Source organism: Rhododendron vialii, chromosome 1a (genome assembly GCF_030253575.1).
Source record: "Rhododendron vialii isolate Sample 1 chromosome 1a, ASM3025357v1".
In the NCBI taxonomy this organism is placed as follows: Eukaryota; Viridiplantae; Streptophyta; class Magnoliopsida; order Ericales; family Ericaceae; genus Rhododendron; species Rhododendron vialii.
Genome location: NC_080557.1, coordinates 44,812,221 through 44,883,277, shown reverse-complemented (window position 1 = coordinate 44,883,277; position 71,057 = coordinate 44,812,221). Strand labels below are relative to the sequence as shown.

The 71,057-nt window shown below is 38.2% G+C and overlaps 5 protein-coding genes and 2 long non-coding RNA genes across 9 annotated transcripts; 3 read left to right on the top strand and 4 right to left on the bottom strand.

Annotated features, from left to right (window-relative positions):
- Positions 1-13,180: 13,180 nt before the first annotated feature.
- Positions 13,181-16,614, bottom strand: LOC131319826 (probable glucan endo-1,3-beta-glucosidase A6). Its single transcript, XM_058350236.1, has 3 exons — positions 16,283-16,614; positions 14,668-15,966; positions 13,181-13,618 (listed from the first exon to the last, which is right to left on the bottom strand). Exons 1-3 carry the CDS (start codon positions 16,338-16,340, stop codon positions 13,566-13,568), a joined length of 1,410 nt encoding a protein of 469 aa, XP_058206219.1. The 5' UTR covers positions 16,341-16,614; the 3' UTR covers positions 13,181-13,565.
- On the top strand, positions 16,310-16,746 carry LOC131319834 (uncharacterized). Its single transcript, XR_009198058.1, has 2 exons — positions 16,310-16,440; positions 16,602-16,746. It is a non-coding gene; the product is annotated as an uncharacterized LOC131319834 (long non-coding RNA).
- A 3,700-nt stretch (positions 16,747-20,446) lies between these two features.
- Positions 20,447-25,388, bottom strand: LOC131319816 (peptidyl-prolyl cis-trans isomerase FKBP15-1-like). Its single transcript, XM_058350227.1, has 6 exons — positions 25,195-25,388; positions 25,015-25,064; positions 23,749-23,811; positions 23,190-23,280; positions 22,159-22,263; positions 20,447-20,885 (listed from the first exon to the last, which is right to left on the bottom strand). The coding sequence occupies exons 1-6, from the start codon at positions 25,271-25,273 to the stop codon at positions 20,800-20,802; spliced, it is 474 nt and encodes a 157-aa protein (XP_058206210.1). The 5' UTR covers positions 25,274-25,388; the 3' UTR covers positions 20,447-20,799.
- A 2,980-nt stretch (positions 25,389-28,368) lies between these two features.
- On the top strand, positions 28,369-32,146 carry LOC131319809 (receptor-like kinase TMK4). The gene is made up of 3 exons (XM_058350217.1): positions 28,369-29,288; positions 29,389-30,970; positions 31,393-32,146. Exons 1-3 carry the CDS (start codon positions 28,536-28,538, stop codon positions 31,908-31,910), a joined length of 2,853 nt encoding a protein of 950 aa, XP_058206200.1. The 5' UTR covers positions 28,369-28,535; the 3' UTR covers positions 31,911-32,146.
- Positions 32,147-34,142: 1,996 nt separating this feature from the next.
- Positions 34,143-51,315, bottom strand: LOC131319799 (uncharacterized). Of its 3 annotated transcripts, XR_009198045.1 has the most exons (4): positions 49,257-51,247; positions 49,066-49,137; positions 35,309-35,364; positions 34,143-35,215 (listed from the first exon to the last, which is right to left on the bottom strand). It is a non-coding gene; the product is annotated as an uncharacterized LOC131319799 (long non-coding RNA). The 3 variants fall into 3 exon arrangements; XR_009198046.1 differs by lacking the exons at positions 34,143-35,215; positions 35,309-35,364 and adding an exon at positions 48,368-48,840 and having other exon boundaries at positions 49,257-51,245; XR_009198047.1 differs by having other exon boundaries at positions 34,143-35,364; positions 49,066-51,315.
- Positions 51,316-52,086: 771 nt separating this feature from the next.
- LOC131319790 (peptidyl-prolyl cis-trans isomerase FKBP62-like) lies at positions 52,087-56,691 on the top strand. The gene is made up of 13 exons (XM_058350190.1): positions 52,087-52,521; positions 52,616-52,702; positions 54,038-54,298; positions 54,405-54,479; positions 54,579-54,659; positions 54,755-54,949; positions 55,042-55,134; positions 55,226-55,401; positions 55,500-55,622; positions 55,715-55,861; positions 55,955-56,082; positions 56,204-56,324; positions 56,432-56,691. Exons 1-13 carry the CDS (start codon positions 52,341-52,343, stop codon positions 56,480-56,482), a joined length of 1,719 nt encoding a protein of 572 aa, XP_058206173.1. The 5' UTR covers positions 52,087-52,340; the 3' UTR covers positions 56,483-56,691.
- A 617-nt stretch (positions 56,692-57,308) lies between these two features.
- LOC131319783 (probable xyloglucan glycosyltransferase 6) lies at positions 57,309-63,381 on the bottom strand. Its single transcript, XM_058350178.1, has 5 exons — positions 62,365-63,381; positions 59,875-60,183; positions 58,856-59,146; positions 58,660-58,773; positions 57,309-58,392 (listed from the first exon to the last, which is right to left on the bottom strand). The coding sequence occupies exons 1-5, from the start codon at positions 63,094-63,096 to the stop codon at positions 57,754-57,756; spliced, it is 2,085 nt and encodes a 694-aa protein (XP_058206161.1). The 5' UTR covers positions 63,097-63,381; the 3' UTR covers positions 57,309-57,753.
- Positions 63,382-71,057: the final 7,676 nt, after the last annotated feature.

The following is a 71,057-nucleotide window of genomic DNA, read 5'->3' as shown; positions in this document are numbered from 1 at the left end:
TATCAATTTCCTTCTGTTTTATCCCCATTAAACATCTTTATGCCCATGCATCATCAAAATGCTAAATAGCTCCTCGTATTGGGAAAAAAAAAAAAGACAAAGGTCTAGTATATGATTTTGGTAGATATACAAATTTGTGTGCATATCATTCTTCACATTATCGCCGTGTTTGGAGAAAAATAACCCTTAGAAACTATTCTTAGGTACTTAAAGGCTACTAAGCGACTAAAGATAACCCTTAGAAACTATTCTTAAGTACTACTTTTATTTTGTTTGTTGTTTTCTGTACTTTTGAACCGATAGTGTCCACTTTTATTGTACTATGTTTTCTTTTATATATAAATCGATTTTAATTCTGGTAAAAAAAAAAAAAAGCGACTAAAGATTAATAAGGTGCCAAGTTGAAAGACTTAGATGGTTTAAAGTGGTCAATTGTTACATTTTGCATGCTGTAGGTAGTTTTAAAATTATACTAATTTAAGGGGGCGACATGTAGTTAAGCCAACGTTTGTGGAGGTCACATCGAGTTGTCGATGGAAAAACAATTGCCTAGCCAATCACGACTGTGTGAGAGACCTTGTTAGGATAATCTAGAAAAGGAAAAGGAAAAGGAAAAGTTCCACAATTATGGTATTGGGCCCAAAGATATGGTCCCAAGCCCATACGGAATACTAAAGTAGTACTAGGGTTGTTAATGAGCAGATAAGGCAAGGTACAGATCATTCTGGTGTGGTTTTTGTTTTGTTTTGTTTTTTTTTTTTGTGTGGATAATTGGATGTTCAGACCAGTTTGCGGGTCTTGAATTAACGGCCAGATAAATTTTTCGGTGGTCTCAAGATTTGAAATATTTTGCTAACGTGCGATCTTGTGGTGGACGGGTACTTATTTACTTTCTCATATCTGTTTGGCCAAACTTCTTGGGGTTAATATGAATTTTTGTATTAGCTTTTCCTTTTGAGTTAATTATCTTATTGGTTTAAATGTATAGTACCACAGGCCCCATATCGGTCTTGTTATTGTCAGCCTACTGGGTTGACGATAAATACACTAGAAGACAAGAAAACATGTACTTCTGTTCACTTTTTACATCATTTAATACACATTCACACATTTGCTATTGTCAGCTCATTGGGCTGATTTTAGAATTTTCCTTATAACGAAAGTAGGTATTCTTTGTTGTTAATTTTTGTTAAAGAATTAATCATCTATCTTGACGTGACGAATAAAAAAAGTATAAAGATATCGACTTGAAATTTTAAAAATGCTTAGAAAAGATGCACTCTTGCGGGTGGATTTTCAAAACCTAATCTCATGGTGACTGGATGCAGGGGCACAAGCTTCTACTGGAGATCGATATAATTGAAATCCAAGTACATAAGTCAAAAGCCAAATAAACCACTCCAAAAAAAAAAAAAAAGGAAAAAGAAAAAAAAGGGTTAAAAAGAAGTAATCCGGCCAACGGAGGAATTTTACATCACTAGGCTAGCTGGAATCTAGTGAAAAGAATGACTTGCCTAAATTTACTGAGCCACCAAGGGGCATTTCAATTTACAAGGGAAGAGAACCCACTAATATTTCTCCCAACCATAGATCGATGTTGGCTAATCCTTTTTCAACCTCTCATCCCAAACAAAAAAACCTTAACCATAACCCTTCATATTTTCAGCCATTACCATTGCTTATATATGGGCGCACGCGCGCATATAAAAACTTGAAAATGGAATATCGAATTGTGAAAATAAAAGTGGAGGAACTTTTTTCGACAATAGAGAGAAAATGAGAAACCGCGGCATACCCCGCAGCAACGCAAGGTTACTGGGATTGGGTCTCGCTTTGTTGTGTATCTTTTTCATGATCCAAGCAGCAGAGGTGCATCCTTTGAAATACATGTACATGTACGCCATTGACCCATGCCGGAAACCAGGTGGTCCACACGCAGGCTGCAACCACCTTCATAAGGGCTCGCCAGGTGATCAAGACTTATCATGGCGAAGATCACCTAGGGCAAGGAGTCGAGGGCGCAACTAAGAAGGGACAATTAATCGGGATGTAGCAATATAAGCGATTTGGTAAGATCGATCCCGATGAATAATCTTGGCTCAACCCCCTGAAAGGAGTGACCAGTAATTAATTGTGACATTGTTGATAGATCATATAGTATAGTAACCAATATGTTATTTAAGATCTCAGAGATATCTATTCAGCCTCTAGGTTTTGAACTCATTATAACTTTGTAACAGGAGCTCATCACTTGTTGCTGGTACTTATTTTAGTACCTTTTTGGCAATGTATCATTTGTTTTTATCGGTGAATTTAGTGGTGTTAGAATAGTTAGCTAGATTAACGAGAGAGTTGAACTTATTAGTGCACACCTGACGCCGATGGGCGAGAGGCCTTTTGTCTTGGCATCATAGTATCTGCCTGAAACAGTGCATGGACAAATAACTCATTACATAAAACTGCACCTGGAATTGAATTTGTAATCCTATTTTAGTCAATCGCATGGGGAGTATTTTTCATCCGCCTAAATTGAATTTTAACAAATTTGTATGTCCCAGGAACCAAAAATAAATTTCCAGAAAGAAAGATCAAAATCTCCACATGCCTAAATTGCTATCTAAGTTGAAACCCACGACTTATAATGCTGGAAATCATACTCTAAAATAGGAGTTTAGAGAAAACTTATGGATCGAGCTAGGTACTTGTAAAGCGTTCCTTAGAGAAGATATGTCCCCCTCCTGCACCGGGTAGATCGACGCTTCACTCCCAAGATACAACGATCCCTGAAAAATTTGTGTGCATCTAAAACTTCCTTCACGAACCAAGAACCACCACCTGTTCGCTCAAAATGTATACTACAAGTATATCTCAAAAGAATCTCAAAAATATGTGTATGATATACTCGTTTAATTGACCAAAGGTTTTTTTTTTTTAGCTGCATCATTCCCACATCTAGCCGCCTTTGTATAGTAATTAAAACCAACCACACAAATGTCATTTACCATGACATATAATGTCATTTGCAATAGAAAATAAACCTTAAGAGTTTGGCCAAGCGGGCATGAGAAAGTAACTCAATAGCTTACCCCCAAGAGGTTGCAAATTTGAATCCGGCCATCGAAAGCCAAACATTTCAAACTTTAGGGCTACTGGAGGTTTGCCTGATCGCTAACTTCAAGGCTAGTAGTCACGCAAGCTGGCCTGAACATCCGGTTATAAAAAAAAATATTGATCAATACACAACTAGCTAGTTAAATTAATGGGAGAGTTACAAATATTTATTCCCCATAGCCGACAAGTTTAATTATTAAAAAACTTCTTCTAACAGTCAGTGCCAGCACTCTTTATGCCATATGTCAGTTTCCAATAACATTGAATAACTTCTCGCCAAAACTTTAAAAAAAAAGAAAAGGAAAGAAAAGAAAAAAAAAAGACCATTTAACACTTAGTTCTTACGTTACATTTTTCAGCCACTCCTGCCTTGAAACTGAATTTTTTTTTTTTGGGATTAAACTGGCGTAGATAAAAGGAAATTAATTGCATGTAGGAGGAGTTAAAGGGAAAAAAAAAAACTAATCGATAGGAAGAAAAATTGGCAATCGACAACATGAAAGATAGAAAACTTAATTGACTCGATTCGAATTCCCGTCAGTTTCGGAAGAAATGGACATTCCCGATCTGATATGGACGTCAACAAGTGACAATTCCGAGTTGTTTCTTCTTTTGGCGAATGTAAGATTTTGCCAAACAACCTTCTATAAATATTTAAAAAGTACTCATTACCCCTCTATGTATATGAGGCAAAATCAATTGATTTCAAAATACATACTTTGGAGCAAACTTTGGAGAGAGAGAAAGAGAGAGAGCATTTAGTAAATTAATAATTATGGTTCACTTGGTAGAAAAAGTCTACAAAGAATATAAATACATACATAGCCAAAATGCCAAATACATCAGACACAATTTACGCACGCATATACAGAGCAAAGGTATCAAAGATTCAAAGCAGAAAACATGAAGTCAAGAATCCTGTTGTGGGCAATTGTGATCATGGTTATGTTGCTGAACTATTCGGCAACCGCGACCGTCCCCCCGTTGCGCTACAATTTTCCAACTTGTCCAGATGGGAAGCCATTCCCTTGCGCTCCACGGCGCCAAGACCCATGCAAAATGCCAGGTGGCCCGCACCCTGGTTGCCCGCCTCTCCCTCCTCCGTGGAACCGCGGTTGCAACCCGATAACCAGATGTCGCGGAGGGCCGTCATGACATTCGTAATTTTACGATGCAAGAGCTTGAATCAAATAACAAAGGAAGTAGAATACCAAAGCTTAGCTAATTTATTTTTTTACGTTTATTTTTTTTGGTTGAGTAGTTGGAAAATCATCTGTGGAAATAAAATTGGTTGCTATCAATAAATGATAATTTCGTAATTGTCGTTTTTCTTATCTATTTCTCAAGAAAAGGAATGACATAATATTTCGTTTTTTATTGTCTATTCATTTTTCGAAAGATTTCGTAATTGTCGTTTTTCTTTTCTATTTCTCAGGGAAATTAGAACATAGGATCCCAAGCTGTTTTGATAACTTCTCAATGTAAAATGATTAATAACTTGAAATTTTAGGAATTTTTACTTTACACATAGAAATTTTACGATTTTTTTTTTAATTCAATGGATTTGCAGAGGCGAATTCCATAGAATTATCCTTAATTAATTAACTTGAAAATTATATAATACACGAGAATATTTAGAGTCATGCAGGACCCCAGATCCCCGCCCCTTCACCCAATTAGGACCACCCCGGCCACAATTGCCACTATGAACCGGCCACCGCCACCAGCCTAAGACTACCACCGCCACAATCAACTTTCGATAGCCACCCACGATACTTTTGGAAATCAAAGATCTATTAGGGAGCGTTTCCACCAAGTTTTTGGTGAAAAAACATAGGTTATTGTACCATCTTGTTCACATACTAATCAACAAATTTCGATAGTTTAGCTTATTGTTCACATTGACTAACAACTTGTCAACAACAATTTCTTTCTCTACAACTTGTTCGGCTTAGGTGGTTTTTTTAGGGTCTTTGCTTTTGGTTGACATCTTGCCTGCTTGGTTTTTTCTTTGGGTCTCGGGTGGCGCTAGTCGTTGTGCTCTTGATCCGTTTAATCTTTGTATCTCTTTTTCAAATATTAATAAATTTATTTTGTCGAGCAAAAAAAAAAACTTATTTCTCTTCAACTTATTCACTATCTGAAATAGCTAACAACTTAATTGAAACAAAATTCTTTCTCAAAACTTATTCACATCCAGAAACGCAAACTAACCAACTAATCATGGGTGGAATTCGTATAAACCTTTGCATGCATGTTCATGATGATTCCAATGTGAAAGCAAAACCTAATCAAAACTTACCCATCTTTAATTTATGGATGACATATATTCCAGGATAGTTCTCCAAAAAAAAAAAGACCCCACCATAATTAAATTGCTCTATTAATTAGGATCCATAAATGACATCAATCTCGAAAGATTGTACAAATAATCTTACGAGAGAAACTTATTCATGGTGTTCATGGCCCTGCAATATCTCAACCGTTCAAAAGTGTTTTGGACAATCCAGATTAAAAACAATCTGTTATCTATTACCGCGCAATCTCATGACAAGTTGTCAGCATAATTACTTTACCATATATATATAGCTATGTCCAGTTAGGATTTGCCTATAAATTTCAAGTTACTCACTGGGTTTAATCCAAACTAGATTTTGGAAAAAATAAGGGTAATCAGAGAGAACAAATCATCAGAAGCGCCTATGGCACTTGGTACCGATACCATGAAGTCAAGCTGGTTATTTGTGGCTTTTCTAATGACCATGGTTGTGGCATTGTTGAATCATCCATCGGCAAGGGCAAGTCCCTCTCCTCCAATGATCTATTATCCGACTCTACCGGATAAACCTGTTCCTGGCCCTCCGAAGCCGGCCCATAACTACAGCCGCGGTTGCAGCAAGATCACCCAGTGCCGTGGGGGTCCCCCGGCTCTAGCATCGAGGAAACTTGCACTTAACGATGGAACTATTTGAGAAGCGAAAAAAAATAAAAGTCATTGCATATATATGTTAAAATTGTATGCATGGATGGAAGGATATAAATTTGTAGTTGAAGTGTGGATTATGCTTGTACACCTAAATGTAGCATTGGTTCGCTGCACCTGAATAATAAATAATCTTTGCATGAATATAGTCGCATGTCTCGTTTGTTACAGTATGAGCCACAATTCCTTTTGGCAATTTTTCCAACAACAATGTGACATCTACAAGAAAAGTTTTTTTTTGTTTTTTAAACGACAAAAGAAATTTTATTAATCTTTGAATAAGCATTACAAACACTAATTAAAGGGATCAAGCAGGGATTAAACAGCATCACAATCCACTGCAAACATCCCAACGAGGTTGGCACATAAGTTGAATCCATTAAGATTGCCTACAATGTCGAAGTTGAATACATCTTGTTGGTGTATACGTGTGTGTGTGTGTGTGTATATATACACGAGGCGGTTCCGGGGACAACTAATTAGCACCTAAAAAAATACCTCATAGTTTCCGATCAAATTTTAATGATCTGAGCCGTTCAATGTGATCAGAACGTGATTTTAAGGATACCCGCAAAAAATCAGCAAAAAAAAGAGACCGGATAAGGCTTGATCTGAGCATTTTTTAGCTTAAATTTGATGAACGGTTTAATTAAAAACTGCTCAAAACAAGCACTTCTTGGTCATATTTTTTGCTAATTTCATACGGGCACTCTTAAAATCACATTCTGCATACATTGAATGGTTCAGATCATAAAAATTTGATCAAGAACTATATTAAACTTTATTTGTATTTCTTTTTTTTTCAATAATTCAGGTGCCCGAGTCAGTTTACGCGCACCTCAACTATTTATGGAAGAACATATATACTTTTATTCCTTCTGCGCAACTAATCTTTGAATAAGTGTGAGGCATAAACCATTTGTATGTCCTAAGTATACGTGGGGCCTTTTGTCTTCATTCCTAGAGGAAGCCCGTTCTGCAACGAAAAAAAAACCCTTATTTTTTGAGATGGCAATTTCAAGCTCAAAAATTATAGACTTATTGAAATCTAAAAATATGCAATATGGATCTTATTTGAAAGATCTCGATGAGATCTTTTATATAATGCAAAAAAAAAATTGAAAATTTATTTTTCATTTACATTATTTTTGAGTTTGAAAATGTGAAATAAGCTGCTTATTTTTTAAGAATGTTTCTGGAACGGGGGCAACTAAATTGTCAAATTGTGAGTAGTCAGAAGAAAGATTTTTTTTTTTTTTTGCTTCACAAGAACAAGAAAGATGATGCGATATGCTAGTAATAACAAAATTCAGAAGTATGCAAAAAGAGAATTTATTTTTTCTATAGTTTTAACATACAAAAAAAAAAAAAACCCCTTCAAAAGTTATTCGTTTTTGGACGGAGATATTTCATTGGGTTTTACTGTTTTAGTAATGCTTCACTAACTCATGGCAATCCTTTTGGCCGTTAACTGGACACTGCACTATAATTTCCATGTTGCATTCATCTTTACTGATTGCTTTAATGCTGTAATGCAGTTAGTTGGATTAGCAGGGAAGACTGTGAGTCGCACTACGCCAAAAAAATGAGAAACTGCGGCATACCCCGCAGCAACGCAAGGTTATTGGGATTGGGTCTCGCTTTGTTGTGTATCTTTTTCATGATCCAAGCAGAAGAGGTGCATCCTTTGAAATACATATACATGTACGCCATTGAACCATGCCGGAAACCCGGTGGTCCGCATGCAGGCTGCAGCCACCATCGTAAGGGCTCGCCAGGTGATCAAGACTTATCATGGCGAAGATCACCTAGGGCAAGGAGTCGAGGGCGCAACTAAGAAGGGACAATTGATCAGGATGCAGCAACTAAAAAGAATATATATATATATATATATATATATATATATATATATATATATATATATATATATATATATATATATATATATATATATATAGCCAAAATGCCAAATACATCAGACACAATTTACACACGCATATACAGAGCAAAGGTATCAAAGATTCAAAGCAGAAAACATGAAGTCAAGAATCCTGTTGTGGGCAATTGTGATCATGGTTATGTTGCTGAACTATTCGGCAACCGCGACCGTTCCCCCGTTGCGCTACAATTTTCCAACTTGTCCAGATGGGAAGCCGTTCCCTTGCGCTCCACGGCGCCAAGACCCGTGCAAAATGCCCGGTGGCCCACATCCTGGTTGCCCGCCTCTCCCTCCTCAATGGAACCGCGGTTGCAACCCGATAACCAGATGTCGCGGAGGGCCGCCTTGACATTCGTAATTTTACAATGCAAGAGCTTGAATCGAATAACAAACGCAGTAGAATACCAAAGCTTAGCCCAAAAGAAAAAAATTTAACGTTTTTTTTTTTTTTGGTTTAGTAGGAAAATCATCTGTGGAAATAAAATTGGTTGCTATTAATAAATGATAATTTCGTAATTGTCGTTTTTCTTATCTATTTCTCAAGAAAACGAATGACATAATATTTCGTTTTTTATTGTCTATTCATTTTTCGAAAGATTTCGTAATTTTCGTTTTTCTTGTCTATTTCTCAGGGAAATTAGAACATAGGATCCCAAGCTGTTTTGATAACTTCTCATTGTAAAATGATTAATAACTTGAAATTTTAGGAATTTTTGCTCCATACATAGAAATTTTACAATTTTTTTTTAATTCAATGTATTTGCAGGGGCGAACTCCATAGAATTATACTTAATTAATTAACTTGAAAATTATATAATACACGAGAATATTTAGAGTCATGCAGGGCCCAGATCCCCTTTGCACCCAATTAGGACCACCCGGCCACAATTGCCGCTATGAGCCGTCCACCGCGGCCAGCCTAAGACTAGCACCGCCACAATCAACTTTCGATAGCCTCCCACGATACTTTTGGAAATCAAAGATACTATTAGGGGGCGTTTCCACTAAGTTTTTGGTGAAAAAGCATAGATTATTGTACCATCTTGTTCACACACTAATCAACACATGCATTTCGAAAGTTTAGCTTATTGTTCACTAATAACAATTTGTCAACAACAATTTCTTTTTCTGAAACTTGTTCGGTTTGGGTGGTTTTTTTAGGGTCTTTGCTTTTGATTGACATCTTGCCTGCCTGGTTTTTTCTTTGGGTTTCGGGTGGCACTAGTCGTTATGCTCTTGGTCCATTTAATCTTTGTATCTCTGTTTCAAATATTAATAAATTTATTTTGTCGAGCAAAAAAAAAAAAAAAAACTTATTTCTCTACAACTTATTCACTATCAGAAGTAGCTAATAACTTAATTGCAACAAATTCTTTCTCAAAACTTATTCACATCCGGAAACGCAAACTAACCAACTAATCATGGGGGGAATTCGTATAAACCTTTGCATGCATGTTCATGATGATTCCAATGTGAAAGCAAAACCTAATCAAAACTTACCCATCTTTAATTTATGGATGACATACATTCCAGGATAGTTCTCCAAAAAAAAAAAAGACCCCACCATAATTAAATTGCTCTATTAATTAGGATCCATAAATGACATCAATCTCGAAAGATTATACAAATAATCTTACGAGAGAAACTTATTCATGGTGTTCATGGCCCCGCAAAATCTCAACCGTTCAAAAGTGTTTTGGACGATCCAGATTAAAAACAATCTATTATCTATTACCGCGCAATCTCATGACAAGTTGTTAGCATAATTACTTTACCATATATATATAGCTATGGCCAGTTAGGATTTGCCTATAAATTTCAAGTTACTCACTGGGTTTAATCCAAACTAGATTTTGGAAAAAATAAGAGTGATCAGAGAGAACAAATCATCAGAAGCGCCTATGGCACTTGGTACCGATACCATGAAGTCAAGGTGGTTATTTGTGGCTTTTCTAATGACCATGGTTGTGGCATTGTTGAATCATCCATCGGCAAGGGCAAGTCCCTCTCCTCCAATGATCTATTATCCGACTCTATCGGATAAATCTGTTCCTGGCCCTCTGAAGCCGGCCCAGAACTACAGCCGCGGTTGCAGCAAGATCACCCGGTGCCGTGGGGGTCCCCCGGCCTTAGCATCGAGGAAACTTGCACTTAACGACGGAACTATTTGAGAAGCGAAAAAAAATAAAAGTCATTGCATATATATGTTAAAATTGTATGCATGGATGGAAGGATAAAAATTTGTAGTTGAAATGGATTGTGCTTGTACACCTAAATGTAGCATTGGTCACCTGAATAATAAATAATCTTTACATGAATATAGTCGCATGTCTCGTTTATTATAAGCCACAATTCCTTTTGGCAATTTTTCCAACAACAATGTGACATCTACGAGAAAAGTTTATTTTTTTTTGAATGGCAAAGAAATTTTATTAATCTTTGAATAAGCATTACAAACACTAAAGGGATCAAGCAGGGATTAAATAGCAATCACAACCCACTGCAAACATCCCAACGAGTTTGGCACATAAGTTGAATCCATTATGATTGCCTACAATGTCGAAGTTGAATACATCTTGTTGGTGTATACGTATATATTAAACTTTATTTGTAGTTCTTTTTTTTCAATAATTTAGGTGTTCGGGCCAATTTACGCGCACCTCAACTATTTTTAGGAGACCATATATAATTTTTTTTTTTTGGTAACCGAGGAACAATCCTGCAGCCGAGCCACTATTGGACTCGACTGCGGACCATATATAATTTTGTTCTTCCTGCGCAACTGAGCTCGAATAAGTATGTGTGAGGCAAAAACCATTTGTATAATTTCAACTAACTCATGGCAACCCGTTAACTGGACACTGCACCATAATTTCAATGTTGCATTCATCTTTACTGATTGCTTTAATGTTGTAATGCAGTTAGCTGGATTAGCAGGGAAGACTGTGAGTCGCACTACGCCGACAGCCTTTTGTTGCGCAATTTTCACCACCAACTCTCCAAGTTGGCTTTTTTTAGGTTAATGAAGGTTGATTGCGAGGATGTCCATCCGGTCCATTGCCTGGCCAAGAAGGCGATGATGTCGTCTACTACTAGTACAGCTGCAAGGGGGACACCTTCTTGGACCGAAGCTTCTTTTCAATTTGGGAAATGATTTCTACACTTTCTTTTTTGATAATGACACTTCTTTTATGATCTTTTAGTGAAAAAAAAATACACACAAAAATTTCACTAAAAGACAAAAAAGAAAGTGTCGTAATAAAAAAAGAAAGTGTGGACACAAAAGCTTTATCAAAGGAAAAAAAGGGAGTACCATAATAAATAAATAAAGAGTGGAAATCATTTTCCAATTTTTCAATTCAATTTTTCCTAAAGTGGCCGACCATGAGTTGATGATTTCTGCATATTGTCCTTTCATAATCATAATGCGAGGAGATTGAGACTTATATCAAAACATTCCCATTTTGATAATCGGAACCATATACTTTAAAGTCTAGCTATGCAATCATTCAACATAAATGTTAGGAGGATCCTAACTCACTAGCGGCCCGTTTGGATGGGGTGGAGGATTTGATTTTGGATGGATATATAATGAGGATGGATTTAATGATGGATATGTAATGAGGGGTGATATGTAATGAGGGTGACCCCACCTCTTAAAAATGATGGATTTGTCATTTGTAATGAGTTGTCTGGATGATTTTTTGAGAAAGAGGATTTGAAGGTGGATATGATGGGATTATATGTCAAATGACTGAATTGCCTCCACTCTGATTTTTTAACTCTCAAAATTGGTTTAATTCATACTATTAATTAGAATAAGTTGATATTTACCATTAATTTTTGGATAATAATTTCATTTTAGAATACAAATGTTTTAACCTTTTTTTTTAGAAAAACATTAAAAGTAAACCATATTATTTGTTATAAAAACTGATATTCCCCGAATTCAAAAAAAAAAAAAAATCGTAATGAAAAAGTGATGGAAGAGTGTGTGTATATATATACACGTAATTGGAAATTAAATATACGTAAGTATATATATAGTATACGTAATTAGAATTAAAAAAATCATTACATATGCAACAACAAAACCCACTCTCTTTTCTTTCACTCACAACAACAAAACCCACTTTTCTGTCATTCACCCACGCCACCCACCAAATCCTGTGCAACCCATTGTCTTCTCCGTCTAACTCCACCGCCGCCTTCTTCTTCCAGCCGCCTCTTGCTCCGATTAGCGCTCTCTCTCTCTCTCTCTCTCTCTCTCTCTCTCTCTCTGTGTGATGTGTGAGAAATGGTTAGGGCAGAACAATCCTTTGGGACCCAGATATAGTAACGACAGGGGTACCCCCATCCTTGGCAAATCCACCTTTGCCCTGATTTGTAATCCCAACAGTGACAAATCCCCCTTCGAAATCAGGTCTCCCTTTTCTCTTCCAAACACCGAAAATGGCGAGGAGGAGGATTAGTAATCAGGGCTCTTCACAAATCCGGGAGCTTCTCCCCCATCCAAACAGGCCGTAGAAGTTAGTCAAGATTAGAAGAAATTATAGTCCCAGAAACTTAAAATTCGTAGTAGTACATAATAACATAGAGTCGAAAACTAGGAAAGTAAAGCCACCTGCCAGCCAACCCCAATGGTTAGTCCAGTGGTTGTTGGTGAGTTCTACACGATTGATCAATATTCGATTTTTTAGGTCATGCCGCAAGAAAATTGTGCATTTTCTAGTCCCAGCGTGAATGATTTGCTTTTGATTGGACCAATGAGGGTATTTAATCGAAGTGCGCATAAGCTAACGAGACACCCTTGACCGTCAAAAAAAAAAAAAAAACCCCACCTGCCAGCCACTTATTGGAGAAGTGCCATCAACTAGTAGTTGTATAAAAAGAAAGAATCATTCTGATGAAAGTGGACAGTGGCAGACCCGCATCTATAGATCTAGCCGTTGGGTGCTCTTTTCTGTGAGGTAACAATGACAAGCCGGACTTTCCAAATATAGCCGTTTCTCCTCCGCGCTCAAAAGAAATTATAGCCGTTAGTCATGAATGCCTGGCTTCAAAGATGCATGAGAGAGCCCTAGCCCAAGTACAATAATAGTAGTCATCGCTACAAGAGAAGAACGAGAGAATAAACAGAACATGAATGCAGGAAAAGTGATTTGGGACTCTCTTTTTTTAATGCTACTTCAAAGAATACAAAATCAAGAAATTGAGGCTATTCTCTCCTCATTCCAAAAGTGCCTAAAACACGACGGCAACCAAAACTAATACAATCTCGACTAGTCTAAAAAGATAGAATTAAAGAAAAGAAAACGCTTCAGACACAAATGCCTGTGCACAGTTCCAGACATAGAAACGTTGAGGACCATTCAATACGTGTAGAATCACGTGCACCACATATCTACATGCGGATCTGCATTTGGAAATCTATGTTTGTAAGACTTGCTCTCAAAAAGGGGGGTCAAGTGTAGAGCACATTATTTAAAGTAAAACCCATAACCCATTTTCCTTGGCCGTCCTTCTGCCCCCCTACTTCCCAGCACTTGTAAGTGTGATGCTTGGGAATTTGCAAGACCCATAACCTACAATAACAAACAAGTACAAGAAAAATCAGACATATATCCGTGATGGGCACAATTTTATTATGCTATATATTACTATCTTGGATGTTGTAAACTACTCCTATATGAGAAAATCAATAGACCGGCTTTGTCTTTGCTCTAAAAAGAAAAAATATACTTTGAATCACAAAGTCCAAAAGCATTCAACATGCATGCTAGCATGTGGTGCATCAAACTTGGCACATCAATTCATGCTCAGGGTGATCTCTCTTTCGACTATACTAATACGAAACTCGAAGTTCACTAAGACAAGATAATAAGATACTAACACAATAGTACTATTTTTAAACTGCGAAAGTGGCACGTGGTGCTTTTAGGGAAGCTGGACATTCAACCAGACATAGATGTGATTGAAGCTGTCCGATCCGTGTGTGTCAGAATCTTTGAGTATATTATAAGGATTTTCGGGAAATGCGATGAGTACTATCCTATTCTTGGCAAATATCCCATTCCAAAACAATTTATTCCCTTCTCACATGGCTGCGAATCGTCAAATGTCTGTTGGGAATTTTAAATTGTTCTTTCAAGTGCATTGAAACAATAGGATAACAAGGTTATTTGGGACCTAAAGAAAACCTATTATTGTCAGACTCTGGAATTAGTCGATGTGTGCTTAAATTGACCAAATTAAAAAAAAAAAACTACCATTGTGATGTTCACACGCGATCATGTTACATTGTTACTCCCAATTTGTTGCCATTAACAACATAATTATGACTTAAAGAAAACAAGATGAGTAGAAAGGGTTAACCCCAAGGAGTTAGGCCAAGTGGTCGTAAGAAAAAAATATGTGATCTTTATTTTCGTGGGGGCTAAATATCCTAAATCTTGGGGCCACTGGCGGTTATATCCGGTCGTTATCTTCAGGGCCCCGAAATCAGTCGAAATGCGTGCAAGATGGCCCAGACATCCAGTTATCAAAAGGGAAAAAAATATATTGAGTAGAAAGGGTTAACTCTTTTTGATACTTGCTTGGAAAATGAAAAATAGTGGTTGGTAGTGATACTCACTTGGGTCTTTGGTAGTCTGGACTGCAAGGCCATTGAAGAAACAAGTCCCACCAACCTTCCTAAACTGGGCCCAATACGAGCTAAACGCATAACTAGCATGCCAAACCAATGAATCCGGTTTAAAACACTTCCCACCGGGTTGGATCGGGTCACAGGTTCCATTCCCCTGCCCGCAAGCATAAGCCAATGCCGAGCCCAACTCCGTCAGATTCGCACCTTTGGCCACCACACACCATATCTTCCCCTTGTACAGTTCATTATTCGACGGTATCGGCAGCGGCTCGTACTCCCGAACCCGCGTCTTGCCCGACAAATCGATCGGGTAGACATTCGACCCGTTCGGGTACAATAGCCCGAAATGACGCTCGGTACCCGGTCCACTCTTTTGGTTCTCATTGTACAGTGCAAAAAAGAAAGCCGGTATAACCTTACACGGTCGGGCAGGTGTCCCGACCGGCGGCTTAGCCGTTAGTTTCTTCACCACGTTACGATTGTAAGTGGCAGCATTGTAAGTATTGGCTCCAATCTGGTCAATATCTCCGCCGTTTGGCCAACCCGTTTCGGCGATGAATAACCGGAGATCCGGATACCCGAGTCTTTTCATAGCGAAAATAACCGCGTCGAGCATTTGGTCGAGCAGATTGTGGTAGGTTAAACCCGTGCCCGGATCCGTGTACGTCACATTCTTCGCCTTCAAAAGGGCGTACCCGAGCTTGATATTATCCGGGTCGGACGCCCACGGGAAAAACGTGTACACGTCCAGGAAAAAGAACGATTTCGTCCGGTTCAAAAACCGCAACAGGGGTTCCACAACCGGACCCGAAAACTCGGACCGGAACGTCCCGTTCGAAGGCGGGAACGAGGACTCGAGCACGTCCATGGCCAGAGGGGTGCCCACTTTGATTTTCTTGAAGCCCAGAGATTTCAAGGAGAATCGGATCCGGCGCATCGCGGGGACCAAACTGAGGTGGGTAATGTTGTCGGTCGAGCTCAGGATTTCGTTTCCGATGAGCAGGTACTGGATTTTGACCTGGGGGTAAAACGGGGAGACGTTGGTGCGGACCCACTGGTCGGCTAGGGTTTGGTTTGCGGAGATGTTCGCAAGGAGTTCGTTCGGGACCATGATGGAGACTTGGAGATCAGTGCTTTTGAGGGCGTTGAGGATTTGCGGGTTGGCGTCGTAGAGTTTAACGCGGCTGGCCTTGAGGGTTTTGAGGAGGTGGAGGGAGGTTGACGGCGGAGGGAGGTTGTTTCCCAGCTGGCCGTAGCAGACGCCGAGCTTCTGTGAGAGTTTTGCACCTGGTAAATACAGAGAAACACGAAATGGGTTAGTAAAGAGAAATGGGTTAGTGAAGATTTTAGATACAGAAATGGGAGATTTTGATAGGGTTAGTTTGGACTGGATGGGATAGTCGAAATCTGAATCATGCAACGGTATAATCAATGGTTTGGATTCACTCACTGATTACCAGCAAGAATCGCTAAGAGAATCTAAACCATTGATTGTAGCAACCGACAATTTAGATTACGACTGTTCCAATCTAATTTAAAACCAGAGAGGATTCAATTCAATTCCATTTCAATATTAGGGGTTTAAGGGGAAAATGAGACTTACTGGAGAGAGAAATTAGGAGGGAGAGGGAGAGCAACAGTAGCAGAGGGAGTGAGCCCATGTTTTTTGTTTTTGCTTTTGCTTTTGGTTAGGTGTGTGGACTGTGGGAGTTTGAGGTTTTTTGTTGGGAATGGAGTGGTCTTGTAATGGGAGTACAAATGGTGTTTGATGAGTGGAGTGGAGTGGACTGTGGAGAGAGATGGAGTGAAGAATGGGCTGTGGAGGAAAATATGATGAGGCGTGGACTGTGGGAGTTTGAGGTTTTTTGTTGGGAATGGAGTGGTCTTGTAATGGGAGTACAAATGGTGTTTGATGAGTGGAGTGGAGTGGACTGTGGAGAGAGATGGAGTGAAGAATGGGCTGTGGAGGAAAATATGATGAGGCGTGTTGAACAAAGGAAGGAAAAACCAAATGGAACAAAGGTAGGAGAGAGAGAGAGAGAGAGAGAGAGAGAGAGAGAGAGAGGACCAGTGGGATGGGAGTGGGAGACCACAGTTACGCTGTGTCTGTGTGTCTCTCTCGAGAGAGAAATTTTTCCAAATTGTCTATTTCGATTTTGGACAGTTCAAATTTTGAGAGAGAAAGAAGAGAAAGAGTGGTGGGGTGAGAGAGAGAAAAAATTTCAATCTGAACTGTCCAACACACTTTTAAACAGTCTGAATGAGCTGCCCGGAAAACCATTTGGGCACGGTCATGTGATACCCAATCCGGCACCCAAAAAATTTATCTCCCCTCTCTCTCTAGCCTTGCCTTTTTGCAAAGGAAAGGTAAAGGGGAAAAGAAATGGAAAAAGTAATACGGAGAGAATCACATCAGACTGGTAAGGCTCCGTTTTTATTAAAAATTTAACTTATTTTACAATCTCATTTTTATTAACAAAAAAAATTCAGTATTTTTACCATCTCGTTTTTATTCATAAAAAAAATTGTCAACAAAAAATAATTTTTGACTACAGTAACTCTACTCACAAACTTATCAATAACTTATTCACTATCGAAAATACCTAACAATTTCTCAACAACAAATAAAAAAATATAAATTTTTCACTGCCGAAAACACCCCTTAGAGTAGCGTTAATGTTTGAGGAATGCCACTGTTGTCGCGGTTCATTTGACCTCTACCAGATCAATAAATGATAATTAATTAAGTTATGTCAGAAAATAAAATTTTAAAATCTGTTAGAATTGTGTTTTGAGATTGTCCAATGCACGAGATACCGTTTCTTTCAAAGTTTTTATTATTCCTAAAAGTCCAAATTTAAAATCCCAAAACCAACGGAATCTTTGTAATCTATTGGCATTGTGGATTTCTTTTGTTATCTTCTTCGTCCATCTTGAAAGGGTTAAAACCCCTATATTTTTTTGTTTTTTTTATGTCGATATCCTATCTTGTACACGAATCGGGGGATGGTGCGTGTTGTGTGACATCCGAGCCGTCCATTTAGCAATCTCACAGTTCAAATCTCATCTCAGCAATGAACGGCTCGAATGTTATACACGGTGGAGATGAGATTTGGATCGTTGGATTGCTGAACGGACAACTCAGATGCCGCACAATACAGTGTTTGTGCGGCTGGTGCACAGCACCATCTCCCAGTTGCTTTTACACTCCCAAAACTTCTCTTTTGTGGCTTGACTTCGGGTATTCCCAAAATAATGTTGCGAACTGTTCATCTCCTATGTCCCACGCTGAAGAACATGTACATGTGCAAAACATTAGGTTAGATCTTTATGGAGAATAATACAGTAAGGTTGGAAAGGGAGCCAAACCCGTCCTGAACGGAATCTGGAAAATGAAGCAAAGGAATAAATAAAGGGAAAATGTGATTGATGAGAGAGGTTGGTTGGTGATTGCTTTGTTAAGTTCAGCTTTGTTATGCTCCCGCGAAGAGAAAAAGGGGGCCCCAGAAAAGCTGTATATTTAGGTGCCAAAAGTGGAAAAGTACAAAAAATTGCAAAATAGCCGTTTGAGAATTCAGAGGTAGATAATTGATAGATATCCTCCTAAATTGCTACAGAATCCCAAGTACCAATCTGTTTAGTTAATGATTCAACCACTTGGTAGTTGCATTGAATGCAACATCATCAAGGTGGGTGGAAAAAGCGAAAATCGATTAGATCCTGTCCATCAAAATCCTGAAAGTATTCAAGCAAAAATATGAACCATTCTAGGTAAAAAAAAAAATACGTGATTGAATAGTTAACGTCTTGTTGGGGTTTTCGGAGTAAGGTCTGCGGTGGTCGACGGCGGTGTCGGTGGTGCTTCTTGGGGGTTTCCGGCAGTGGTAGCAGTGACGCTATTGTTGGGGTTTTCCGGTAGCGGCTCTGGCCTGTTTTGCTCGCCGGCGTTGTTTCCTATTCTGGGCCGTCAACGGCAGTTTCAGGTGCGAAGCAGGGTTTGGTCTCCAGTACGGGATTAGATTTTTTCTTTCGCTTGTGATCTGTTTGTTGTTTGATTACATCCGTTATTATTGTTTACTGGTTTGTACTGGGATTTTGTTTGATTTCCCTCTGCCTAGTCCCGGATAGAATTCTCATATCGGCACCTAGTGCTGATTTGCTTTTGCAGGGTATTCTGTAGTCCCGAGTAGGTAATTTGGTGTACTCCTGTATTTTGCGATGTAATATTTGCCTTCGGGCTTGATATGAATTGACTGTTTAAAAAAAAAAAAAAAACCATCTTCTTTGGTACTTATGGGAAAAGAGAGAGAGAGAGAGAGAGAGAGAGAGAGAGAGAGAGAGAGAGAGAGAGAGAGATATTTGCTGTTCATAAGTCTTTTTTTGACAATTTTCTTCTCTCATTCCTCTCAAACCATACGACGGGAGAGGAAATTTTTTTATTTCTCTGTTCCTTTCTTCTCCATACGTACCCAACAAACCCTAAGAGTTTCAAACTATAATAAAATAAAATAAAAAAGTCTTTAGTCGTGATCAAGTTTGTCATTGATTTATGTGCTTTTAACTCGGGATGAATTTGGCCTAAATTATTTTTTTCTTGAAGATAGTCAGGTATTATTAATTTTTAATTAACTTTTTTCTTTAGATTTTCGTCACAATTCTAGCGTAATCGAAGTATAAAAATATGAATTAAAGCTAAAAAAAAAGTTCAGATAAGACGACATTAAGATAATTGTTTATAACTTTCTTTGTCTTTACTAAATTTTTCTTGCTTTTTAGATTTCCTCATTGAATAGGGGGAAAAGGATTATGTTCTTTTGGCCTCGTTGACTCCTAAAAAAGCTAAACAAAATAACAAAAAATACAAACTTCCGTACATTTTTTACACTTTTCAATATACATTCACACACTTTTATAGGAGTATACATTTTGACATTCTCTTTCAATTTTAATAACAGCCCAATTGGCTATTTTAGCATTTTCCAACTCCTTGTTTTTCTTTCCATATACAGGTCGTAGAAGCACACTGGTGCAGACAGGTTATAGACTTATAGTGCACCTTGGGCCAGCTCTGGAAAATCTCATCGGCCTTGTTTGGTGTGGGTTTTGAGAGATAATGAGTTGAGAGAAATAAATAGAAAAATTTTATTGGAAACCATACCCAAGAATTTTGAGACCCTAAAACGAAACAATCGTATATGTATAGAAAATATTAACTCAGTCTAATATAAATAGCTACACGATCGGACAAAATTTTGTTTTTAAAAATGAATAGTCAGTGTGCTACTTAGAATAAATAGCAAAACAAATTATTCTATCACGTTGCTATCAATCTTCGATAAATTTAATTTTTAACGCAAATAAGATTCTCAACAAATTCTACAAAATAAACGACTCATGTTATGATACTTGTCTTTCTATTACACAAACAATGGCCGGACACAGCCCTCTCGGAAGACCCCACGGTACTGTGGATGATCCCACAGACACACCCCTTTCTAGTATACAATGCATGTAATAGTGCTATTACAGAGACAACATACATACACGGTCTTGTATTATTATTCAGTGGTCTAAGGCACCGCCACGTAGTGCCCAACACCCTTTTTCATAACACATTTATGTGAAGCCAAGTATTAGGAGGAAGTTGGGGCACTATGTGGCGGTGCCCAAGACAACTAAATAATATCCCTTTGTAATAGTCTGATTGCCCTGCGAAGTTGCCTTGGCTCTTTCACCAGGCAAATGACAAATTCAATAGCTCGAGTGCTCAACAAATGGCTCACTTGTAGCACCAACAAATTAACTTTCAGTGAAAATATCAAATCAATCAGTTATTCTAGCCTTTCAGTTTCAACCATAACAAGGTAAAAGCTAAAGACCCAAGGAAGGAAGGAACTCAAAGCTCTAAATTAAAATTGATTACGCCCTATTCGAAAAGGCACAAGAACGTAAGAAAAATCCCCAGTCTAAAGTATAATGATTAGAAATTTAGATTTCCAACATCTCAGGGATGACCATAAAACTGGAAATCTAGTTGGCATTGTCCAAGGTCATACCAATCTACTGAATCACACAAAATTCAGCTACCGGGAAACAAACCTCAACTAGAGATGTCTCTGATTATAGCTCACTATCGTCTGTTTTCCCACCGGCTGTTTTCCCGTTCACTGCCACAAGCTCAGTGTCAAAGATGAGAGTTGCACCACCTGTGAATGGTCAAAGAAATGTTTTAATTCTTCCAAAACAAAATATTGTCAAATACGTGAAAGTCAAAAGAGAAAACAATACAACACTAGATTATGATGGACAAATTTGGTTTGAATCAGTATGCCCACATGAATTTCGAAGGCTGCAAGATTTCTACTGGATAAATAGAAACATATAAGCCACTAGTTACTATTCAGCATCATAAAGCAAGTAAAGTCTAACTATGTTGGCTACAGAGAAATCAAGAAGCCTATATTCATAGAAGAGACAGACGCTAATGGGCCGAAGTTAAGATTTCCATGAGAAAAGATTACCCTACTTTCACTTCAACAGAAGTGTCAGAAGACTATCTCCAACCCATGACTTTAAATTGACATGCCAAATTGTTTTGAAGGCTTATGTGGCATTTTGGCATCTCCAAATTTGACATCGACAAACTTCTATCTCCAACCTTGATGTCAAAATTTCCAAGTATCAAAAAGCCAAAATTAGATTTGGCATGAGTTAAATTTGAAGCAAATGGGTGTGGAGTCAAATCCACGTTGGATTTGACACACCATTTGACATTAGGGTTGGATCAAAAAGGATGCCAAAAGTTACCATTTGTACTTCACATAGGATTTGAAGCCACGAGTTGGAGATGCTGAAATAAGCCTCAAAAGGCACAATAGGAACATTCTTCTGAATCTTCCACAAAATCAATCTACGAGTATCAGGATGTGGTTTTCCTGAACTTCGTCATTAAAGCAAGTTACCCAGCAAAATTTCTTACTAACAAAATCAAAGCATTTTTTGTGGGCCCATAGTCTAGGCCAACAAAGGAATTAGGAACACACTAAAGGAAATACTCCCTCCGTACCAAATTGGATGTCAATTTTTGATAACCGTGCCAATTTCAATTCCTTATATCTTTCAATATGGATCTCAAAAAATATACAATATGGATCTTATTTGATAGTTCTCGATTAGTTCTATTATACAAAATTTTCAAACTCAAGAAAAACATTATAGATTGAAAGATATAAGCGATGAAAAATGACACAAGTTTCAAAAATTGTCATCCTTTTTGGGACGGAGGGAGTAAAATTTTGGAGTGGACCTTATGCGTTCAAGGACAACCCTGAAAAGAAATCTTAGGTGTCATGGGTTATGGGGCAATCTTAGGCTGTATTACATTTTCTGCATCTATGACATACTCCTACTCTGACATTAAACCTACTCTGACGAGAGGTATGCACTGCAAGGAAAATAGAACATGTGATCAAGAATTACCTGGGATTTTGGGCGGTGATCCCTGCTCTCCATAACCATATTTTGCAGGTATTTTCAACTTTCGTTTCTCCCCTACGCACATCCCCAACAGTCCTTGATCCCATCCTGCGAGTAAGGCTTATATTCTTTAGAGCAATTTAGTTTTCACCCTAGTCATTTCCTTACACAAGGTTGAATCCACGAAATGCTATGCACATGTATAATACCCAATACGCCTATAAAGTGCTCCGCTATGATGCTACGAGAGCATAAGCTCATCACATTATTATAACAAAACACATCATACTAATAGAATACTTTGCACAACGCAAAAAGAAATGTCCAGTAACCTTTTTCTTGTTTTATTTTAAACTTCTAATTCAAAGGCCGCTCATATATCTTAACATTTCTTCAGTTGTTGGGATCTGATATTGCAACTAGGTCACGTAGAATTCATGATCGTATGCCACAAAAACTTTCTACTTTCATGTTGTTGCAATAAATGCTACAAGAAAAAAGAATATATAACCTGGATTTCCCAGGGCAATTCAAAAACTGGAAATGAGTCATGTACTATTGTGTCATGCAACACCTATTGCTGCAAGAATCAACAAATGCCCACTGTGTTCATTTGTAGCCTCTAGAAAGAGTTTTAGTTGTTGACGAGTTCATTTGTGCAGCAGTCCAAGGAAGAACAACTTGAATTGCATTTGACGTCTTATTTGCTTAAAGATCTTTCCATGCATCCAATCCGTTTTCCATGTAATTCATCTCTCCACAAATGCTGCTATGCTACCATTTCTGGCTGTTATACACTTGTTATCTGATCAAGGGTTCATTTTTAATCATATGAAGAAGGTGTTCTGTGTCATTTAAAATGAGGGAGGGAAAAAAAACTCCCTTAGTGGGCTATCTCATATTGGTCTTAGAATAAGGGTAAATGGTAGCCTACTCACTTCATTTTGAATTTCTACCAGGTGTCAAGGAAATAGCTGGACTTCTCAACACACAAAAAAGTAGTTTGCTGTTACAACTGCCAGTCTGCCACATACCTTTAATGACCTGACCGCTACCAAGTTCAAATTCAATTGGGTCACCCCTTTCAAAGCTGGAATCAAAAACAGTCCCATCTGTGAGTTTTCCCTGCAAAGCTAAGTGAATACCAACATCAGCAATAGGCTCACACGTAGAGGTACAAGATGACGCTATATTAGCAAGACTGAACATCCTCCCAACTAGTTTAGTCTTCCTAGTGCACATTTATGGTGTTCGGCAGACAACTGAAACAGGTCACAAGAGGATGTCAATTTCTAATGCTAGGAAAAGAAACTGCATACTTATATCCCTTTCAACTGCTGAGTGTCTCGAATTCATGGCCCTAGTCTACCTATCAAAATGCTGATCAGCTGCAGATAGTAAGGGCTTTGACGACTTAATTGACCATGGCTTTGACGACTTAACTGACCATGACATTGTTAGTATCTAAAGATATTAAACATGACTGCAGCACACAGCTGTCTCAAAAAAATATTTCACTCCCAAAAAAACTCACAAGAAGGAGAAGAAAAAAGCAGGAGAGGCAGAGAAAGAAAAAGCTGTGGTTTTTCTCACCCGATAGTGTACTTTGATTCTATCACCTTTATGTGCCTGAATGTCACAAGATTCTGGCTTATACTGCAATAACAGGACGAAGATCCAAAAGCCAAGTAAGCAGAAGCATTCAGGAAAACTAGCAAGAAGGCAACTTTGTATTTATATCGCTCATCATCATTGCCTATCCATTGCATATATGCTTCTTGTTGCTGGTCAATAAAAAAGATGATATAATTTGTACCTTGACGTGATAACATGTTGCTGCTTAACTTAGGCTAATGAACTCCTACTACGGGATCACTCTTATCTATTCAAACTCTTAGTACCAGTACCAGAAACACATTATACGAGTCAGTTCCCTTATCTTTTCTGTTAATTAGTTATTAACGACTTCCAGGGAACTTGAAGCATCTACCAAAAAAAACCTACAATCTCATCCCCACATTGTATCTAAGGAACATGTGTTTAGAGAAATTGTCAGTTGTTAATTTGCTAAGAACTGCACAATCCGGATGTCATCTATCCAACAGAAAAGAAACAATCAAACTTAGCTTCATTGAATTCACAATAATTCCACAGCAATGCACTGACGAGGAAAAATAGGAATTCCCTGTAATGGTCATTCTTGTTGATGTCTTCAGCTAACACAGTTACAACTTCACAAGATTGGAAGTTCTCACTAAAATTGTGCAGATGTTCTTGCAGCTTGACAGGTAATTGACATACCAATGGCTTAAAACCCACTTTGATAATTATAGACCTCTGTATGTAAATGCTTCACTGCTACTAACAGTATATCACATGACAAACAATCCAGCTCAAAACTTATAATTAGTCAACAAAACATGTAGAATCCCCAAGCCAATGAAGTATTCCAACAGTAGCCTTAACTTCAATTGCAAACAAGGACAAATGAAACATGCAACCACCAAGAATGACCGGGGGACAATAATATAACAGGGATGATCTTGTTTGTCAAAAAGAATGACCGGGGGACAATAAATGCAACTTCACATCAACTTCTAAAACACTACACTATCAGTCTATCACTAATCAGCTCAAAGCCAATCCACACTTCCAACCAAAAATTTACCACAGCTAGTCAATCCAAGTTTCTACTCTTGATATTTGATAAAGCAACTGGAGATAACAAAACACATTTTAACTTGATTGGGAATTTTGACAGAATAAACTGATACAATCCATAGGTAAACCTACGAGATCAAATGCAATGAGAAGCCGGTACGAATACGCAACAAGAAAATAAGAAAGCGAGGAATATACCTTTACACCGATCTGTAACTCAGTAACATCCTTCGACTTCTTTGCCAAAACTGAAAAACAACGTTGTATTATTTGCTCGAATGGTACAATCAGTAACCAAAATTAAGATCTCTCAGAGTATAAACAACAGCGCCTGAACAGATCCCCAAATTCCAAACGACGATGATGAGATCAATTCACCTGATGAAGAAATAATCAGCAGAATAAGAATCAATGTCGAAGTAGCCTTCGACGCACAGCTGAAGGTTGTCCTCGCCATTCTCGTTCTCTCTCTCCCAAATCACTGTAATAATTCCACCCTTTTGTGTGGTTTCGGGCCAAATTGTAAGTAGAACGAAGGAGAAGACTGGCTGAGAACGAAGGCCAATGATATGATGCCACGTCATTGAAATGATACATCGATGACGAGATGAGCGCTGATTGGTCGTATAGCTGGGGAACTTGACGAGGTGTTTGGATGGCCCCTTTTTACATTTTCAAATTCTCATTTTTGGGTTTTGGACATTTTCAAATTCTCATTTTTGAGTTTTGGGTGTTTGGCAGGAAAAAGGAAAATGGGTTTCGGGTGAAATGGATTTTCCGATTTCTTATTTCTAAAATAAAAGGCAGAATCCGGTATCAGGAGCTTTTCCAATTTCCATTTTCCTATTTTTGAATCCAGCCATGCCACAAAGACAACCATACCCTCTCCCTTTTGAGATAATCTCCACTTTGCTTTCCACTTTGCTTTCGGTTTTCAAGGCCACGGGGACTAAAAACGGCAATGTGTTGGTTAAAAAAAAAAACAAAACCATCAATTTGCAATCCTATAGAGCAGAAACGTGATTATGAAAGTCATAGATACAAAATTTGATTATATCTCTTTAGAATAATATGATCAGAATAATAAGATCTTCACACCCGTTCAAACGGATTACAAATTGAAGTACTTAATTTTTTAACCATATTTTTTAATATATAAACGGTCTCAAAAAATTAAATGCTCAAATTTTCACTCCGTTTGAATCGGTGCAAATATCTTGTTTATTCTAATCGTATTATTCTAAAGCGTCATAATTCATTTTTATCTCTAGGGCTGTCATATTAAGTATATATTCTTTATTTAGGACTCTGTAGAGAAAAATATGATTATGAGAGTCTTATAAATAAAAATTAATTATGACCCTTTAGAATAATATGATAAAAATAACAAGATCTTTGCATTGATTCAAACGGAGTGAAAATTTGAACACTTAATTTTTTTAAACCTTTTATATATTAAAAAATATGGTTAAAAAATTAAATACTCTAATTTTTAATCCGTTTGAACGAGTGTGAAGATCTTATTATTCTGATTATATTATTCTAAAGAGACATAATCAAATTTTGTCTCTAAGGCTCTCATGATCATGTTTCTGCTCTATAGGATTGCAAATTGATGGTAAGGATTTTTTTTTAAAACCAAAATGTTGCCGTTTTTAGTCATGGTAGGGGTTGTTGTGCCATGGAGGCAGCAAAGCCCCAGGTCCGTTTTTTTTGGAACGTTCTCTCGACTAATTTTCCATTCACCTCACACCAGCTCTTCACATAACAGCAAACAATAATTGAATAAAAAATATATAATTAAAAAAAGGGGACACTTTCAGGTCATATACATCCAATTTCATAAGTAAATTTTAAAAAATTGATTAAAACATTATTTATATACATTATACACTATTATTAATAATCGGGGGCAATATAGTAAAAAATCAATCCATAATTCATTTTCATTCTATATCTTCCAAACACTATTTCTACTGCAAAATGCATTCTGCACATATCATCCAAACACTCTATCAAATACAAAATATATTCTGATCATAATCCCAAAAGCCAAAGAGGCAAAAAGTTGACAATGAAAAGTCAAAAAGTTCGCTCCCAAACACCCCCGAACAGCAATCTTAACAGGACAGGAGGGAGGAGTATATTGGACCGGTTAAATATCATATTTTAATATTCTAATAAGTTGTAAATATTTTACTGTAATATTCTAATAAGGTTTTTTTTTTTCGGTTTTAATGTCCAGACAGCTAATAAAGTTAACGGCAAACCCTCCGGTGGATTTCAAGGTTTGGAAAGTTCGACCTCCGTAAAATCTGAACATACGACCATAGGGAGGATAAGCACTTATTTTTGCGATTTGGTGAACTTGTCTCTGGAACAATTACAACGTAAAAATAGAAAATTGAATTTCGAATTTTGAAAAAATAAAAACTTATAGCTTTCACTTAGAGAAATTTTTCTTAATACTATCATAATGTTTTACTTATTTAATTCCTCTTGTTCGGGTAGGTAAAATATATATTTTTTGTCGGGCAATATACATAATAAGTGAGGGTTAGTGGGGTGGTAGAGTCAGCACATGAAGGATCTAGAAGCTATTCATAGTCCTGACCCTTAAAGTCTCATCCCTCTTGGAACTCGAACCTTGATCACCACTATGAGAGAAAGACTAAAGATATGTACACTACCTTTTTACACTACATAGTTACACTACATCTTATGTGGAACCTATTTTGAGTCCCAAAAAAATCTAAAAAAATACTGATAAATTTTAAAATATTGTTTTATGGGGTTCTATAAAAATTTAGCTCCAATGAATGTCGGTAAGTACTACTTTTGGATTCATATAGGTGAAATTACTTAATTGCGCAGTTTCGGCACTACGAATCTAGAAATAATATTTATTAATATCCGTTGAAGCTAATTTTTTACAAAGCCCTATAAAAATAATATTTTAGAATTTATGAATATTTTTCTGGATTTTTTTGAAACCTGAAATGAGCTCCACATAAAATCTAGTATAACGTGTAAAAAAATTCAGAAAAATATTCATAAATTCTAAAATATTATTTTATAGTGCTTTGTAAAAAATTAGCTTCAATGGATATTGGTAAGTATTATTTCTAGATTCGTAGTGCCGAAACTGCTCAATTAAGCAATTTCATCCCTATGAATCCAAAAGTAGTACTTACCGACATTCATTGGTGCTAATTTTTTATAGGACCCCATAAAACAATATTTTAAAAATTATCGGTATTTTTTTAAATTTTTTTGGGACTCAAAATAGGTTCCACATAAGATGTAGTGTAACTATATAGTGTAAAAAGGTAGTGTACATATCTTTAGTTCTCGTTCTCAAAGAGGAATTACCAACTTCACTGGAAGGCCTAAAGATTGTTTGAATGATGTTTGGATGAAACAAAACTTCTACGACCAAAATGAAAGATTACCAAACCTCTATGAAAGCAAATGTACAATTTACCCAAAATAAAGAAGTTCCTTTTTTCTTCCTTCCTCCTGATCTCCAAATACGAAGTTCAAAACCCAACAAACACTTCTCGGGTGAAATCCTTGTCAATTGCTCCCCAAAATAACGGTAATCCGTCCACAATTTTAGCTACCACTCAAATCTCCCTCCCTCCCCTCTCTCTCTCCTCTCTCTCTCTCTCTCTCTCAATGAGAGAGAAAGAGAACCAACAACAAAAACAACCACAACAATGGTAGAACACCACCAAACACATCCAACCAACTTTTCCTTCCTCTTCCTCCTCACAACCTCCTCCCTCCTCCATCTCTCCTCCGCCGCCTCCACCACCATCGCCACCTCCACCGCGTCCAAAGATGACGCCGCGGTCATGTCCAAACTCGCCAAATCCCTCACCCCAACCCCCACCGGCTGGTCCACCTCCAACCCCTGCGACTGGACTGGCATTGCCTGTGACTCCTCCGGCCACGTCACCTCCATTTCCCTCTCCTCCAAATCCCTCTCCGGCCAACTGCCCTCCGAATTAAACCTGCTCTCTCACCTCAAATCCGTCTCTCTCCAACGCAACAGCCTCTCCGGCCCCCTCCCTTCTCTCTCCAACCTCCCCTCCCTCCAACAGGCCTATCTTGACAACAACAACTTCACCTCAATCCCTTCCCCTTTCCTCACCGGCTTAACCAGCTTGCAAACCCTCAGCCTCAGCGAAAACCCCAATCTACCCCCGTGGACCCTCCCCGAAACCTTAGCTGATTCCACAACCTTAACCACTCTCTACATTGGAAATTCCAATCTAGTCGGCACAATGCCGGATATATTTGCCTCGCTCCCGAGTCTTCAAAATCTCAGGCTTTCATATAATAATTTAACCGGTGCTTTGCCACCTTCGTTTGCCAAGTCGGGGATTCAGAACCTATGGCTCAACAACCAGCGCATTGGGATTTCGGGTAGGATCGACGTGCTTGGTTTAATGTCGCAGTTGTCACAGGTTTGGCTCTCAATGCCTTCCTTTTCTTATTCTGCTGATTTCATTTTTATTTATAGATAGAATTTTTTTTTTTGCCAATGAAAAATAAAATTTGTCGCAGGTTTGGCTACATCAGAACCAATTTTCGGGTCCAATTCCTGATCTTTCCCAATCGACCTCCTTGTTTGATCTTTCGCTTCGCGATAACGAGTTAACGGGTCCTGTCCCGACGTCTCTGACTATGCTCCCAAAATTGGTTAACGTCTCGTTGCAAAACAACAAGTTACAGGGCCCACTACCTAGCTTTCCTAGTGGTGTTCAGGTGAGTCTTGGTGAAACTAATAATTTCTGTAATCCGAAACCCGGCCCGTGTGACCCGCAGGTGACTACATTGCTTGAAATTGCAGGGGGATTGGGTTACCCAATGGGTTTAGCTGAATCTTGGTCAGGGAATAACCCTTGCGACGGGTGGAAATCTATTTCCTGTGACTCTAAAGGAAGTGTAACGGTGCTTAATTTTGGGAAACAGGGTTGGAGTGGGATTATATCCCCTGCTATTGCTAACCTCACTGGATTGACCACTTTGCTTTTGAATGATAACAATCTTACTGGCACTATTCCTCCTGGATTGACAAAGTTGGCGCAACTCCGACTTCTTGATGTTTCCAATAATAACATTTCCGGTGAAGTACCGTCGTTTGGTTCGGGTGTAACAGTGAAGATATCTGGGAACCCGTTTCTTGGTGGGAAAATTGTTTCTGCTGGAAATGCAACTTCTCCTTCTCCTCCTTCTTCTTCTTCTCCTTCTTCTTCGAATAGTAGCTCTCCGAGTGAAAGTTCATCCGGTGGGACTACTGGTTCATCATCCGGTGGAACTGGAACTGGGACTGTTGGAACACGTAAATCATCCACATCACTTTGGGTGATTGTTGGTTCCGCTATTGCTGCTGTGATTGTGATAGTAATTTTGTCATTGGTAGTTTACATACGGGTTGTGAAGAAAAGGAGTAGGAGATCCAAATGGGCTTCAAAAGGCAAAGAGAAATCGAAAAAGGGTGGAGGCTCTGGAAGTGAAATGCCTAGTCAAAGTAGTGCTGATAACACCGATATCCAAGTTCATGATGGTGGCAACGTTGCCATCCCAATAGAAGTACTCAGGGAAGTGACCAATAATTTCAGTGACGATAACATTTTGGGCCGTGGTGGATTTGGTGTTGTGTACAGAGGACAACTACAAGATGGGACCCAAATTGCGGTTAAGAGGATGGAAGCAATGGTGTCGAGTTCGAAGGGGCTCAGTGAGTTCCAAGCTGAAATTGCAGTTCTATCAAAGGTCAGGCACCGACATTTAGTCGCACTTCATGGGTTTTGTATCAATGGGAGTGAAAGGCTTTTGGTTTATGAGTACATGCCTCAGGGGACATTAGCCCAGCATTTGTTCAGTGAAATGGGATTACCTCCGCTTACATGGAAGCAAAGAGTCACCATAGCCTTGGATGTTGCCAGAGGGGTTGAGTACTTGCACGGCTTAGCGCAGCAGAGTTTCATTCACAGAGATCTAAAACCCTCTAACATACTACTTGGAGATGACATGAGAGCTAAGGTGTCTGATTTTGGATTGGTTAAGAACGCGCCAGATGGGAAGTGCTCGGTGGAGACTAGGTTGGCTGGAACATTTGGTTATTTAGCGCCAGAGTATGCTTGTAAGTACAGAGTTCGCTGTCATTTAGTTCCTCTTCCCCTTCCAGACTTCTAGTAGGTTGTGTTTGGATTAAAAAAAATTGGTTAAGAACAAATATATGTGTACGCTTTTAAAGATCTAGGCTCACAAAGGTCGATACTTCCCCTTTATCTAAATTCTTTGTTGTCATCCAATTTCTTGATCCATTTGTTCATTCTGTTCTTGATCCGAATTTTAAAGCATATTTAGGTGCACAGTTTCGTTTCAAATTTCGTCTTTATCCATTGGTAAATAAAAGAGAGATTTTGGCAACGAAGAATACCTAACGCTTAATGTGGGTCAAAAGCATGCACAACTTTCAGACCTATGAAGTTTTAAAGTGTATTTTCAGTATGGATACCGAGTCTATGAATTTGATCCATATTTTGTTTTTCTGGTTTGCAGCGACAGGGAGAGTGACAACAAAGGTTGATGTTTTCGCATTTGGGGTGGTGCTTATGGAAATAATCACAGGTAGAAAAGCGCTAGACGAGAGCTTACCAGACGAGAACAGCCATCTAGTTACTTGGTTCCGAAGGGTTCTTATTCTTAATAACAAGGACAGCATCAGGAAATCACTAGACCCCGTGCTGGATCCAGATGAAGAAACCTTTGAAAGCATATGCAAAGTAACGGAATTAGCAGGACACTGTACTGCTAGGGAGCCTTTGCAGCGCCCGGATATGGGTCATGTGGTGACTGTGTTATCTCCCCTGGTGGAGCAGTGGAAACCAACCTCCCAAGAAGTAGAAGACAGCTTTGGCATTGGCTTTGGAATGAGCCTTCCTCAAGCAATACAACAGTGGCAATTGGGTGAAGGTACTACCGTGATTCCCAGCGGTTACCATTATAGTTACAACACACCTATAAGCACGCCTGAGGGAACTTCGGGGTTTGCTTTGGGTCCAAGAGATGGGCGATGATTAAAACGGAGCTGTAAAAGCCAAAGTATATATTGAGACGGGTTTCCGCAATGTTTTTAAAAATTCTTTCATGTACCTTGAAATGTTTTCAATAATTCTGTTCATACACCAAGGGACAGATAAGTTGTCGAATAGAGATGACAAATGTGGTACAGAGATAACTTTGGTCATGTAGAGGTGGAAAGGAACTAAAATGATATGATCACTGAAGTCAAGGACGATCACAAGATTCCTTATATCTCGTCCTACTGTTTGGGAGTTGCATGCATAATTTGTTCATAACTTAAGAGTATTTCTTTGACCAACAAGTCTCACTGCTGCAAGATACAGAATGTCGAAAAACTTAGTGTTTGATGTTTTTTTTTTCGCTTGGCAAAATGTAAGTGTTGATGTTCACCACCATGTATTAGCCACTGTAGTGAAGGATCACGCTAACTCCTATATTGGTATGATAGGCTATGTATATGTTTGCACATATAAGAAACGCACAAGCCACTAGCCTTCGAGCTGAGCAAAGCAATGAGGACAGATTTTGAACGGCAAAGAAAATATCCCAGGCCCAAGACTAAGACTTGATCATGTAACTCAACACTAGTGAACAACAAAAAAGATGTTGGAACCATAAAATATTAACATCTTTGAAACAAACGTGATAACCACAACTTTATTCATAGAGATTGTGGTTTACAACAAAAATAGCAAAGGTTTGGCTTACATGCACGCTGAATGAGGAAAAATGTCTAGAAGTATCAAGTTCACCCAACAGAAAACTCAGGAAAGACGTACTTGTACTCACAGAGAACCCAAATTTGATTGAAAAGTTCACCAATTGCCGGGAGATGCAACAGGCTCATTGCAATTGAACCCAATTTTTCAACACAACTACCTTACTGCATTGCACTTTACATCAGTCAATGTTGATCAAGACTGCAACAACTTCCTTATAGCAAACAATAACTTGTGTATACCAAATACAATTCAGAAAGGACTAAAAATGTCCATTTTGCCGATAGTAGGCATTTTGCTCATTCAACCCCATCTTCATGGTTCTGGTCAGAAAGAAAAATCACGAGTTAATAATGCCCATTCTGATTTTCAAGATCCCAACAGCTGATACCAACAGGGTCTACCATCATAGCATCACCAACACAATGTGGAAAAATCCCAATGTTCTTCAAGAACAACATCAATGTGGAAGGCAGTTTGATGCCACTTCATCGGTTAAGCAATGGAAAGAAGGGGTCAAACTCCATGGGGCTAACCAACTTTGCCTACAATGCTTCGTAACAACCTTCAATTGCCAATACTATTATTGGAGTTGGGATCGGAGGCAGCTATTATGCTTAAACTTCGGCCTTTAAGCCCCAACAACTACTTAGTCAAAAGTTCCAGATTCTGGGCTGACATATGTTCACATTTTAGCAGCAATTTTCTTAATGATTCTACAATTTCATGGATCGGGGAGATGATTCGGACGCTAGAAACCTTCAACACTTTGTGGAGGGATGTATCAGTCAGTCCAAAGTGCTTGTAGCCGCGTTGCTGGGCGGTCCAGCGGAAGATGTTGAGGGCAAGGTCCGGGTCGGGTTGGGACTTGAGGGCGTCGTCGTCGTCGGACGGGGTGAAGCCGGGTTTGAGGTTGTCGAGCCAGGAGTAGAATTGTCTAACGTGAGGGGTGAGGGTTCTTCGGTTGGAGTGGGATGGGGGTGGCGGTGGCGGTGGAGGGAGGGGTTGGTGGGTTGTGGAGGATATGGGGCGGATGGAGGGGGGAGAGAGGAGAGAGAGTCTGAGGGTGGTGGTGGTGGTGAGGGAGCTGTGTAAGGCCAGTATCATTGTGATTAAGAGAGAGAGAGAGAGAGAGAGAGAGAGAGAGAGAGAGAGAGAGAGGTGGGAGATCGCCGGAGAAAATGGTCGACGGTGCTCAGGAGAAAAATGGAGTCTTCACTTCAGATGTGGGTTGAAAGCAAAAGGAATCAACACAAATGATCAAGGACGCGACCCAAATTGATAAGGAATCCAACGGCTCCGGGTCTTAGGAAAACGGGTGTGGAATTAAAGGTCAAAATCTGATCCCAAAAAAAAAAAAATTGAGATTCAAGGTTTTTTTTTTTTTTTTTTTTGGCCCTTTTCTCTGAGATTCGAGTTTTTTTTGGGGGGGTTAGGAATTTCGAGTTTAAAGTGAGGCATGAGATTCGTGTTTATTAAGAGACGTTAAACACCCTTTAATTAGTAACTAGGTGAGCTGCACATGCTAGCACGCAGAATCTCATGCCTGTGAATTTTGTACCTGTGATGTACTGTATGCTTGAGGAAGTTTAAGGTGTGTACATTGAAAGGTAAATGTTAATCTGCTCTTTCGACATAGTGCTCTTAACTCGCAAAGAACAAGAGGCAAAAAATGAATCTAACTAAAGTCCTGAGAAAATCCAAAAAATGAAATACAGCCTCCATAAAATTACCAAGCTATACGTGCTTAAGAACAAAAACATATATTACTTACTCGGCCACAATGATAGATTCTAATGAAAATAGGGCTCACTATCATAGCAAATTTTTTGAATTGCCAATTTGTGACAGCAGCAAAATAAGTTTTGCCTTTGATAAGCCAAACACGTTATCAAGATAAATGCTCACACAGCCCTGTACTACGCATACTTGATAATGAAAACAGCTGAAAGCAGCATAAAATAGAGTTTCAAGTATTTTGATCAATACAAATTTCTGCAACTTGGATGTTTGATTTCCAGTCCTCACAACTCTGGTCCATGTGCAACATCATTCTTAAAAATCTTCTACATCCCAAAAATCTAATGAACCAATTGATATGCCATCCTCGTCTTTCAAAAATCCTTGCTATTAATTTCTACTTACTGTACAACAATTTTCTTTTGACCGGCAAAGAAAACAATTACCGTACAAGAAAAAAATTAGCTGTTCAAAAAAATAGATGCGATGCTAATTGAAATGTGAATTGTATGTACCAGTACAGTGACAGAGTGAAAAGATTTACTAAACTACTCGGGTGAAAGGCTTGGGGGTGAAAGAAGACTAACCAAATTTTATGTAAAAGCACAAAGCTGCAAAAGAAGACTGCTAACTTGTTATGCATTACCATTCTTCTACATAAGTTATCGATCTTCCCCGCAAGAGCTTGATATCTCCTTGTTTGCTTCTGCATCTTTGACGATACCTTGGATAGATCACTTTTCCCAATTCTTTCCAAATTCAGCAGTTCCTGCTCAAGTAACTTCAGTTTAGAGGATACACCTGAGGCTTCACCTTCCAACTTCCAAGGGGACTCGCTTCTGAGAATAAACATTTGATGCACTTCTATTAGTTGCACTATGCTAGAACTGACACTGTGACACAATGTTTTAATGCAGACTGTTCACATTTACCTCGAAGCAAAATGCTTCAGATAACACAATGATTCAAGGGATTCATACTGTACATCCTGCAACAAAGAACACGTGGAATCAACATATTGTGGAAATAGCATAATCCCAAGTCTTAAGTTCTCCTTAGCAATCTGATAAGTCCCTTCGAAATTACCAAAGTTAAACACTCACCAAGTTGGCAGCTAAAGCAACAATAAGAGTTGGGAAAATGTATAATGTTGACCAAGAAGGAGATTTTGCAAGTTAATTATCAGTCTAATTCATGATGAAAGGGAAACTTCATCTTTTTGTGAACCAATTCTATCACAGTACCACGTGAACTGATGATTTTTAATTGGACCACACTTTCTGAAGGGATTATAGCAAGAGAAGCAATTCTTACATCTCAAATACAAAATTGACTCCAATTATGCAACGGGTTCCTTAGTGCAATCCAGATAATAAAAAATAAAAAAAGGAAAATCCAACAGAAGTGCCCTCATATTGATCAGTATCTTTCAACTTTCCAACACAATTTGTCTTTACTAGGACTTATTTAATTGGAAATACCAAGTCAGGTCCAATAATACCAATTACAGTTGGATGACAGAGATGTAGGAAGAAGATACCCCAACAGTGATAAGAAGACTGATGAGCAGTGGTCCAGTCAAATATGGAAGTACAATGGTAAAGAACAAGAAATACTGAAATTAAGAGTTGTTTGTGATTCAAAAAAAGCCAAATCAAGTGGGTACCAACAAAGATCAAAATATCACCAAGTCATGGATAAGGGGATGAGTACAAAATCCCAACAAAAGAAACACAAATTATTAAACAAATTGCAAGTTATATCAGCACTCCAGGAGGAAGAGTGCTGAAGGACTTGATTATGAGCTAAACACACAATTAAATTTGAACTTTTGGTGCCAATTAACGCTCGGTGATCAACTTCAGAAGATATGGTCCTAAACAATAGCAATTACATATGAAGCAGCAATCTTTCCAACGTCAATGGCATCAAAACAACAAACCATTCCCGCAAAACCAATCTACGAAATGAAACTTCCAAAAGCAGATATCCTTATCATGACAAAACAGCATTAGCTGCAAATGCAGAGTCAAGCTGTCGTCAGAATTCAACACCAGTCCTCTTTAAAATTGACTTGAAATTTGCAAGGACACAACAAAAGGAAGAAAGGAAACAGATATGCTGGTCTTTTCACATTTTGTTTTCACAGCCCCAAATCTCATTAGGGATGGGATCCTCCCCAGTCCCGGACAGTCAAATAATTTCTCACAATGCAGGATATCTTCACATGAAGATATGTTTGTACGACCGGCACATGTGAGACAATTCCTATTTGTAGGACCGACACTTGTGGGATAATTCCAATAACGGGAGAGGATCCACTCCCATCCCCTTGACACACTCAAATCTTTCTTTCATTTTCTCTCAATTCCATATTCCATATTCTAAGCTACCAAACAGAAGAGAAACAAGGAAAAAAAATTATGTAAAAACTCCACCAATAACTAAAGCAATTGAACAAGAATAAAAGATGAACAAATGATCATCAAACCTGCCAAACACTCGTTCTTTCAGCCCAAAACTTGGAAGCAGAATTCCTCAACTCAGAACGAAACCCATCATCATCTACATACACAGCAGCCCGCATTTCCTCCACACCACGATACCCCTCTCTCTCCACAAATCCCTCCTCCCCCACCTCACCTCCCACCCCCTCCAAAACCCTAAACACGCAACACCACAAACACATGCCAGAAAAACACGCAACTCCACAAACACATGTCCATAAATCGACATAGAAAAGAGAAATCGAAGAAACAAGAACCGAACCTGACGGAACGAGTAACAACCGCTAATTTCACCAGCGGAGAAACAAAAGGAACATCAACAAATCACGAAGTCTACGGCGAAGAACCCCCCAATCTCGCCTCACCGTCGGTGGCCTAGGCTCCTTGTTCTTCCGTTCTTTTGTCGGTGTCAAAGAGTGTCTCCTCTCTCTCTCTCTATCTCCAAACCAGACAAAGGAAAGGAAAAGAGGAGGGGGGAGACGTGGCTTGATCTGGGCCACATTCTTCCCATGAGGCGAATGAACAAAACTACCCTCGGCGCCAAAACTAGTGGCTCCCCAATTGAGGGGCACAATTGAAAAAATCGGACAAATTATAGCAAGCATTTCAATTGCTTCTACTCTCTTAGTTTTAACCTTTATATATATACACATAGTCCCCTTCTCCTAAGGACCACTTTAACTTAATAAAATACTTAATAAAATAAGAACCTCCCTTTCCCGATAGAATTTCGATGATTCAAGCCGCTCAATGTGTTCAGAACGTGATTTTAAGGGTACCCGCTAGAAATCAGTAAAAAAAAATGACTGGAAAGGCTTCATCCGAACAGTTTTTGTTTATATTTTATCAAACGGTTCAAATAAAAACTGCTCGGATAAACCCATTCCCGGCCATTTTTTTGGCTAATTCCTCGCGGGTACTCTTAAAAATCACGTTCTGAACACATTGAGCGGCTCGGATCATTGAAATTCGAACGGAAAATGGGAGAAATGGAGAGGACCTTAGGCTCCATTCCAGAACACATTCTTAAAAAATAAGTACTTATTTTACATTTTCAAACTCAAAAATAATATAAATGAAAAATTATTTTTCTTATCTCAATGAGATCTATCAAACAAGATCCATATTGATAGGAAAATTATTTACATAAACATATGATTTTTGAGCTTAAAATTACCTTCTTAAAAAATAAGTACTTATTTCCGTTTCCGGAACGGGGCCTTATTTTAACTAAAATAAGGACCTCCTCATTTGAAAATAACTGTATAAATATATGTGTGTGTATATATATATATATATATATATTGCTCGGATCAAGCCCTTCCCGATCATTTTTTTTGCTGATTTCTCGCGGGTACCTTTAAAATCACGTTCTGAACACATTGAGCGACTCGGATCATCGTAATTCGATCGGAAAAAGGGAGGTCCGCACAGTAGACTGGTAAGGGATCCCTCATGGATCCGTGGTGTGTGTGTGTGTATATATATATATAGAGTCCCCTTCTCCTAAAGACCACCTTAACTTAATAAAATAAGGACCTCCCTTTCCTGATCGAATTTCGATGATCCGAGCCGCTCAATGTGTTCAGAGCGTGATTTTAAGGGTACGCGCGAGAAATCAACAAAAAAAAAAGATCGGAAAGGGCTTCATCCGAGCAGTTTTTGTTTATTTTTTATCAAATGGTTCAAATTAAAACTGCTCGGATGAAGACCTTCCCGGTCTTTTTTTTTGCCGATTTCTCGCGGATACCCTTAAAATCACATTCTGAACACATTGAGCGGCTTGGATCATCAAAATTCAAACGGAAAATAGGAGAAATGGAGAGATCCTTATTTTAACTAAAATAAGGACCACCTTATTTGAAAATGACTCTATATATATATATATATATATATGTGTGTGTGTGTGTGTGTTGTTTGTAAGTATGATGAATAATGAATGCTGCTGAAAATGGCTTTAAATAGCTGAGAAGTACTTTTTGATGAATGAGATACTATTATGATTTATTAAATAAAAATTCTCTGGTAAGAAAATCAGGGATAGAATTTTGATCTCCTTTAATATATTCAATATCAAAATCAAAAATACTTAAAATTGACTGCCACCTGGCAAAGATCTGTTTACTAGCTATGTTCTTAACATCTTGTTCCAGAACATATTTTGCACTTTTACAATCAATTTTGACTAAAAACTTTTGGTTTAATATATCATCTTGAAATTTGGAAATACATAAGACGAGTGCTAAAATTTCTTTTTTAATAGTACTATAATTGCCTTGTGCTTTATTCCAAAGACCAGAATGAAAGCGAACAATTTGTTCAGGGGAACTAGGATTGACTTTTTGGAGGAGGATGCCACCATAACCAATATCTGAGGCAAAAGGGGGCAGAAGCACAGACACAGTAGGAGAACATGGGTATTATCAGAGTAGGAGAGAGATCCAGAGTGGGAGGTGATCCAAAAGGAGGAGGTGACTGAGATATTTATAGAAAAGTGACTGAAGAAATCAATCAGTTAATCAACAATAGTAAAAGCAAAAGTTGAAGTTGAATTATACGTTTAATTGAAAATGAATCAATTATGAATAGTTAAATCCGTGGGTGAATAGTACCATGAACAGTAATGAATAGTAATTCGGATGAATAGTGCAATTATATGATAGCTCTATAGTTGAGTATATAATAACTTAATATGAACAAAAGTATGAACAAAAAGTAATTACTGGAACTGTAATTCAATTGCTGAATTAAAACAGTACATGAATGGTTTACCGGTTTACAAAGGAAGCTGGAGTAGATTGATACTCAGCGATTAACTGGGATAGAAGAGTATATTCAGAACTCTAATAACTTTGTAGAAGAGTATCTAAAATATCTCTGAGTTAACTCTTGAGAGCAAGTATGCAATTAACTCTGTAATTGCCTCTGCTTACTACATTACTCTTGGATCCTTTTATAGACTAAGGTCCTGAGTATTACAAATAATTCAATCATGCACCTATTGATCTTATTGAAAATGAATGCCCATGGCCTTGTTCTGCACCCATTAGAGCACAGATCAGACATCACAGGGCAAAGTCAATTGCAAGTAATCTTGGAAATGAGGATTATTTCCAAGAAGGAATGTATCACTTAATTTTAGTCATTGTAAGACTAAAATAAGATTTTTAGGATACGATATTCATCAGTCCACCATAGTACCAATTAGTAGAGCAATTCAATTTGCTGATAAATTTCCTGATGAAATTACTGACAAAAATCAATTGCAAAGATTTTTAGGATCTTTAAATTACATAGCAGAATTCTATAAAGATCTTAGGAAAACATGTCAGCCCCTATTTGAAAGATTAAAAGACAAGCCCCCTCCTTGGTCATCTCTACACACTTCTATAGTCCAGCAAGTCATTTCATTCCTGCTCACAATGGAATATTGATGGCTTGATTGAACACCAAATATTAGAAAAATTAAACCACATGTCAATGGCTACTAACAGCTACTTAGGTAATACAGATCTTAATCAACTTCAAATAGTTGATCTACTAACTTCTGGTTTCACTGGAATGTTAAAAGCATGGTGGGATAAATATCTCACCCATGAGTCACGAAAAGAAGTTAAACATGCTATCCAACTGGATGAAAATGGTCTCCCAATTTTTGACAATGAAATTGGAATGGGAGCACCAGATGGAATAAATACTTTAATTTATACCATCATTAAACATTTTATTGGACAACCTAGTAATATTACTTCTAGAATACATGATCAACTAAGTAATTTGCATTGTCCAACATTAAGTGATTTTAGGTGGTACAAAGATATTTTTACATCTAGAGTCATGCTTAGAGATGATTGTACAAAATCATTTTGGAAAGAAAAATTTATTAATGGACTTCCTAATTTATTTGCTCACAAAATAAGAGATGTTCTTAGTCAACCAACAGGCGTCATTGAATATGATAAATTAACATACGGTGACATTATTAGTACCATTCAAAAAGAAGGTCTAAGAATGTGCATTGACATGAAAATTAGTAAACAAGCCCAGAAAGATAAAAATAAAGCCAAGTATGAGTTAGGAAACTTTTGTGAACAGTATGGTCTACCGCCTGTAGCACCATCACGAAGGAAACCCAAACACCATACTAAACCAACCTACAATAGTAAGAATTATCGATACTCAAAAAATAGTAAACCCAAATCATCCAAAGAAAAATATTACGAAAAACCCAAAAATCAAAAGAATAAAAAGAAGAATGATGACAAAAGTAACATTACGTGTTATAACTGTGGTAAAAAGGGACATTACAAAACTGAATGTAAAGTCCAAGCCAAAATCAGTCAACTTAATATATCTGATACTGATAAACAGCATATCTTGGAGATTTTCAGAATTGCAAATCTGAACAATTCTGACGATGAAGAAGATATTAGTACAACCTCTTATTACCATTCCCTTAGTGATAGTCCAAGTGAAGATCAAATTATAATTGGTTGTACTGATAATTGTTGTAAAAAATTAAATGTACTTACTAGGGAATTACCAGAAGAAGAATTATTGATTGATCTAATCAGCAGAATAGATGATTTAGAATTAAAACAACAATATATTAAAAAACTCAAACAACTCTTGTTACAACAAGGGAAACAACCCCAATACAATAAACCAACAGTAAGCCTTAATGCTACTATAGAACGTTTTAAAAAAATTAATAAAGAAGTCACTCTGCATGATTTACAGCATGAAATAAATCTTATTAAAATAGAAATTACGAAGATTAAAAACCAACTTCCGACATTAGCACTAGCTAACAAATTCCTCAGAAAAAAGAAAGACAGTTCATCTTCTGAAGAAACCTTCGAAGATGATAGTCAAGACCAAAATCCCAGCCAAAATCAAGATATTGACGACCCAAATAGTGATCAAGATATTGACCACCCAAATATTAACCAAAATAGTCACAGATTAAATATAATCAATCAAATAAACATACAGAAATGGCATGCCCGTATTAAATTAATAATAGGCGATTATAAATTACAGGTCACTGCTCTCATTGATACAGGAGCAGATTTAAATTATATTCAAGAAAGTCTGGTACATGTTAAATATTATCAAGAAACAACTGAACAATTAAGTTCTGCAAATAGAAGTAAAATGATAATTAAATACAAATTACCCGAAGTCAATATTTGCCAAAATAAAATTGGTTTCAAAACCTTTTTTGTTTTAGTCAAAAATTTAACTGACAAAGTAATATTTTCAAATACTCTTACGCTTTCACCATCATCCAGTAGGGATGACTGCACATGTACACCTTTACTACCATCCAGTGGGGATGATAGTTTTTTCACTTCTTTTACCAGTGGGGTAAAAGAGGTCTTCTTGGCTTCGAGTGACTGATTCTTCAATGTAATGAGTTCTGCTTTGAGCTGATTATTTTCAGTTGACTGCTGGTAATACCTGCAGTTTAAATCAAAATATTTGCAAGCCATTGAATCACAATGCTTACAAGAAGGGAGGTTAATAGATGAACTAGTGCTGACTAAAGATGGGTTAATTGAAACTCCATCAAGAGAACTAGGGAAAATAACTCCACTAGTTTGCTGATTAAAATAAATAAAATAAATACTTAAACAATTTAAGCTATCTAATAATCTACGGTGATCCCCTCTTGTATTCCAGAGATTATCCAGAAGACATTGTTGGGTTTCATCCATGCTTTGTAAGTAATTTAGCTTCCTAAATTTTGTGCTGGCTCCTTCAGGGAATACTGGCAGAAGGATTTTCCCAAAGGGAATTGTTTTGTGTTGACTTTGAGCCATCTGTAAAATAATCAAATGAATCATTAGTAGGATAAATAGAATAATTTTGCAATTGACTTAATTCAAATCAGGAGGAGTTGGTCTAGAATACCAATTTTTGGTAAGAGTGGTATGGTTGGTTGAGGGGTTAATAAGACGGTTAATTCCTTGACTGGAGAACTGGTTTTGGAGTTGTGTGATTTCTTCATCAGAAGAATATTCTTCTTTTTGACTAGAAGTACTAGTGTCACAATTTTTTGTGATCACAGAAACTTGGGGTGATTCTTGTTCAGATTTAATGGTTAATTTTGTTAGTATTTCATCAATCATTTGAATATTTTGATTCTGGCTTATGTTAATTTTCTCTCTTCTTTCGGGAAGACGTATAATGGGTGCTTCTATATGTTTACTAGAGGATGGGAAGCTGCAAAAAGATCTTTCATCAATTTTGGTTTCTATTTTATCTAATTGATTACCTATGATTTTGAGACATTGATTGGTGTAATTAATTTGTTCAACAATTTGTTTGCATTCTATTCTTTCACTGGATAATTTGAATGGAGATGCAGTAATAGATGCATTTTTGTAATCAATAATAATGGGTTCTAAGGGAGGATGACTAGAGTTTGTAGTGGTGTTATCTGATTTTCTCCATCTCGTTTTTGTAATGGTGTTGACTTTTTTATAAAAATCTTCTAAGTAATTGAAAAAGTAGATTTCAGTCCTTCTATTTTTCATGAATTCTTCCCATTGAGTAATTATCTTTGCTTGTCTAGATTGTGAGTATTTATTAGCATAGTCTTTTCTTTTTTGTTTATTTTCTTTTGACTTAAATTCTTTGTATAATTTAGCAAAATTAATTTCAAAGTCTTTGTGTAAAACACGTAGAATTGGCTATGTAGAGTAACGAGGTTTACTAACTTGTGATCTAAATTCGTGAGCTTCTTTTACTGGAATTTTGGGAATATTCCAATTAGTTAATCCTGTATCTAGATCTTGATACTCATGTTCTTCTTGGTTGACTATGTCCGACAACTCAGATAAATTAGCCATTGAAGAACTAGCTGAAGAACTACACTTGAAAAATCTGTTCATTGTTTTTATTCCTAAAGATTCTTCTTTGAGAACATGGGTATTATCAGAGTAGGAGAGAGATACAGAGTGGGAGGTGATCCAAAAGGAGGAGGTGACTGAGATATTTATAGAAAAGTGACTGAAGAAATCAATCAGTTAATCAACAATAGTAAAAGCAAAAGTTGAAATTGAATTATACGTTTAATTGAAAAGGAATCAATTATGAATACTTAAATCCGTGGGTGAATAATACCATGAACAGTAATGAATAGTAATTCGGATGAATAGTGCAATTATATGATAGCTCTATAGTTGAGTATATAATAACTTAATATGAACAAAAGTATGAACAAAAAGTAATTACTGGAACTGTAATTCAATTGCTGAATTAAAACAGTACATGAATGGTTTACCGGTTTACAAAGGAAGCTGGAATAGATTGATACTCAGCGATTAACTGGGATAGAAGAGTATATTCAGAACTCTAATAACTTTGTAGAAGAGTATCTAAAATATCTCTGAGTTAACTCTTGAGAGCAAGTATGCAATTAACTCTGTAATTGCCTCTAATTGCCTCTGCTTACTACATTACTCTTGGATCCTTTTATAGACTAAGGTCCTGAGTATTACAAATAATTCAATCACGTGACTTTTTCCCTTTCGGTGGAGAAATGATGACTAAAGTGGATGATTTTTCCTACTTTCGGTGCTGGTGGGGATCAAAAGTAGAAATAATTGACTGCTGACTGTTGGTGCTTTTGCAGATTGTCAAAAGCAATAATAGACTGCTGACTGTTGGAGCTCTTGAAAGATGACTGTTGCTACTTTCGGTGTAGATGGCCAAAAGCAATAATTGATTGCTGACTGTTGGGCCAAAAGTGATAATTGGTTGTTGACTAGGACTCCATCATGTTGTCCAAATTCTGCAATTCTTCATTTGGAAGATTATCCCAATAATCTTGCCCGTTGTCTTCATTCATTTCTGGGTAATCCGGGCTGGATGCTTGGTCATCTTCGGATAGGGGATTCACTTCTTGAAGAGGATCAGTGGTCTTGATTTTTTGAACAAGATCTTCACAAATTAAGTGATACCTTCCTTCTTGGAAATAATCCTCATTTCCAAGATTACTTGCAATTGACTTTGCCCTGTGATGTCTGATCTGTGCTCTAATGGGTGCAGAACAAGGCCATGGGCATTCATCTTCAATAAGATCAATAGGTGCATGTATCCTGCTAAAGGGCCAATTAGTAGAGAGATACATGATATGTTGTGCTAGTATCACATTCCCTGTGTTTGTCCATTCGGGCATTTTACTAGAGATTAGAACCTGGCATTTCATTGCCCTATGTTTATTGAAAACATTGTTGACACATATGGCTAACTTTCTAGTGACTCGGTCAGTTTGGTCTGGGTCGGTAAAAATGAGTTGCTTAAGAAAACCATGGTCTAATAGGGTCATTGGGCTGATTTGAATGTCTTGGCCTTTGTATGGAAGGACAAGGTCTTGGAAGTGTTGCATATGGATGCAGGCTTGGGGAATGCTAAAAATTAACTGGCAAGGACAATCATACCTTTCTAAAGGTATTTCTAAACATAGAGGATTAGTTTTTAGGCAGGTGACTCGGTCTTGGTTTTCATTATAGTGAGTTTCCCAAGTAATTGATAACCCTGGGGTTGGTTGACTGGCTAGGTTAGCAAGGGTTGTGAATAGAAATTCTTGAAAATGGTGACCATCTTGTCTGGCTAGATGTTGAATGTGGCTGACTACATCTAATGGTAGTGACTTAGGGAGTAGAGATAGGGATTGTGGCAAAGCTAGGGTTCTGGAAGCCTTTTCTTGAAGGGTTTCAAATACTCTTACGCTTTCACCATCATCCAGTAGGGATGACTGCACATGTACACCTTTACTACCATCCAGTGGGGATGATAGTTTTTTCACTTCTTTTAATAGAATAATTTTGCTGATAGGTTAGCCATTGAAGAACTGGCTGAAGAACTACACTTGAATAATCTGTTCATTGTTTTTATTCCTAAAGATTCTTCTTTTAGTAATTTACTCCTAAAGTCTTCTCGTTTAGTATTTTAATCCTAAATTACCCTGATAAAGACATACCCCACTTAACACATACCCATAGCCTACTGAACACATACCCTAAGTTTTTTCCCAACCCCTAACTGCCCACCTGGGACTTACTCACGGGGACTTTTACGGATTACTACAGGGTGGCTCAAAGTGGGTGGCCAGTGCAAGGTGCTCGACCGAAGGTAACTAGAATTAATCTACCAATTGAAAATACAGCAGGAATAAAAGAACTAAACGAAAGATCAGGGGGAACAAATCAACTTACAGTTTACTCAGTGACTAATCCTTCAACAACTTCCTACTTGGATCTAATACCAAAAGGGGGCGGAAGCACAGATAAAACCCTTTCTTTTTATAAAGACATTCTTCTCCACCATAAGTCAGTTATAATCAAACCTATTACTGATAGAGTCAATCCAAATAAAGTCATTTACCATTCCCTCTACATCCACAATATAGTCAGTCTTGATGAATGGGGACACCCATCTTTACTCAGAAACCTCCCTGGTCATCCGATTCAATATAATTACTATGATTATATTGATTCCTGGTTCAAAGTCATCCTCCATGAAAATGGATCATTTACTCACTCCTGGTTTTTCTCGTTTGATCACAAATTCAAATCAGTAATTCCATCTTGGTTCTCCAGATGGTGGCACCAAAATGGCGCCATCCCTGAACTATTACCAATTGAACTTATGGATCAAGTTAACTATTTTTCCACTTTATACCCAACCAACCATCACACTAGTCAATTTCCTATTCTCCTCCTCTTCATGGCAAAATATAAGGTACTATGGATCTTCAAATGGCGATACAGCATCAATAACAAAATTGTTATTCGCCAATATTTGGTAAAATGGTGGAGTGCATACAAGCATCAACGAATCATTGAACAAGCCAAAGAAGAATTCCCCGTCAAAGTTCCAACTCCAGTTCCAATCACACAGGTTCACCCGAATAAACAGAAAGCAGTTCTTCGTCAACCAAGTACACCAACATTTTCCACCATCAGACTTGGAAGTCCAACTCCAAGTTCTCTCATACAGTCAAAATCCAAGTCAAAAACTAAGTGTTCACAGTTATTGATGTTAGCCCAACAATTAATTGCTCAAGCCAGTCAAGAAGAAGATGACAATTCATCCGAAGAGTCAGCTACAACAACATCCTGCAAAAACCCCTATGGGTCCGCTTTTCAAGATGCTCAAGATCCATTTGCATAGTGGCATCCCATAGAGTCAACAAGTCATCAGCCAATTATTACTTTTGGCCATTCTCCACCAACTGTCAGCAGTCAATAATTGCTTTTGGCCATCTACACCGAAAGCAGCAACAGTCATCAATTATTTCTACTTTTGGTCCCACCAACACCGAAAGTAGTTACAGTCATCATTTTCCTTTTGGTCCCATCTGCACCGAAAGGAGAAACAGTCAGCAATAATTCCTGCTTTTGACCTCTTTGGCACCGAAAGCAGAGCCAGTCACCTACTTTAGTCATCATTTCTCCACCAAAAGCGGGAAAAGTCACGTGATTGAATTATTTGTAATACTCAGGACCTTAGTCTATAAAAGGATCCAAGAGTAATGTAGTAAGCAGAGGCAATTACAGAGTTAATTGCATACTTGCTCTCAAGAGTTAACTCAGAGATATTTTAGATACTCTTCTACAAAGTTATTAGAGTTCTGAATATACTCTTCTATCCCAGTTAATCGCTGAGTATCAATCTACTCCAGCTTCCTTTGTAAACCGGTAAACCATTCATGTACTGTTTTAATTCAGCAATTGAATTACAGTTCCAGTAATTACTTTTTGTTCATACTTTTGTTCATATTAAGTTATTATATACTCAACTATAGAGCTATCATATAATTGTACTATTCATCCGAATTACTATTCATTACTGTTCATGGTACTATTCACCCACGGATTTAACTATTCATAATTGATTCATTTTCAATTAAACGTATAATTCAACTTCAACTTTTGCTTTTACTATTGTTGATTAACTGATTGATTTCTTCAGTCACTTTTCTATAAATATCTCAGTCACCTCCTCCTTTTGGATCACCTCCCACTCTGTATCTCTCTCCTACTCTGATAATACCCATGTTCTCCTACTGTGTCTGTGCTTCCGCCCCCTTTTGTACTTCCTCCAGCAGATTGCGGCAACAGGTACCAAGTTCTTGGGCAAATCCCCAAGACCAGTTACAGTTCTGCACTAGCATACACTCCTTCCTCTAGTCACACTATTACACCATCCACAATGGATTCCTTTTCTTCAAACCAACTAAGTCAACCAAAATTCACTTACCCAGCAAGCACCACTGAATATGTTCTTAAACCAGTCACAACCAATCTATTTTCCATTGAACCAGTCCACAAAAATATTCACAGCCCCATTGAATTAGTCAAAGCCTTTTTTCCTCCGGGATGGCATTTATATATATATATATATATATATATATATATATATATATATATATATATATATATATATATATATATATATATATATATATATATATATATATATATAAAATTGAGGGTGGGTGGGTTATTGTTATTCACATTTTTCCTTCATATCAGTTGGTTATGGCAAAGCACTCAACAATTTTATACTCCAAAATAACAAAACTCGAAACCCAATGACCAATCTATTTTAAAAGACATTAAAGTAAGAACTAAGAACACAATTCCAAGGCTCTAAGTGAAATACCAATCAACTATAGTAATCCACCATTCACTAAGCTAGTTAACTGTACAACATAATACTATACTCCTATTAGGTATTCTAACAGTAATTAAAAAACAAATGGCTGGTTTGATAGGTCACTTATGGCTAGTGTCGAGCTCGACAGAGTCACATTCAGAGGATGCCCAAGCTTTTCTTTTCATCATCTAGATATGAGCCTGTGGCTCCACGCTTTCACACTTGCTTATCCTCTCACCCCATCTCAACTAATTTATTTCACAAACAATCAAATTCTTGTGAATCTATCAAAAAAAAAAAAGCCAGTAAGCACCAAAACTCAAAAGCCAAGCCTCAGTCTCAAAGGAAGTGACATTCAATCATTCAGGTACTATATTGGAGAGAACATGGAGTACTTTCAAAAGACAAACTTTTCAAACAAAAAATCCATGCCAGAAGATAATACAATATTTGGGTAGTCTTTTCTAGGATAACATTTGGTTAGTGGACAATGTTAAATGACAACTAACCTTCCTTGTCGCCCAAAACTCAGCTTCTATCAAAACACCTCCTAGCACAAGTTATGAAATTTCGGCAACTCACTGTAAATATTGCACGTTATCAGCATCAATTGAAGAGGACATTGTAAATTTATAAAGTAAAATACCATGTTCAGAATCCATAATACTACTATATTCATATTAATGATACCAGTTCTTACCTTTACCTTAAGATTTTACATACTGATACATCCCTTGAGCATGTCCAATATAACGCCAATCACCTTGTCGATTGACAGCCAATAGTTTTTTAGCGCCTAACTATTTTTTAGTACTATTTGAGATTTCCTTTCCAGCGTTCGAAAACCAAGCATTACGGCTTGAATATCCACCATGCATGAAATTTCAATAGCCAATGCCATACGAGTATTTGTCGATTTCCCCTTTCCCATCCCCGCCTACTTATGAGATATGCTGTCAGTCCAAAAAATCAATAATTGTCTTAACAAATCTCTCTGTACAACATTTGATACTAAATAAGCAATGCTTAATCAACAAATGACTTAAGAAGAAGGACGACGTCCATATCTAACCATAGAAAGCGGCGAACAGATCAAATAGGAGAAAATTTTATTAGGAAAAGCATATCTAGTTGACATCGTTTCCCAAATTCAATACATCTGAACGTGAAAAACCAGAGAAGCCAGATCACAAATAGTGTAAGCTCTGCTAAATGATCTTCTATCTTCCTCACATGACCTGTAATCTAATATACCACATTTGACGTCGATAAAGATACACTGGCAAGTAATCCCACCTATATTGTTGAAATACTAATCTAGGGCGCAAACAAAGGTAGATGAGGAGGTGCCCTCTATTCCCTTTCTTTTTCATCTTCTCCTCAAATTTGCAGGGTCCCCTCTTCTTCTTTCTTTCTACGGAATTCTATTCCAGACTCACAGACACGTCATGAGTAGAAAGCATGGGGCTACCTCTAGTAATAGGTCTAAAGACTTGCCACCAATTCCATCTTTGTATAAGTCAATCAGTCTAAAGCCAAGCGCATCCACCTTATCCTCTCGTAGTGCTTGATAATGATCTAAGCGGAGTAGGATTCAGGTGATAACGGGGATAACCATTGTTGTGGGTGAGGGAGAGATCAAAATTATCCTACTCTAGGTTTAGGTGATCCTTCCAAATCATAAACCTTCTCCAGTGCCTGGGTGGGTGCCTAGGTGGTGGCGACCATTGTTTGGAAAACCTTCACGATCCTTCTAAAACAAACGGATGAACTGACCACGAATCGGCATAATAACAGCACTACAGAACTATAACCATGCAAGCATGAAACACAGAATCAGAGAGCATATTGGAGCTATTATTAGCTTTAGCATGTTAATTAAATCCATGGACATAACATCAGCACCATCATGTACGCACGAATCATGTACCCACAAAGTACTGCATTCATTTACGATACAAAACAAAGTAATGAAGACCAAGGTCAAACACATTACATACTATTTTCACAGTGTGTTGCCAAATATACCTTTACAGCACCTATTAGCAGCAAATATTGCCAAATGAGAAAGACGACTATACACATACACAAAGATAAGAACGGCTGCGGCAGTCTACGGGAGCCAAATGACATTTATTTTATAAGAGAACTCCCAAATCCACCAAAACATACGGAGCATAGATATCCATATCCAAATCTATTAAACCCAGAATCAATGAAGCCTTATTACTGAGTCCAAAGTCCCAACAACTTCCAAAATTTCACACTTTATCTACTATTCTATAATAATCCACCAAAACAGACCGAGTCCAGAAATCTAGATCAATTATACCCAGAAATCAAAATCCAAACACCCAGAACAATAATAAAAAACGAATCCAGCAAGCACTCTCTTTCTCTTTCTGTATGTGCGTGTGTGCGCGCCCATGCGTGTGCATTTTTGCACCGGAAAACTAATAACAACGAACAGTTGGCAGATAAATCAGAGAGAGAATAGGAACGGAGAACCTGTCGAGAAAACAGCGCAAAAACCCCCCAGCCAAGAGCTCAACCGGCAGAGATCGCAACCACCATGGACACCGACGCAAATCCTCCTTCAGCTAATAATGACGGAAGAGAACTCTGGAACCATCTAATGCCCTCTCGCGAGCATGGATATATAATATATTTGCAGCCACTACGACGTCGTTTTGGGAGCAGACACGGAAAGACAGAATTACCCCTCGGTCTAGAAAGGAAGACCGCCCACTGAAAGGACTCAATTGAAAAAATTGGAAAAAATTGGCAAGCTGTCCAATTGGATGCAAGGCTGTTAGTTTTAAAACTTTAGATAACGGGAAATGATAATGCCAAAATTGTTTTTGTTGGTACTAAAATTTCAGTACATAAAAATTTTGTACATTGCAAATGGTACAAGCCTTTTGTACACTAAAATTTTGGCATAAACAAAAACGATTTTGACACCAATAAAAATAATTTGAAAAATTCTAAAATCAACTCAATGAGTTGATAATAGTGAGTATGTGAATGTGTATTAGAGGGTATCAAAAATACACAGAAATACATGTTTTTCTTATCTTGTAATGTGTTTATCGTCAGACCAGTAAGCTGACAATAGCAAGACCAAAATAATTTTGACATTATCATTTTTCACGTAAAGTATCTAAAACAAACACACTAGTTTTCTTCTAACCTTCATTGACGCATGAACCCACAGGTTGCACCACGTCAAGGAAAAGGTTGGAAGTTGAGGTAGCATATAATGAATCCTCGTGTGACTTGAGATTAGGTTTTTTAGCAACGTAATTAAGTTAATGATAATTGATTATAATTTTGACAAAAAAAATAACAAAATAAAATACGTACTCCACTATGTTCAGAAATTGGAAGAGATTGTAATTTTTCGATTTCTCTCGTTGAGATGAATCAATAATTAATAAAAATTTGACGTAAAATTAATAAATGCAAAAAAATAAACCCCTAAATGAAAATAATTAAAACCCGTCCACGTGACCAGATTTCTCTGGAACAATCCTGACCCTCTAATCCAAACACTCCCTTCTTCTCGCTCTAAACCCTTTCTCCCATCTCCAAACCGAACCCTCTAGAACCCCCAGACCTCACTCTCTCTCACTATATAAACCCCTCCCTTCCCTCACCCTCTCTATCCGCAACAAACTCCCATAGCATTCGGTCGCTGCTTTTCTCTCTCTCCATCTCTCCAAGCTATTGCTATTGCGTGATTCGGCGCTGTTTCTCTCTCTAGGTTTTTTTCCCAGTCGGAATGGATGAGGATTTTGATATGCCGGCGATGGACGGGATGAACGACGACTTCGACATGCCGGACGAGAGCCCGATCCAGAAGGTCGGCGAGGAGAAGGAGATCGGGAAGGACGGGTTGAAGAAGAAGCTTCTTAAGGAAGGTCAAGGCTGGGAAACTCCTGATAATGGCGATGAAGTTGAAGGTATAATAAACACCAATCCTTGTTATGTTAATTCACCAACTGACTTTCAATTATTTCGATTTTCTTCTTATATTTTGTTTCGATTGGATTACAGTTCATTATACGGGGACGTTGCTGGATGGGACTCAGTTTGATTCGAGTCGGGATAGGGGTACTCCTTTCAAGTTCACTCTTGGTCAAGGTAAGGGTTGCGTAATCTTTCCCGATAGATTTTTCTGATGTAGGTGTATGCGTGTTCGTGTTGTTACACTTGTACTGTGTACTTTCTTTAACAACGGCCCTTTGGATTGAGGGAGGGATTTGATATGAAAAGAAAAGAATCTCCTTGTGCTGTGTACTTATTTAATAAAATTTCCTGCCAACTCACTTTTTGGTGAGGCATGGAATGAAAAGTACGAAAATGATATTTTGTGATTGGCTCCTCCTCTTTTTCTCACAGAATCGTGAGAAAACTCTCCCCTTTCTTTATCTCACCTTTTCTCAAAATGTGAAGGGGCTGTTAAGAGGGGCTTTTTAAATGTAATGGAGCTTTAATTAGATCCGAAAGAAGGAAGTTGATGTGAGATCATGCCTATGTCTTACTTAAATGTGTATGTGGCAAGTTATGATTCATGTCAAATTTCTGAACATGGAACTAGTCACAAGCATCTGATTGGGTGGTGATATATATCGAGTGACGTAGAACATTTATCATGTGTCATCGCATTATGTAAATTACAATTACGATGGGAAGTGGAAAAGAACAGTAAGAAAAAATAGACTGTTTTGATATGAGCTGCAATGGGAAATTGATTATGCCTATTTGCTTCTTCTGCTGTGGCAGTTGCCGATTTGGCAATGTGCATAGAAGCGTAGAAGACATTATTAATGTAATTCCCAAGTTGTGGAAATGGCTTCTGGGGTATTTTATGCCCGGGATTATTACTGCTAGTTAGGCACGGGGTACATGTTTTATTGCTAATTGTGGTAAACGTATCCATGAGATATTGGCAGGTTGGTTGCTTTTAACAATATTGAGAGTTATATGCACTGAAGATGTATGTAAATTGATTAAATTTTAATAGGAAAGCTCATAAAAGAGAAGCATGCGTATTGGGTAAGTGATTAGCCATTGGTCATGGGCGTGAGAGAGGGGAGCAGAGTAATCCAGTTGACCTAGGACCTAGATATAAGGGGGCAGAAAGAAAATAATCTCCAGGTAAAAAGTACCGGGTTTAATGTACATTATGGAGTGTATTGTGCATGTATTTGCACTAGTCTGTATTAACAACTTTTGGGAAGACATTATGTATGCCTTTCTACTCGCAGCCTGCATTAACAACTTTAAGAATTCACTACTTGTATTAGCCAGATTAGCTTTTTGTTATCGTCTGCTTAGACTACTTTTCTTCTACATAACAAGGACCTCTGAAAGGTTGGGATATGACAGGCTATTGTCGAACATTATGTTTTTTGCTAGTATTGCTCTGGCATTGGATTAGAATGCATCTTATGAATTCTTGTTTTGCTATGACAGGGCAAGTTATTAAGGGATGGGATCAGGGTATTAAAACAATGAAGAAGGGAGAGAATGCCATTTTCACTATTCCACCAGAGCTTGCATATGGTGAATCTGGCTCTCCCCCAACCATTCCCCCAAATGCAACACTCCAATTTGACGTAGAATTGCTATCCTGGGTCAGTGTCAAAGACATTTGCAAGGATGGTGGAATATTCAAGAAGATACTTGCTGAAGGAGAGAAGTGGGAGAACCCCAAGGATCTCGATGAAGTTTTTGGTAAATACTAATATCCTCTTAGTCCTTTTTTGAGATTCTGTTGTAGGTTTTATTACGAAAACTTGAGCTGAAATATTTGTCTCCATGCTTTTGCATTTGATTACAGTTAAGTTTGAAGCTCAGCTCGAGGATGGGACCTTGGTAGCAAAATCAGATGGGGTCGAGTTCACTGTTAAAGAGGGTAAGAATGTCCTGAGATTTTTTCTGATTATATTGTTCATTGATTGATATTGGAGCATTATACATGGGAATTTCTGACTATAATTGATTCTGCTGACAGGATATTTCTGCCCTGCTCTCGCTAAAGCTGTAAAGACAATGAAGAAAGGTGAAAAAGTTCTTCTAACAGTAAAGCCACAATGTAGGTTTTCCCCGCTGATAAATTTTCAATTGGTTCTTGAAATGATTTTTTTAGTCATGAACTCTCTTACAGTTACACCTTCCATTTGGTTGCAGATGGGTTTGGGGAGGAGGGCAAGCCAGCATCCGGTGATGAAGGTGCAGTCCCACCAAATGAGACTCTGCAAATAACTCTCGAGTTGGTGTCATGGAAAACTGTGACAGAAGTTACAGACGATAAGAAGGTTCTTAAGAAGACGTTGAAGGAAGGAGAAGGATATGATAAGCCAAATGAAGGAGCTATAGTGAAATGTGAGCCTGATTGTCCTCGATATATATTGGGATCCACAAAATTGAGATATGCGTTTTTACCCCTAGTGTGACCATTCGTCTGCATTTTGCAGTGAAAATAACTGGTAAGTTGCAAGATGGTACCATCTTCCTCAAGAAAGGTCATGACAATGACGAGGAGCTGTTTGAGTTCAAAACAGATGAAGGTAGTATTACTTATCTGACCCGTGGTTTTAGTGTAGTGCAATTGTTGTTTCTCTGGATAATAGATCTGAGAGATTTCCATAACCTGAGCAGAGCAAGTCATTGAGGGCCTTGACAAAGCTGTGATGAAAATGAAGAAGGGAGAAGTAGCATTGCTGATCATTGCACCAGAACATGGCTTTGGATCCTCCGAGTCAAAGCAGGAACTAGCTGTGGTTCCTCCGAACTCGACTCTTTACTATGAAGTCGAGCTTGTCTCCTTCGACAAGGTTAGTTGATTTACATGGCCTTCTGGTTTCTTTGTACAGTGTGGTGTTTGGTATGCGGGCGATGTTTGAGGACTTCATTAAATTCTATTGGCCTTCAGGAGAAGGAATCTTGGGATATGAACACTGAGGAGAAAATTGAAGCTGCTGGCAAGAAGAAGGAAGAAGGAAATGCATTGTTCAAGGCAGGTAAATATACAAGAGCCTCGAAGAGATATGAGAAGGTGAGCCGAGGAATAAAATTCTGTGAACTGAAAATTGTCTTTATCCTTTTGTACTCTACCCAGTGTGATGCTTAACTCCCCTTTGGGTGCAGGCGGTGAAGTACATTGAGTATGATACTTCCTTTGGTGAGGAAGAAAAGAAGGCGGCCAAAACATTGAAGGTTACTTGCAATCTCAACAATGCAGCTTGTAAGCTAAAGTTAAAGGAATACAAGCAGGCAGAAAAACTATGCACAAAGGTATGGAACAAACACGAGTTTGTCCTTTCTCTTACCATTAGATTTTAGTGGTCCCCTAGCTCTGCTGGATTGATGAGGAATATTTATATGCAGGTGTTGGAACTTGAGAGTAAGAATGTCAAGGCACTTTATAGGAGGGCTCAAGCCTATATCAACTTAGCCGATCTGGATTTGGCCGAGTTTGATATTAAGAAAGCCCTTGAAATTGACCCCGACAACAGGTATGTCCCCTGATTCTGCTATTTGTTTGATTTCGAAATATTTTGATTCTGATTTTCTGTGACAATTGGCTTGTGTCGTGCGAGTGTTTTTATTGAGTTTTTGTTTGCTGGTTGTGACCAGGGATGTGAAATTGGAATACAAGACATTGAAGGAGAAGATGAAGGAATTTAATAAAAAGGAGGCCAAGTTTTATGGCAACATGTTTGCCAAGCTGAACAAGTTAGAGTCAGTTGAGACCAATGTAAGTCCTAGGGTTACATAGAAATGGATATATACTTATCACGAAAAAGGAAATGAATTCAAACCATTAGAAGGGTTGTGTTCTGATTGCATGTTTCTGACTTGCAGAAAGGAGCTACCAAGGAAGGAGAACCCATGACCATTGATAGCAAAGCATAAATGGAGATCAAAGTGGACTGGTACACGATAAGATGATGTAGAACACTCTGGTTCCGTGATGTTTTCTAATTGTTTTTCTTCATTTTATAGAACTGGTTGGTGTCCGGCAGAAAATAGAGTTTATAATGCATTTCTGTGATAGGGATGTGTTGGCTGTTGTAAGACCTTGACTTTTTGATGAGAATGCATAAACTACTTTTGAAAGTTTAGGTTATGGTTTCATCAATGGATACGTAACTCGTCTCTTCAGTTGGCTGCATTTGATTTGAATGAAGTGTGCACCGGCATCCTTGTTTTCAGACACTCATATTCTTGTTTGCATGAAGATGTGTCTGATGCTTCCGAGTACATTTGGTATGTGTTTTGGTAATGTGTCAACTCTCACCTTTGCCGTGGGCTACCTCCGATCCTTTGCTTTCAGTTCGTGTTTCTACTTAATTTGAGCAGGGGAATGATTTGGCAAACCACAGGTTCACATATTCGAGTAATTCAAAAGGACAGTCGTGTCCAAGACTAGTTAATTTGGGCCATTTTCGGATCTTCTTTTAACAATCGAAATCGTTCATTTTTTAAAACTGGTCGAGAGCATCAAATATGCCAAAATCAAGTTCATCGAATTTTCGATTGGAAGAAACAATAGATAGGCTTTGATTTACCGAATATTCTTTCATCTAGTTTGGCCTCTTCAAGTTCAAATTGAGTCTTGACTTTATCAAGAAGCTCCAGAGGAAGAAACTAGAAAGGCAAGGGTGCAGCTGGTGCTGCTGCTTAAATTGGAAGTTTCAAAAACAATTTTGTTGAGTTAATAGGAGCAGCAAACACTAGCTAAAACAATTTCCCACTTCAAAAAAATAATTTCCAACACTAATTCAATGAAAATACATGTAACCTCACATAACCTGTTGTTTGGCAACAAAAATAAAGAATGACCCAACTTACAAAAACCTAAAAATGCCTGCTCCATACTAGGCAGCTAAATGAATACAGTGGCACTACATTTTAACAAAAAAAAACAGGCCCTAACAGCAAAGAATACTTCTACCTCCTCCCCCCATTCCTACCCAATTTTAGGACTAATTTACATCAATTCCGAGTTCACGCGATTTGGCACCAGGATACGATATGGTCATTCTTTCCCCAAAGTGCATAAATAGATTACACATATGATCATCCACATTTCCCAACTATATGAATCGCTTCAAATGGAAGCCGATAACCGGTCAATGTGATTTTCCATTTCGTGTGAATCAAGAAGAAATAACCTAAAACCTTCAACTCACCTGCTCTCCAATCAAATCGAGGCCAACAACTAGGAAAGTGACCCCTTGAAACAATAGGAAGTAGAAGTGAATCCCCTGAGCAGACAACAAGCTTCTTACCGCTGCACTCAACAAAATAAACGCAAGGGCAAGTTCCTTTCTGTAAAGAAGATTTCTTCTATTCTTCCCAGATTTCCTATTCATCTCTAACTTAGTAAGCTCAGCAATTCCTGATTCTGATGAGGATCTTCTATGACTGGGATTTTCCACGAGAGGTTGAGACTCGTTTTCCATGACGGCGATAAGGTCCGCTTCTGACGATCTGCCTAATTTCTTTGTAACTACCCACTCATAAGAGCTTCCGAATTTAAATAGTCCAGATATCATGGCATTGAATTTTGTCACGGACATTGTGTTCTCAAATAAGAGGAAGGGAACGATGAACGGGAATGACCGTGGTGCAGGAAGGATATTTAAGACGGACATGATTCCAGGGACATAACAAACTACCCATGCGGGTAACTGGGCTTCCGGTAGAAACATGCTCAGAGGAAGAATAATGCAGAACAGAGTGAATGAATAGAAAGGCAGGATAAGCTTCCGGAGGAGGAAGAATAGAAATATCAAATTTGCTTTCTTGGCCCAACTCACCTGGAATGTAACATGAAGTCAACATTTAGCAGTTGCACGATAATCACTTACATGATGCATATTATGTTTCAACCAATTGGTTGCTTATTTTTAGGAGCTCTTTGAGATCTTATTCTATAATATAAAATGTTTGTGCGCTCAAATCCTTCAGAATTAGATTATACTTGAGGTTTCTTACACAGGAAGGTTTCGAGAAATATTATCATACTTGCTAATAACTTTAATAAGATTTATGGACAACGTATTTTTCATATTAAATTTCCAAACCTTTGAACGGATAACGTCCATGAAACACAAGCGGAACAGTTGCATTGGACCTGAATGCCAGCGGTATTGCTGTTTCTTGTACGCTTCGTAGGACTCTGGCAATTCACAAAGGCACTGCATAACAGACAAAGGTAAACACCAGAAAACCATCCAACCTCTAGTGAAGAAAATCTCGAAATGTTAATGTATAACAAACCTGAACATCATTCAGATATATAAACTTCCATCCACAAAGGTGAGCACGAACAGCAATATCCATGTCCTCAACTGTAGTTCGTTCCAACCAGCCACCACATTCCTCAAGAGCCTTTATCCTCCATACACCAGCGGTTCCATTAAAACCAAAAAAGTTTATGAACACTCCATTGACTTGTTGTTCAACCTCAAAGTGGAATGACAAATTTATGTACTGTAATCTTGTGAGCAAATTCTCATCCTTGTTGACAAAGGTCCACCTTGCTTGGACCAATGCTACATCATCATGTCCCTTCAAAGATACGGAAACCAATTTAGAAACAGAAGACAACTAACAAATTCCCCTTCTTGAACTTGAAGATCCAAGGTTTCAAATCAGCATAAGCGGGCAAAACTTTATGCAATGTGTATGTATATGGGGAAATCCACGAAAGGTTTCAGTAGTTGAAGGAAAGCATAAGACACGTTCAAGGGAGAGAAAATCAGTGTGGAAACTGGAAACAATGGTAAGAAAAGTAATAATAGAGATCCACATTAACTTAGCTTCCATGAAACACAAAATTTGGAATCATCACAAGTTTGAATTAGTTGGACACTAGATGTCGTGTTACTCTATCGAACAAGTTACAAAGGATCAAGGAAACCACCATTTAATCATGGTCATAATATAGTTCTATCCTTGAACTAAGAAGAGGTTTGATTTATGATCAGGACTGCAAGAATATCTCTCTTGAACATAAATAGCACAAACTCCATTGTTGTACACTCGGTTAGCACTAGTTCCAAAGGACTTTCGATAAAAGCATAAACCAGCTAAGCGGGCTTTATCAGCAATGGATTGGATAACTGACAAACAACTACAACATTGTTATGTTGTTGTCCACATCATAAGTGGATTCATGATTTCTGTAGTAACAAAGAGTGTATTCGAGTAATTATGAGCATTTTTTGCCAAAATCTTGTTTGTAAAAACCTGCTCAAGCCCACAGAGCCCCCAGATCCCTCCACTGGTAAATTTACCTTGAAATATGGAACAGTCTTCTTCAAGAAATCAGGTGCTGGTTGAAAATCAGCATCAAAGATTGCCACAAACTCGTAATCTTTGACATAATCACAACTCATTGCAGATTTAAGATTCCCTGCCTTATAGCCCGTCCGGATAAGACGATGTCTATATAGAATGCGCACGCCCCTTTGTTGCCATTTCTGCACTTCTGCATTGATGAGGTCTTGAACATCCAAGTCATCAGAATCATCCAAAACTTGTACAAGCATTCTCTCCCTTGGCCAGTCCTGAACACACACTGATGCAATCGATTGGTGGTAAACCTGTAGGCCACCGCAATACATCTACTTAGTATGGTTGAAAAAGAAATTCATATCCGTATTGAGAGAAAATGAAAGTTGCCAGAGAGAGAAAGACTACAGGAAGAAAGAGAAGAATGAAACATAATATGAAACACTAAAGGATGAAAGTCGAGAAGGAAACATAATAAATGTCCATGTTATGGATGATAATACCGAAGGATTCCAGTACAGAATAGTACATTAGACAACTAATTCCGCACCTATGTTCCTCTACAATGCAACAACACATATAGATGGGCCACAATACTGAGCTTCCAACAAAGGTGCAACAATATGCAACCTCACTACCACCGCCAATTGGTTTAGAGCAGATAATCTTTGTTTATTTTTATCACCGTGTTTCATAAATCACCATTATGTCCATTACATGTATAGAGAATGCTTAAGATCCATTATCATCCAAAATGTGTAAAGATTTTAGATTATGAAAAAATCAATCAGTTGACAATAAACTGAACACGCTTTGTGAATGTCTTCTCATTGTTGCGTAGAGATTAACATGGCACACCTGCTTGTGGGCGTTTAACCATGCAACATGGGGAAAAAACTAAGAGAGGGTTGCCCTTACAAGCGTCGCGAGTGAAGAAGAAAAGCAAACCAACTTACCATTTTCGATCCCATTCCAAGAAACAAGATATTGGCTCAATAAGAAAACGCCTGGCTGGATAAACATGCACATTTGTAACTTAATACATCCAATGCAAGCAAATATATTACCCTACTGTTTAATATTGTGGAAACAAAAGTAGTAGGAGTATAACTTTTACCAAACGAATCCACTAGAAATCCTGAACCAAAATCAACCTACATAGGCAAGAGCCCAATAAAAATGCAAAGTAAATGTTTGAGACTACAAACTTTTGTTCATTATCCAGAAACATATAGAACGTGATGTACATCAGGCCCCAGTCATGCACAAGAGTTGGTGTCTTGGAATAAGACCAACAAATCCTCTTGCTTTTGTAAGAACGCCCATGCACAAAGAGAGTATAAGACCTTTGCAAAGATAAAATGATGAACTTCTACTAAAAGGAAACATGTATTCAACTGGTTGGTTACTCGATGCTGAACTCCCATAAGCACTAAGAAATCTGAGTTCCGAAGCAACCATTTGAACTTCCATGGGTCTAGGCATATTAAATGATTGAAGTTCAGCCAAGTGATTAAGTTTCTGATGTTGCATCCCAAGTATTCATCTATGGTCATCTTATAGTATCCCAATTTCAACCTCAAGTCTCACCAACACATTGAAGCGCGCAGTTTTATTAGGAAAAAACTACCCTACTTGGGCACAGTGGTTCTAGTAATTCCACATTTTTTAAAATTTCTCTAGTGACTTAGCAAATAGGCCCACTATAAATGACTACGGCATTCAATCACAATTTAAACTAAAGATCTTCCAAACTCGCCTTGTTCAAAACTTCCCATATTATCAAATGATTTTAATCAAAACAAACAATGAACGACAAGTTTCAAAATTTGAAGCAATATTTACTTAATGGGACTAAGAGCATCTCCAGCCTTTACCTTATTCTTGACTGAAACTCAAAATTTGAGGAAAAAACACTTAAATTCATCTCCAATCATTTATGCAAACTTATGCCAAAATGAACTTTTACTCAAGCTCAAACCAAAATCAAGGGAGACCCTTTTTATTTACTCAATCCTATCCAATCCAAGCATGACCCTTGTCACATTCTATCTAAATTCACTATCTCTACCATCTATTCCCACTTGACAATTCTTGAGTTTGTTCATTGGAATGACAGCATCTCCAGCCCTTACCCTTTCAACTGACTAAGAACCAAATTTTGAGTAAAACACCTCCAAATTCACTCCAGTCCTTCACTCAAACTCATATCAAATTGGGTTTTACTCAAATTATCAACCGAGTCAAGGAAGACTCCGACTTTAACTCAAACCTTTTGAGGCTTGTTTTGCTCACCAAAATTCACAACTATACCAGTAATGAAGCTTTTACTCAAATTTGTGCTTATATTTGAGTCCGTCCAGTAGAGTTCGTCATGCTAAATGAATCCTTTAATACGTTTGAGAAAAAAATTCCCTACGAGTAATTGGAGCTTAAAAAACAGTAGCGAACAAAGTTGCGCAGGTAGGGATTTGGAACCTACATCTTCTTACCTCCCTCTCATTGCACATAGGGATTTGCACCAACACCATCGGATACTCCTCCGATTTCACATCATCCCTCTCCTCCTCCTCCCCCGGATACTCCATCACCGCCACAGGCTTCAACCTCCGAAGCTTAATCCAAGCACACCCCAGCACCAACACCACCCGATCCACCGACTGAACCAAGAACAAAAACACACACACGCTCGTCAAGCTCTGCAGCGCCGGCGCCAAGTACCTCGCCCTAACATCAATCCAATTCGCGTAAACAACCACGACAAAATCCGACCTAACCGTCGGCGGACTAAAATGCCAGCCTTTGAAGTACGCCACCAGCTCGAACGCCAGCAGGACCAGCAAAATTACCAGAAACGCCTTGATCGCGCGGTACATTTTCGACTCCGACCGCCGCGACGCCGAGCTCGCGGCGGAAACGCGGCGGCGGGCGGTTCTGAGCAACGACAAGGAGGCATTGGTTACGTAAGCGAAGGAGTTTTTGATTTGCTGGAACCGGAGCAGGCAGAGCCAGGAGATTTGGCGGGCGGAGCGCGATCGGTCCTTCTCGACCGTCCGGTCGGCGGCGGGGCTGCGGATCTCGACCGTTAAGAAGCTGCTGTCGTTGCTGTGGTCGGGCAAGAAGAGGTCGTGGTGGTGATTGCTGTTGCTGCTGCTGCTGTTGTTGTTGTTTTCTCGCTGTTTGTTCCACCATTCTTGAAATTCATAGTTTGGTTTTCGAGACATGAAAAAATTCGACGGCAATGGCGGAAATTTTGTTGATTTTTTTGTTTCAGATCGGTGATGATGATGATGGCTCTCTCTGCGTGTAGCTCCGATGTGAGTGGATCATTGGAAGCTTGTTTTTTTCTTTTTTTTTCTTTTCTCTCTCTTCGTGATCCGGAGGAGAGGGAAGGGTGAGGTTTGGTTTGGACTAAATTTAGATAGGGTTTTCAGTTCAGTTCGCCCAGATTTAGCGGAGAGCGAGCTTTGCTGTTTGCTCTCATGTCATGAAGAAACCAGGCCGTGTTGACGTCTCGTGATATTTCAATTGTTTAAAATTTGTTTAATTTGTCGTCAATTGTTTATATATTGTTTATATATATGAGGAGTGCTAGGAATGAATAAAATTGGCAAAAAAAATCCCCTTTAAAGTATACATCAACAGTTCAGATGCATCACACAATGCACTGTGTGGTGTATCTGAGCTTTTCATGTACTCTTTAAGGGTATTTTCTTTGCATGTAGCATATATATATATGTGTGTGTATATATACACACACACACACACACAAACGTTTAAGTCCACATCTCTTACGGTCCACACCGTCCATACCTCTCATTTCTCGATTGATTTACAATGATCCAAGCCGCTCAATGTGTTCGGAACGTGATTTTAAGGGTATCTACGAGAAATCAGCAAAAAAAATGATTGGGAAGGGCTTGATCCGAGCAGTTTTTTACTGAACTATTCAAAAAAAAACTGTTCAGATCAAGTCCTTCCCGATCATTTTTTTTGGTTGATTTTTTGGGGTACCGTTAAAATCACGTTCTGATCACATTGAGCGGCTCGGATCATTGAAATTCGATCGGGAAATGGGAGGTCCGAACCTGAAAACGACGGTAAAATAGTTTTCAATGGAAGTCCTTCAATTTTTTGAGTTTTTTAGGGGCTTTCATAGGGTTTTAGGGTGCACTTTTCTATTATAGTAATTTAGTAGTTTAGGCACTTTTATATATAAGGTACCCTAAGATTTTAGACACTTTCATAGGGTACTCTAGGGTTTTAGACATATTTGTCATTGTGTTTGATTGCAAAAGGTGTTTGACCTTAAGCTCAAAAAATGTAAATGTGAGAAATTTTTGGCTAAGTCTCCCTTTTTTTGGAAATATCTTATCAATTGTTTTTAGATTAATCACTTGTTTAGATTTCGAAAAAAAATATGAAAACATCAAGTGAAAAGAAAATTACATAAAACGAATAGAAAACAGTGTAGAAGACAATAAAAATAAATTTTTTTTATTTTTACTGTGTTTTTTTTTTTTTGAAATCGTTGTTTACTCATTTATGTTCTCTCGATTCCTCTCGGGTTTTTTTTCAACAACAAAGAATGGATTTTCATATCATTAAAAATGATACAAACAAGAAACTCTCGTGTAATATACCAGTGAACATCATACACAATGATAATACATCACCAATCAATACCCCTCACCTCACATTTTAAATTTTAGGGAAAAAAACAAAAAAAAAACATTGAGACAACGTTTAATCAAAAATTCAAATATTTTAATGAAAATTCAAAAAGAAAGACCAAAAATATAGTAATAACGATACTGGAAATCTTACTCAAAAAACAGGACACGTATTTGTTTCAAGTTACATGATGTGCCTATGCGAGTGTGAGCGTAGGAGAAAGCAAGAGTGAGAATTGCAAGACGAAGATTTTGAGAGCGGGAGTGAAGTATGTGACCTAGTATTTGATCGGGTGAATTTCTGGTCGCGTCGGTGGGTTGACTATAAGAGAGAGAGAGAGAGAAAGGGAGAGAATCAATCGGTAATGAGGTTGATTAAGCTCTAAAACTAGTCAGGTCTTGTCCTTTAAAAATTTTAAATTTAAACGGATTAGTGGAAATAAGAAAGGGTCAAAGGTTGACTCAATCTCTAGAGAAGGGAGTATGTCTTTCATGCCCAATTGAAACTTTCAAGGACCCCTATCGAATCTCAACTTAGTATTAAGAAAAAATTTATATGATCAGACATCAATGCCTATTAAAATGAATTGTTTTGTCTCAAGAATAAAAAATAATCAGAATGTGACCTTTGGTTGCTCTTAAAAATAAAATCTTTTCCGCTAGCGGTGAATATGGTGAATTTTTTGCCATTGTCACTATGGGCACTCTGTGTCTGTAGAAGTAATCCGAACCGTTCATTTTACAGGATCCAAAAAATAGGATACTCAGCTTGATCAGACATTAGTACGTATACCAAAAATTGAATTTTTGCTTACAAAATGGACGGTCGTGGACAATTTCGGTAAATTATCGACAGAACCATTTTGTAAACCAAAATTTATTTATTTTATATACTTATCGATGTCTGATCGGTCTAATTATTGCATGGACATGCTAACTCTGCACATCCTACAGGACAGACACTTCATATTACAACAATAGATGAAGGGTAAGACCCACAATCGGTGATAGAAACTCCACAGTTTCCATCACCAGCGGATAGGATTTATAACAAATACTATGTATGATTCAACGACTCTCTATCAATGTGCAACTAATTTAATTTTGTGCGGAAATACTTGCGCGTTGTCCATCGAGGTCTACACAACAGAAAATAATTCTTTCGTCTCTGAATAAGTGTCCAACGCAAACTTAAGCCTTCAAAAAGATGCATTTGTTTCGTTAAAAAAATTAATTTTTTTTCACAAATCAATAGATAGCAATGAGTTATATTAAATTGTAAAAAAAAATTAATTTTTTTAATGATAAACATGTATATTTTGTAAGGCTTAGTTTTGCGCGCCGAACACTTATTTAGGGATAGATGAAGTAGTAAAATAGAATTTCGAATCATTGAATGAGATCGCGAAAGATTTCTTTTTCTTTTCTTTTTTTTTGGGTAAAATAAGATTTCATATAAAAACAGAGGCGCTACCCATGAACACAGCATATAGCCAAGAAAAGGGAAAAGGCTAGGAACATACTCCTACCCTAAACAACAAGAGAACAAACAAACTCCTACTCCCAAAACAGAGCAAAGACAAAACTAAGATGAGAACAAACTAGCAGCACCACTAGCTGCCAAAGAACCTGTTGAGGAAGCCATCAAACAGTGGAGAAAATAGCTTGAGAGATGTTCCACATAGCATACAGTCGCCGGTTCCTGGAACTTCGTTTCACCTTCCTCCAAATACTCAAACAACTCTTGATATCAGACTTCACCACAGATACAAGAGCAAGAGCATTCCTCCGAGAGCCTTGAAAAACTCTATTATTCCTTTCCAACCATACATGACAAAGAGAAGCAGCCAACACCATTTTGTACAAGTACTGCTGCAAACCCATTACCAGTCATGTGTTGACTAGCCCAACCAATCTCTTGATCCAACCGAATCAAGGCCCTTCGATAACCACAGATTCGCAAGAGCTGCCCCACAATATAGGAAGAATATGGACACATGAAAAAAAGATGCAAATGACTTTCAGTAGCAACATCACAGAGAACACACAAAGATTTAGGCACCACACCCCATTTTTGTAGCCTATCCTTTGTTGCAAGCCTGCCATGAACAGCCAGCCACTGAATAATAGCCCATCGAGGAATATGAGCCTTAAACCAGACCACTTTCCACCAAGCAACAATTGGCCTAACCTCTCGAATTTTGTCCCACGCAGATTTGATAGAAAACCCTTGGCCATTTAGTAACCAAATTGCAGAATCAGATTGACCAGAATTTGGAACCAAGGCAGTAGGAGTGTTCTCAATGATTTCCTTAGTGACTGCATTCCTATGTCTGGGCCAATTCTAAGAACCATTACTGATAATAGAGGCCACTTTAGAAGAAATAATTCATTTTAGGTTCCACATGAAGAATCAATAGAAAGGATCCGTCTTGGAGTTAGCTAAAAGGCCGAGACATGTATGTCTGTCCTGGAGTTGAAGGCTTGAGAGCCCTCTCCCGGAAAACCAATAAGCAAATCTTTTTTGGAATGATTATTATTTTTTTTTTGGCTAAGATTTTTAACTTATATATGGTCAAGTTTTGTACCTGGTTCATTTCTTTCAGTTTTTTGGGTAACTTTTCCTAGTTGACTTGGAAATTTAGGACGGTAAACGAACCGAGAAGCTCGCTAACTCGGCTCGACTCAGCTCAATTCATTAATGTCAAGGGACGGAACCAGAATTTTGTAAACGCGGGAGCTGGATTATGAACAACAAGATTTTGAAATTTCCAGATTCGGGAATCTAATAGTTTGTTTGGTTTAGATTTTGAGGGAAGTTTTTTGGGTAATCAGAGAGAGATTGAAAGATAAATGAGATTAATAATCACAGAAAAAACTAATGGGAGACCATGAGCAAAGAGAAGAATTGGGATTTGGGACCCAAAACGAACACATTCTTAAAGCATTTAAATTCTTAATTAACAAAAAAAACTACTAATATTAATACTGAGATTCAAAAAAAAAAACAACGCTGGCGCCGTGGCCCCTTAAGCCTCCAGTAAATCCGTCTCTGGTTAACGCGCGGTTTGGCTTGTTCACAACGAGCCGAGCTCGAGCTCGAATTTTCAGCACATTTAGTAAACGAGCCGAAAACTCGAGCTCGAGCTCATTTAGTAAACAAGCCGAGCTCGAGCTCAAGTTTTTGGCTCGTTTAGCTCGGCTTGTTTCGTTTACAGCGCTGCTTGGAATAGAGGAATCGAAAAATTTCACAAAATTTTTATACTAGTATCTGAGAAAACTGAAAAGTAAAATAATCATAGAACCATGGGCTTTGAGCGTAAGATGGGTTTTGCTTGTTTTTGCATGGGAAAATTGGATCCATGGGGACATGAAGTTGTGGGCCTCGTCCAGGAACTGGACTTTCTTATCGGGGGGTGTGTTGTTAGGGATAAGAACAATGTGGCTCAATATTGGCTCTAATGGGTAGCGTCAAAGTTCTTATTAGAGCACCTCTATTGGTTTGAGCTAATTTTTTTTTTTTAAGCAAAAATTGGCATGATTTGTCGGAGCGGGTAAAAAATTTGGGACAAAAGGAGTATAGGAAATTGATGTGAACACTTGGATTTGGTACAATTGCAATTTTGTTATTACGAGACAAAAAAATGACATTAATATTAAGCTTGTGAATAACTGGCAAAGAATTACATTTGGCCGCAAAGAATTACTATTGGTTGCGTAAAATTACACTTGACCGCAAATAATTACTCTTGTGAATAACTCGCAAAGAATTACACTTGGCCGCAAAGAATTACTATTGGTCGCATAAAATTACACTTGGCCGCAAATAATTATACTTGGCCGCAAATAATTACTCATGGCCGCAAATAATTACACTTGGCCGCGTAGAATTACACTTGGCCGCTAAGAGTTACTCATGGCCTCGAGGAATTACTCTTGGCCGCGATGAATTACACTTGGCCGCAATGAATTACACTTGGCCGCGTAGAATTACTCATGACCGCAAAGAATTACACTTGGCCGCTAAAAGTTACTCAGGGCCGTGAGGAATTATTCTTGGCCTTGTAGAATTACACTTGGCCTTGTAGAATTACTATTGGCCGCAAAAAATTACATTTGGCCGCAATGAATTACTCTTGGTCCCGTAGAATTACACTTGGCCGCGAAGAATTACTCTTGGCCGCAAAAAATTACACTTGGCCGCGTAGAATTACTCTTGGTCGCGTAGAATTACACTTGGCCACGTAGAATTACTCATGGCCGCGAAGAATTACTCATGGAGTCGCCACTGGCCAGCCGCAAGGTTTGAGACTTTGAGTACGTGGCCACAAGGTTCAAGTACGTGGCAGTAAGGTTCAAGTACGTGGCTGAGAGGTTAGAGTATGTGGCGGCAAAGTTCGATCTCGGCCGGCCAGTCACTGCTTTTCACTTGAACGCCACTTTTTGGTTTTCTAAGGTCGAGAAATAAGTGGTGGAAAAACTCTTAATTGCAACCTATCACAAGTTTGGCCCCGGGGGCTAGTAGGAGTTATGCCATGGACGCAAACTGGAATTTAAACCACAAAATTATTCCAAGATTTCATGGAGTTACCCTGCATGCCTCAATTAACCCCCCACTTGCTGATCACTGAGGACCTATGAATATGATCCTTCAAAAGTATTTTTCTACACTTAAACGCGTATAAAACCCCGTTTCTTGCATCCCCAGAAACAGATTGGATTCTTGGGGAGTAAGAAATGAGTCTGCAGTACTGTTCTCTAGCTCAGGAGTCACATGGCCACCTATTCTTTGCGTGTGGATTTTCCATTCAGGTGTGAAATAACATGCAACTGTTGACTGGCTACAGAACAACTCCTAGATAGGAAGCTTAATTGGGACTTAGGTGAACTCAGGAATTACAAACATAAAGGGTGAATCTTGGAAAACCTGTGAATTCAAGCCCTCCATCTCAGCATCTATGCATCACATATTGTGCGAAAGGAATGCTATAATCATTCAAAAAGAAACCACCTAATGGTTGGTTCAACGGGTAAAGTACATAGAGTTTATGGTTTATGCTGAATGCTTGGGTTCAAGTCTCCACACCCGCTTGGTAGGACTAAATATGCTCTTTGGCACCCATATCACGCCGTGGACGTGTATTGGAGTCCCTTGCAGATGACTACGTGAAGTCGAGGGCAATACTCCCTTGCGGATATGTGAAAATAGCCCATCTGCATAACGAATTTTACAACCCGAGAAAATATTAAGGGTTGACAGCTAATTCCTTTGTTGATGATCCTTGCTAAGGAATGATATAGTTTGGTTCCGTTGGGTGCTGTGGAGGTGCAAGCCTTTTGGCCTTTGCTAGTAGTTGCTAGGTTCTGTTTTTTCTGTTTGCCGTCACGTTGTTAAAGGGCCGGGACTCTCGAGGTTGTGCCCTTCGTTAATGTTCTTGGTTGGTTTGTTTTTTGAATGGAAACAACTTACCAAAACAAAAACAAAATACTTATCATGAAATTGGAGTTCAGTACTATTCTTTAGTGCAAATCATGGCCAAGAACATTTCGCTCGCCTTAATTTGATCCTGGTCTCTCTTTTTTCCTTCTCACAAATTCTAGCCTGAAGCAACATCTACCCCTGAATCCTACATAACCGAGTGTGTATATACCGGTAGTATTCTGGCACATCACCGGTGGAATTCTTGACATATTACAAGATTCTTACGTGATCCAACGACCAAAAGTGCATCGGAACACCCACACAGATAAATTCGGGCAGAGATGATATGATTGAGCTCAACATTTACTCCCAGCAGCTCATTTAAGCTTGTTCATGACCGGAATTGAAGAGAACTCTGTACCACAGCGTAAATGTTCGGTTATTGCCAGAGGATTTGTGCCTTTGAGAGGTCTTATTCCATACCCATTTTCAGCCATCTGCAGTTATCTTCTTTTCCTGTTTTTTTTCTGTGGCAGCAGTTCCCTTTGTTTGCTGCTATAATAATTTCAGCAACACAGACCACTCATGATGCGTGGTTTATGGTAAACTGTTCTTCAATGGTTGGTGAGGGAATTGAATACTTTCATTGAAGAACTCCAGCAGTGAAGTTCTAGTGGTGGTCCACGGGTTTGGCAAATTTTCCACTTGTAATGAGGCACACGTATCTATTGAGACCCCGGAATTAGTCGACGTGCGTGCAAGTTGGCCCGGATATCCGGTTACCAAACGAAAAAATGAGGCGCACTTATTGATGATTGTGAGGGTGAAAAGTCTGAGGAGAGATCTGATGTCCCCCTTCCCTATCTGTCTCATTATTGCATGACCTCTTTGTGGGAAGGGGAAAGGTTCTAATTTTTGTTGAATATGAACACTCTACTGTGAAGCATTCGTGTCGGACACGCATAGGACACTTAAGAAATTATTGACACACTAATCATTTGTCAATTACTTAAGCACTCTGGACACTATAAGGATACTCGGGAATGCGTATGGACACGCAAGTTATTTGTCATACAATTTAAGTAGGGGA

Coding starts and splice junctions, on each gene's coding strand:
- LOC131319826 (XM_058350236.1), bottom strand. CDS start 16,340: ATGGGCTCACTCCCTCTGCTACTGTTGCTCTCCCTCTCCCTCCTAATT. Junction 15,967..16,282: donor CCTCCTAATTTCTCTCTCCA/GTAAGTCTCATT, acceptor TGTATTTACCAG/GTGCAAAACTCTCACAGAAG. Junction 13,619..14,667: donor CCAGACTACCAAAGACCCAA/GTGAGTATCACT, acceptor TTGTTATTGTAG/GTTATGGGTCTTGCAAATTC.
- LOC131319816 (XM_058350227.1), bottom strand. CDS start 25,273: ATGGCGAGGACAACCTTCAGCTGTGCGTCGAAGGCTACTTCGACATTG. Junction 23,812..25,014: donor AGTTACAGATCGGTGTAAAG/GTATATTCCTCG, acceptor CTGTTATTGCAG/TATAAGCCAGAATCTTGTGA. Junction 20,886..22,158: donor ATCACCGCCCAAAATCCCAG/GTAATTCTTGAT, acceptor GACCATTCACAG/GTGGTGCAACTCTCATCTTT.
- LOC131319809 (XM_058350217.1), top strand. CDS start 28,536: ATGGTAGAACACCACCAAACACATCCAACCAACTTTTCCTTCCTCTTC. Junction 29,289..29,388: donor TAATGTCGCAGTTGTCACAG/GTTTGGCTCTCA, acceptor AATTTGTCGCAG/GTTTGGCTACATCAGAACCA. Junction 30,971..31,392: donor TTTAGCGCCAGAGTATGCTT/GTAAGTACAGAG, acceptor TCTGGTTTGCAG/CGACAGGGAGAGTGACAACA.
- LOC131319790 (XM_058350190.1), top strand. CDS start 52,341: ATGGATGAGGATTTTGATATGCCGGCGATGGACGGGATGAACGACGAC. Junction 52,703..54,037: donor CAAGTTCACTCTTGGTCAAG/GTAAGGGTTGCG, acceptor TTGCTATGACAG/GGCAAGTTATTAAGGGATGG. Junction 55,862..55,954: donor CAGAAAAACTATGCACAAAG/GTATGGAACAAA, acceptor ATTTATATGCAG/GTGTTGGAACTTGAGAGTAA.
- LOC131319783 (XM_058350178.1), bottom strand. CDS start 63,096: ATGTCTCGAAAACCAAACTATGAATTTCAAGAATGGTGGAACAAACAG. Junction 60,184..62,364: donor CTATGTGCAATGAGAGGGAG/GTAAGAAGATGT, acceptor GGTGGCCTACAG/GTTTACCACCAATCGATTGC. Junction 59,147..59,874: donor AGACTGTTCCATATTTCAAG/GTAAATTTACCA, acceptor GTATCTTTGAAG/GGACATGATGATGTAGCATT.